General features: G+C 46.3%; 4 protein-coding genes across 4 annotated transcripts; 1 reads left to right on the top strand and 3 right to left on the bottom strand.

Moving 5' to 3' along the window:
* Nucleotides 1-6,462: 6,462 nt before the first annotated feature.
* LOC126528262 (uncharacterized) lies at nucleotides 6,463-25,601 on the bottom strand. The gene is made up of 5 exons (XM_050176152.3): nucleotides 25,437-25,601; nucleotides 20,098-20,236; nucleotides 16,510-16,643; nucleotides 11,893-11,998; nucleotides 6,463-6,705 (listed from the first exon to the last, which is right to left on the bottom strand). Exons 1-5 carry the CDS (start codon nucleotides 25,507-25,509, stop codon nucleotides 6,483-6,485), a joined length of 675 nt encoding a protein of 224 aa, XP_050032109.1. The 5' UTR covers nucleotides 25,510-25,601; the 3' UTR covers nucleotides 6,463-6,482.
* Nucleotides 25,602-34,626: 9,025 nt separating this feature from the next.
* LOC126528263 (ninjurin-2-like) lies at nucleotides 34,627-41,012 on the bottom strand. Its single transcript, XM_050176153.3, has 3 exons — nucleotides 40,456-41,012; nucleotides 38,955-39,176; nucleotides 34,627-34,945 (listed from the first exon to the last, which is right to left on the bottom strand). The coding sequence occupies exons 1-3, from the start codon at nucleotides 40,480-40,482 to the stop codon at nucleotides 34,712-34,714; spliced, it is 483 nt and encodes a 160-aa protein (XP_050032110.2). The 5' UTR covers nucleotides 40,483-41,012; the 3' UTR covers nucleotides 34,627-34,711.
* Nucleotides 41,013-47,012: 6,000 nt separating this feature from the next.
* LOC126528617 (uncharacterized) lies at nucleotides 47,013-56,336 on the top strand. The gene is made up of 3 exons (XM_050176463.2): nucleotides 47,013-47,447; nucleotides 52,808-52,900; nucleotides 55,988-56,336. Exons 2-3 carry the CDS (start codon nucleotides 52,859-52,861, stop codon nucleotides 56,276-56,278), a joined length of 333 nt encoding a protein of 110 aa, XP_050032420.1. The 5' UTR covers nucleotides 47,013-47,447; nucleotides 52,808-52,858; the 3' UTR covers nucleotides 56,279-56,336.
* Nucleotides 56,337-59,419: 3,083 nt separating this feature from the next.
* On the bottom strand, nucleotides 59,420-60,246 carry LOC140213322 (uncharacterized). The gene is made up of 2 exons (XM_072284551.1): nucleotides 60,084-60,246; nucleotides 59,420-59,706 (listed from the first exon to the last, which is right to left on the bottom strand). Exons 1-2 carry the CDS (start codon nucleotides 60,244-60,246, stop codon nucleotides 59,420-59,422), a joined length of 450 nt encoding a protein of 149 aa, XP_072140652.1.
* Between the last annotated feature and the right edge of the window lie 6,699 nt (nucleotides 60,247-66,945).

The raw sequence follows: 66,945 nt of genomic DNA on the forward strand, positions 1-66,945 counted from the left end.
AAGGAAGCAAATGCCAAGTCACTGAGAGACGACGTGCCTAATTGTCACACTCGTCAACATGAAGAGACTTGTCCGTCGGGTTTGTGCGACTCGATTAGGCGCCTTACCAGATACTACTCTCTTTTGTCCTACGTTCAGCCATCTTCGCCAATGTGTGGTTTTAACGCGAAGCTTTCTTTGCCTCTCCCTCCAACTTTCCTACGGCGTGCTCTTGCTGTCTTGCACACCGTGGGGGGAATGGGGAGGGGGGGTGTTTAGAGCGTGCATATATATTTAAAGAACGTGGAAGAGAGGAAAGGAGACGTGGGAAACTCGTTTGGACATTTCCATCGCGTCCCACGTGCACAATGCTCTTCGGAGATCTGTGGGCATCGTCACATTAGCCTTTTGACAGCTTTAATTATCCGCGACCCCCCGTGAAGGCACTGCAGAAATTGCTGCGCTTACCGTTCTAACAACGTGCAAGTCCCAAGGAAGGGCAATGAGGGGGCAAGGAGATGAGGCAGAAAATTGGTAGAAGCGGCGTAATCGCGAAAGCGGTGAAAACAGCATCGGCACCCTTCGCTCGCAGTTACCGTATATTGAGGCAGGTTAGGACAGGGAAAACGCTACCTTAGGGAAATGAAGGTAAGGAAACGCTACTACAATAGACATGGCGACAGTTGCCCAAGAACTGAAGGACCGGTATTACACGTTTCTGCAATTTCTAACGAAAAACCATGCGAATTCCTCGCGTGGACAAATGTCACAGGGCGTTAAGATGCAAAACCACATTAAATCACGTAAAAGTAATAGGATACAGCTGGAGGTAGGGAACAACGGAGCGTGTTCATCTTCACAATAAACAACGTACCGCTGAGGACGCCTCCCAGAGCCGCCCCCAGTTTCCTGCCTAAATGAACGCGAGAACGCGTTGCCTACGTTTATTCGGGGATGACGTTTCGAGAGGGCAAGCAGCGGACACGTGACGACACACGCCGCTGCTCTCACTCACGTTTGGCTGAGGTCCTGGAGCCTGGAGGGGAGCAATGCAAGCTGACTTTCGAAGGAAATACGATATGCATGTTAGCGACGTATGTTTACTTAAAGTGGACAAGTGAAAAAAAAAGTAAGCAGTTGTCAATGGGTAAACACCAGCCTTGTGCACCGTGAATTCTTGATTTTCTATTGACTATTGGCGGTCGCATTTTCTCACATAACCGTGCAAGTCGAACGCGATCCAACACGCCGTTTCGCCATTTATACGGCAGGTTACACGAGGTGCTCCTTCCTTTTTTTTTTTTTTTTTTTTCTGTAGCGAGGTCTTCGCCTCTATCCAGTGGTGCTCGTGCTGCATGCTCCCATAAATAACGAGTGCGCACGTTTCCTCATGAAACTGCTTCAGACTTATTATGTCTAGATTAGTATTGCGCTCGACAGCTATTTCGCTGTAATAATAAACACAGCATATAACATAGAAACAAATGCGAACACCATTACACTTTCAATTATCTCTTTCATGCGTCAGTGTTTCACCGGCTTTCTCTTAGTCTTACACGAATCCATTTTTGGTTTATTCCTTATTTACCTTCTCAGCTATTGCGTGGGAAGAATGGCTTAGAGCACAGTCTACTTAGTATTAGTAATACGCCTAATACTTCTTATTGACCATTTGGGGCTCTTTCTGTTTCCTTGTTCCTGTGGTATTTCTGCTCCACATCGGATTATTCATGCACTAGCTCACCGAACTTAGTAATCTGCCAACACCGCGTCTGACCGCGTGGTTAGAAAGCCCTTGAAAACGCTTGCTTGCTGCAGCTACATGATTTCTCTCGTCGATGGCTGAAAAACGTTTCTTCTCCATCGCATTTCCCTTTTCACTGTGCCACATGTCCAGGAATATCTGTGCTAAAACTAACAAGTCGTTTACCACGCAAGGCTGTTTTTCACGGAAAAGGACGCGTCCACAGAATATGTCTCTGCTTCGTACGCGGTCTCCCTTGACAAGAACGGCAGAAGGGGAGCGTAATGGCTTTCGGAGAATTACTAAGAAAAATTCCATTCGTCGCAGCGCATCGTCCCACCCCACATCTGAACATAAAGAAGTAGTGTATTGTTGCTATTCAGCAGCCCTTACCACCACCCAAGTATCGGAGAGTAGAGGGGTGGGTAGTGTGGGTCTGGATATGGTCAAGGGTCAGCTACGTTGAATGAGCACAATGCTTCATTCTGCTAGTCTGTGGTCGAAAATATTTTCATCCCAATATACCCTATCCGCACGTGTGCAAAGACTATACCAGTAGCAAAATTAGTCAGCAATAACTTTACTCTCCGCTCTTCCATACGTGTTAAACAGCTTGAATGGCGGAACTTGCACAATTCACACCGTTGAACACTTTTGTAAAAGCGGATGAAAATGTAATTGCCAGATAAGCAAATGAATGACGCAGACAAGCTTTGAACAGCGTGTGCCCGTCATCGTAGCAATCGAGCGAGTTTATGCAGTAGTGGAAGATGCGTTCGGACCACAGTTACGCTTTTGGATCCTCCGTCCCAGTGCAGAGTAGCAAACCGGAAACTCGCCTGCGGTTAACCTGCCTGCTTTTATGCTCTCACTCTCTCCCTCTTGGAGCGACGTATATATATATATATATATATATATATATATATATATTGTACAAAACATGGCCCCTATTACAAACGCTTTGCCGGGCTCTGCAATTGCTTCCGGCGCATGCAGTCAACGAAAAACATGGCCTTCGAGATAAGCTTCTATTGTCCAGAGAGAGCCCTCGGTGGGGCGAGGATTTGCACACCACTTTTTCTTAAGGGGTTTGGTAAAAAAAAAACGTTCCCGGAAAAGATTCCCGGCAAATAATGCCCCCGGAAAGTATTTCCATGGAAAAAATATTTTGGAAGAAATGTTCCCACGAAATATTGTCCCCATTTCCGATATAGGAAAAAACGCCCACAGAGGGGTGCCCTGAAATGTTCGCTGTAACCTTCAATCCCCCATTTTTTATTTCTCATTGCAAAAAAAAAAAAATCTATCGAAAATTCCCGCAAATATTGCAGTTTGCAGAGAGCAAATGAGCAAGAAGTGTATCATATATTATTTCCGCAGCGCAAAAGACGAGGACAAGACGAGAACACAGGCGTGGCGCAATAATGACACACCAACTTGCCCAACCTTCCACCATATCTATATATGTTTCATGTCGGATACAATGTCAGATACATAGCGTATGTCAGACAGAATGTCATCTAGCTGTCACGCAACAGACAGATGCGGGCTACGCATAAACAAAAATAAGGCGGCGGTAAAAAGTGACACAAGGCAAGTGCGTCTGTGGGTATAGCTCGGCCCTTCATCCAAGACACCGAAAGTAGCGCTTTATGGTGTGATGTTACTTGGCGTGACTTGCAATATAGTGACTGTGATGTCCCCTAGTACTGCAATATATTTCATGCTTTCCTTCATTCTCGAAACCACCAAAGTGTCCATTGATAGGCCCATGATGATGACGTTCCAAGTTTCAGTGCTGGTATATATTCGCGTAACATGTTAATCATTGCTTGTTTCTCTATAGTTGGCTGCGAATACTATAGGCATCCGTTTTTAGAGCTAGTTTTCTTGATCGATGAAAGTTTTGATCCATCTTGCCAAGGATTATGTAATAAGTGTTTTATTTATTTTGGCTTGATTTATTTATTTTGGCTTGATAAGAGCAAAACTACCCATAGTTTAAAACTGCTGTTGCGCCCCGCGCCGAGCAAGGCGCAACATTTTACGAACGCGAATTCGCTCATTGTCAGCGAAAAATGTTCGGCTCCTTAGTTTAGCCCATAATCGGCCGGGAGCGTCGCGCCCCACAGACGAGCAAGCGATAACGAGAAACTGACAAGCGCGCGGTTTCTTGGCGCACGCGGAGCAAATTTCGCTGCGTAACGCCACAGGGCACCCAGCGCCCTAGCAGACGACGAGGAAAAGACAGCGCTCTCCGTGCTCGTGGCCCTTGCGCCGTCCCCTGTCAAGTTGTTTCTGTACGAAAATAATTAACCACAGAAGTACAGATACGCAGGCAATAGTAACTTCTTTTTCTTACGTTCATCGATCAGGGACCGTTCTTCCAGTACAACAGTCGGCGTAGTCCCCTCCCCTCAAGTGGTCCGAGCAGAGGTCGTAGCCGTTGTACATCTGCTGCCATGTGAGCCCCGGTAGGACTCCCCACTTCGCGTCATTTCGCCATGCGTCACATCTGACAAATTGTCCAAAATACCCCGTGGTCCTGCTTAAAGAACACTTATAGAAGCGAAACCACAGTTGAGAGTAGGAAGAAGCCGTCTAAAAAATTCTACCCTTCCTAGCACAGGTTGAAAATTGAAGGAATCCTACGTGTACACATAGGTAACTCGAACTTATTTCAACACGCAAATGGTGACTGCTACGTAAATTATGTTTATTTTTTTACTTCTGCCGTGTTCATGAGCATTTCATGGTGGTAATGTAATAAGAAATAAATTGCTCACCGGAATGTTCTCCAGCGTAACCAGTTTGTGTAGTAAGCATTCAAATAAATACCTTCGGCTGATATAAATTGCGAGATTTAAACTCGTGGAAAAATGGAGAGCAACCACTAACACATACCGAAGAGAAATTTCCGTCTGCTCGTCAGCTAGCATCGATCCGCCAAGTAGCCTCATTTTCTTACGACAGCGCAGAGAAATGCGCCGTGCCAAACTAAAAACGATATTCACTTGAAAACAAGCGCGTAAGATCTTTTGTTTCGTGCTATAGCTCTTTTGATAAGCACAGTGCTTGCTTCTCCATAAGGACTGCAGAAGAAGTGTTCTTACCTCTGGTCCGCTGGGAAACGAAAAGAATTTCGCCTTTGCGTTGCTCCCCGAGCTAGCTGTCACATTACACAGCCACGCACCAAGCCTTGTATCATTTCCTCAGTTTTTCCGACATTGCCGGAACATTCGCAGGCAGAAACAATGTTTTAAACTGCAAAGCATACGAAAAAACGGGCACGTGCACAGAAAGCGCCGGGAGCAGACGACGAGAATGGCAGCCGGAGCGATAAGAGCGAAAGCGCCTCCTGTTGGCGCAACAACTGAAGCGACCAAATAAAAATATAAGATGACGAAAAAGAAAATGGCCAAAAACGCATTTTATTTCTACACACATTCGCAACACTTCGCGTTATTGTTATGTAGCTTGAAGAGACAGAGTCACATATTCAAAAGTTATGAATTTTCCTTTGGTTACCAGTGTCATGGCGACGCTTTATTGTCAATACCGAAACTAGCCCAACAGTCCACCCACTGCTGCTACTCTATTCTTCGGCGTTCTGCGCATGCATCGTTCCTCCTCCGCTGACGCTCCTTCCGACGTCGAACCAGCAACGGGCGTGGATTCTTGTGGCGATTGTTTGTTTCGCCTAGTGTAACATCTTCTCTTTAAAAAAAAATCACGAAGCTAACTTTCGGAACGTCCCTCGCTGAAGCTGAATTGTGCCGTGCTATAGACATTTTACATTCGATTCATGAGCGCCGCCGTCTTGGGTTGTCAAACAAACAATTTCTAAGTTTTATCAGAAATGAGGTCACGTGACATGGTCAAGGAACGCCGTACGCATTTATACAGTTATTATAATGCTTGAGAATTAAATTCTTGAGGATCTAAATTCGCGCCTTTTGCCAGTCACGTCGGGTGTGCCCCAAGGCAGTGTGCTAGGGCCCTTGCTATTTTTGTGCTATATAAATGATATCATAGATATAAATGATCCAACTGTTCCAATTCGATTGTTCGCAGATGACTGTATATTATTCCGTGAAGTTTGCAGCATACATGACCAACAAGAACTAAACAAAAATCTAGATTACATACACCAATGGTGCAACTAGTGGAGTATGGTCGTAAATGCACAAAAAACAGTTTCCATTTCTGTAACTAAATAATATCCCCTTTTCAGTATGCTTACTCCCTAGGTTCATCTACAATTAATGATGTCGATAGCTATAAATATTTAGGTGTAACGTTCACTGCTAACCTCTCCTGGAATTCACACGTTGACAACATTTGTTCTTCTGCTTTCAGAAAGTTGTGTTTCTTAAGACACAAGCTTCGTAATTCACCACCAAATGTAAAACTTCTATGCTATCAATCACACATCAGACCAAAGCTAGAATATGCTAGCATATTATGGGACCCTTACACAAAACGTAACATTGATAAACTCGAAAGAATTCAAAGAAAGGCTGTTCGATTTATCTTTTCTAAATTTCGTTGTGTGGACTGTCCGTCGGAGCTAATGACAGCCCATAACATACCCCCACTTCAGTACAGAAGAAGGCAATTTCGCTTGGGCTTCCTGAATTTTTTCCTTAACAAGAAATTCACTATTGACCCTTCATTGTATTTGAAAGAATACGTCCAGCCATAGTATATCTTATTTTTAGAAAAAAAAAACTCTCAAATTGTGAGGTAATAGGCTTTATTATGACTTCGCTGTCACCCATCCGGTGAGCATGAGCCCTAGCGCGCCGAAGACCAATGCGTGGGGAGCTGCGACAGCTGCACTTCCGCCGGCGATGGCGTCGCAGAGAAACATGTTGGACACCGCCGCGAAGTATTTCTTGAAGAGCGGTTTCTCCTGTTCGTACGAGTGCTTGCACTCCTTGACGCCCTCGTCGACGCAGTTGAGAGAACCCTGGGAGAACCTGCAGAAAAGCGAAGAAGGGTCACCTCGTAGGACATGTGGCACAAAGTATCGCCATAAGTGTTCATGCGAGAATATGTCCGCAATTGAAAATCATTGCATCAAATGTACCGACACCAGCTTTGATGGGGATGTACGTGTTCATTACATGCAATTCCAGAAGTTGAACTCTGAACCTCTTATTTGCTCCGTAACTTATGCTGGTATATGTGTGACAATGCTTCAATGTCATCATACATTACATTCATCATGCTCTTGCATGTACTACAAACAACTCATCACAAATCTCACTGTCGTTAATGAGCTTTGTGTGCACTACAACTCAAGTGCACATCCCACCCACCCCCCGTCCCTCTCCCATGTGTAGGGTAGCAAACCGGTTGAGCTAAACTGGTTAACCTCCCTGCCTTTCCTTCTCCACTTTTTAATTCCTTCCTTCGTTTGTATGCAGTTCATAGTCATCCTCAAAGATCATGTTGCTCATATGACTACAGTGTCTACACATCACATGCCACCTCACACACCTCATACATAAACTCGTCAGGTCTCAGAAGGCTTTGGGTGCGAGCTGGTTGGTACGGATCATTCATATTTAAAACAGCGCCAAAAACACGGACAAGGGAGGACACAGGATGAGCGCTGACACAGCGCTCATCCTGTGTCCTCCTTTGTCCGTGTTTTTTGGCGCTGTTTTAAATATGAATGGTCCTCAGGTCTACACAGAGCATCGCACAAATCTCATACACGCTCTACGCATTCTTATAGCACACCACGTAAATCTCGTGCACTTCGTAAAAGTCTGCGTAGCACGTTATACAGGTCTCGCACATTTTCTACGAGAGCTCCTTCAATATGCATATCATATCGTTCATTTCTCGTCAAATCTGCGCGACATGCCTACATCTCGTTCCTTTCTCATAGAATTCTCATACAAAATTTTCAATAGGGAGGTTTTCAGGTTTCAAAAGCCTCTCACCCATGCTGGTCCGATATTTCTCGCCGAATCGAAAATTGCGTACTACGTGTATCCGTATGACAAAAAAGCATTGATGGCGAAATAAATAAAAGAAATCAACGATGGAGTAGGTGGCCCTCCGATGTTTTCTACTGCTAACTAAAGTGTTGCAAGAAGCACGTGGTTCTTCTAAATTCTCAATCATATTCATGTGAAATACGGTCACAAATTGCTTGGAGAGCACTTGTACCTCTGCCAACCTGGCCACGTATGGTGTGCCTTAGGCAGAATTCTCCATCGATACGGCGTTGTGACCTATCTGAGCGTGATGAGACGCATGGGTATTTATGAAATACCAGGGAGAGGCATGTTTACGTGGCAGCAGAGAGTCGACAAATTGTCTATAGTTAACATTTCTAACACGCGCCTTTTTAAAATAGATTTGCTGTTTGCTTTTCTAGATGTCAAATATTCCCTGTTAAACATTATGGTTCCTACAGGGATCACCTGACCAGACAAGCAAGTATGATAGAGGACGAAATAAAGCGAGCAGATCAGAACAGTGCTGTGACATGACGAAATGCGAGAGCACTCTTAGCTACGTGCTTAAAGGGTCCCTGAAACGCATTCCATCATGCGCTCAGGCACAGAGGGTGTCTATCATGGATGCTTTCTCGCAATAGTTTCGTGTCAGCGCGCTTCACCGTTACAGGTTACAAGTGCGAATGGCTACACGATAACCTCGCCTCAAGCCACGGCGTTGCCCCTCAACTGTTACACCGGGCGGCCATCGCTACATGTCCCGCCTCCTTTAAGCAGTGGCGCAAACGTTGTCTACTTCCCGTTATAAATTGAACCGAGTGTGCTGTCGCATCTCTTTCCTGCGCAGTTCTACTCGTTAAATTTGGGCTCACGGGGCGAAACTTGAAGACGAACAGCGCGGGGCAGATGGAGACGTGGCGGCACTAAGCACATTTTGTTCGCTGGCTCTTAAATCGAAGCCCTTTTCTTTGCCTCTTCCTTCGACTTTCCGACTGCTGCATGCTAATGCCGCGCACACCGCGTCGGGGGGTGGTTCAGAGCGTGTACATAGATGACAGGCACGAGTAAGAGAGGAAAGGCGACGGGAGAAACTCGTCTTCACCCCACCGCGTCAAATGTGTACAATGCCCTCTGGAGATCCCTGGCCGTCGCCACATTAGCCGCTTGACAGCTGTAATTATCCGTGACTCCCTCGGAAGCATTGCAGAAACTACAGCGCTCCCCTTTCTGCTAACGTGTGAGGCCAGAGAGAAACTTCACGTCTCCTCATCGAATTCTTAAGAGAGACTGGTTTGATGGACATATGGTCAAACCCTTCAGCGGTATTGTGCGAGACGCTCGGGCGGAGCAATTGCCGGCCTTGATCGCCAGGCTAAACCCGCCTGTTGCTACAATTCACCACCACCACTACAGGACGCAGATATAAATGTAAAGAGGAGAGAAGGAGAGGGGACACAGGATAAGCTTTCCACTATGTTCATGCTATTTCTGAAAAATAAACGCCATGCAGATATGTCAAGCGGGCAACTTATGCTGGGTGGGCTGAAGCAGATCCGCATTAATTAAAGTGCATCGCAGGGTCTAGGAGACACTACGTCTGCGGTTAAAATGAACACTTCTGTGCCCGGCGCTTTAGATTTACGGCTATGGCACTGCAAGAGGTCGTGGATTTGATCCCAATCGCGGCAGCCACATTTCGACGAGGGCGAAATAGAAGACGCGCGTGCACTTAGATTTTTGGGACATGTTGAAGGTCACCACGGTGTCAAAATTAATCCGGAGTCCGCCACTACGGCGTGCCTCATAAACCGAGTGTGGTTTTGGCACGTACAGCCCCATACTCCAATTCAAGTTCAATACTTCTGCCACAATGCAATGTGCCATGTGAGGCAATGACAACGCTCAATCCTCTCAGAGGTTATAAACTATATGGCGCACAACAACGCCTCAAGCAAACACCTCTCCCTGTGTGTTCTGTGTACTACGCAGACGAACAGCAGTGGTGCACGGAAAGTAACGTTTAACACAAACTCACCACTCTCGTGTTAGCCTAAACAATGAAGAAATTAAGCTTTAGCCGTCAACATCGCCGCTAACTATCGTCAATCAAAGCATCCAGCACGGAAAGCTTCGCTTACATCGATTCTCACAGTGCGTGGGATCTGCATAGGTTTTTGTTTTGGCATTTTTTTAATGCTACATGAAGCGAGAAAAGGCGGATGCCGCCACGGGCGTTCACCACATTGCTATACGAGCGTATATGCTATTTACAAGCTAACACGTAGCTGTTCGCGGTATTACTTCGGTTTGATAATCGCCATATGACATGGAAGCATCTAATAATACTTACGTTTACGATTGGATCCATATTGCGCTTTGACGATTTATTTGTCGCCATCGACAGAAAAAGAAAACGCTGACGCAAACTTGCGAATGTGGTGAGATGGGCTTTTTTTTTATTATACTTTCACTACCCTAAAATAATGAACACAAAATTATGAGAAATTACGGCTAGAAACGAAAGAAATTTACATATCAAATCGACATCGAAAACACACTATCTGCGTGAAAAGCGGAGACGGCACCACTTCACCAAAGCTATCTTCTTTTTTTTTTTTTTTCGGCATAGCTTCATGCCTAAGTAGGTGTTTGTGATCCCACATCCTACTCATATTTGTTCTATAACACAGAGCATTGAGGACATTTTTTGTTATATTTTCGCTACTCTAAAATAACGAACACAAAATAATGAGAAATTACGGCTAGAAAAGAACAAAACATATTAAATCGACATCGAACACGCACTTTCTGCGTGAAAAGCGGAGACGGCACGACTACACCAAAGCTCTTTTCTTTTTCTTTCAGCATCGCTTCATGCCTAAGTAGGTGTTTGTGATCACAAATCCTACTCATTACATTTGTTTTAAAGCACAGAGCATTGACATACATCTTCACAGCCAATCATCTTATACACATCACGTACTTCCAAACTATTTCCACAAAGCATTGTATATGCCAACCGATTACTATAGAGTGAATGCAGCACAACTAAAAAAAAAAATGTCCATCTGTTCGAAATCACGTTCAGGCGGCAAACAATGAATACCATGTAGAAGGAGGGGTAGTTCAATATATAAAATTATATGTAATATATCCCTAAAGATAATGAAATATCGAAATAAACGATAACATGTTCAATTGTTCGGGCTTTGTTGCAAAAAAAGCGCCTTCGACGCGAGCGCTGTCGCTTGTGACGCTGCGCCTTAAGGCGCCGAGTCGTGCTCCCTGAAGGGTTGGAGAAAATGGCGTCTCTTGCTCTTCACAATCTCTCTCTGTCGCTACGCCTGTGGCCGAAGACCCGGACACAGTCGTCTGAAACGCTGCGAGGGGTTCCGAACTGGTCCTTCAGGATGTGGCGCTCGCATTATTGGTTGGCTGCCACATACGTGTAAGGCACGGCGGTAAAGAGAGTGTCACCTATAACACTCAGTGCAACATGGCGCCACAAATAACGACCGCCAAAACGAAGCATCCTAAACGCATCACTGGACAGCAACTGGGGTTGGTTCTTACTATAAACTCTGTCGCTCTTGCTACATTTTCGGAAGCCCGCTGCAAGGCGCTTTCTACTGGCTAAACGGAGATGCGCACATTCACTGGCACACGCATGGTCTAATCGCACCATGATGGTTTCTTTATTAATTTGTTTCACTATCACCTGCGCCTAACGCAGCCCGTGAGGGCGTTCAAGGAGCGTAGCTAAAAAACATATGCTGCGAATGAAAATAATTACTATTGGAGTTCAGTGTAAGAGTTATGAGCAATTTTTAAATCAACATTCTGAGAAAAGTTCCTCGCAGGACCATGAAGTGTATGAAGTCTGTGTACAGTGAAACGCAGGCAGCGCTATGTAGACACGTTTGACTCTATTAGTGTGCGAATTTGATGACCGCACTATCTACGCTGTATGGGGCATGCGCCGTTGATGATCTTACCATCCTTCCTACTTGCCAATATGCGGTCTTTAATATGAGAATTTTCAAAAGAAAGCTTCCTTTATCTGTTAGCCTTGACATTTCGTGGTACTGTCAGGCGATGCATTCTTTATACTGGCGCGTACTGTATTGACACAGTCAAATGTGACGCTAACTTTTAGCTAACACAGTTACAAGAAGAGTACACTGCACTTACTTGCACCAGTATTCCCGAGGGTTCGTTCCAGGTTCCGGCTGTTTCGCGTTGCCCACGCATTTGTGCATGCGGTCGTTGTTCAAGCAGACCGAGATCCTCACCAGAGCTGGAATATTTTGTAAAAGAACAGAAAAATGTTTCCTTACATTGATACCATACGATATAAGCGTCTACTTCTCCTGAATCACAGGGTACGTTACTGTCCACTGATTGCTATCGCAATCGATCCTTCGCCCTTCGGGTGAAACTGCGATTTTTTTTTTTTTTTGATACACTGCGGTTTAAAAGACCATGCAAGTAAGGTTATCCGGATATGCAAAGAACACGTTATTGGTGAGCGTATAGAATCCTTACAATTGCCGGTGATGGCTTTTCGCCGGTCGACCATTGTTACAATGCTATCGCTTCACGCATGAGTTCATGTATCGCAATTCTCTAGAATATTGTCGTCGGATGTAAAGCGACGGATCCTTGATTAATCTATTCACATGTGCGACGCGAGTAGTGTTGCACATTCCGGAAGGTGTGCGAGCACCAGCGATCGCGCTGGAAATAAACCACGATTCGTGTATAAATAGCCGGCACGCCTGACGGCCCGTAGATCAGATTGCGACGGTGGTTGTCGCTATCGTCGGGCTTTACGTGTCACTTGTTTTCCTGGTCAAAAGTTTGCCCAATAAAGCGTTTCGTAACACACAGACTTGCTTCTGTCCGGTTCTTCACCGTCACGACAACGGTGCATTATGGTTGCGCTGTATACAGCAACAGAAATTGTCACGAAACAACGTGCACAATAACGCGCAAATCGATCAAAACACATAACACACAATATGATAATTTGGATCAACCACAACATGAACAGAAGCAAAGGCAGACAAATAATAGATGTGCCAAGTAATTAACCGAATTAATTATTTTGTACATTTGAGCGCACTTCATCTACCTGACAGAACACACCCAAAATTCTATTTCAGCTTCATCCAGTGAATGTAAGACCCGCCGTGGTTGCTCAGTGGCTATGGTGTTAGGCTGCTGCGGACATTCCAATCTCCTAATGGAACAAAAGGCTCCGGCTACTGGTGTGTTAGGTTGTCCATGTGTGTAGTAGTAAAATGAGCATGGAGTGGAATGTACAGAGAACAAATGGTGATGGTTTAAGTGATAGAACAGCCTCAAAAGAGGTATTCAATTGAATACTGCGGGTAGGAGTGCTGCCCTACACGACTATGCATGGCGACTCCTCCCGACAAACGGCTAGAGCGTTTACGGTTTTTTCGGACAACAGCAAAAACTTTAATCGAACTCTTCTTGGACCCTAAATTTGTTTGTTGAAGACACAATGCCACCGGCGAGAACTTATTTATGATGCCTTTTATGTCACCTTGATTATAGGACCAGGCTTCTAGAATTCCAATGGATGATGAAAGCCGTTGTAAAGCAAAAAACGGTCTTCTTGTGTTTGTGTGAGCTAAAAAGTTATAGGCGACATGTGATGAAATGGTCGCTATTCTAATCAGGGGCAGTAATTGATCAATTTACCTATCCCTTTTTTGGCGCAGTTACAAAAAGTTTGTCCTTCTTAGTGCCCTACAGGGAGCGCTGCTCTTTTGGCGTCGAAAACGCCGTGGTTTTTGGATCGGCCGCTATGGCCTTCTCCTAGGCACTGGAGGATCGAGGACTATAGGCGTTGAGGCGCGTGTCTCAGGCATTGGAGTTCAATTAAATCTTGGGCCCTGCTACACAGCTGTCTGTGGGCCCGCCTTGGATGACGATGGAGCAGCACTGACCGCTGCCACCAAGGACGCGGATGGAGTTACTACGGGGCCACTGAGTGTGACCCCTGTAGACCCCTAAAACTTATGTGGTGCTGCCCCCTGTGGCGTCACACTGGCATAGCTGGTTTGAGGTAAGTGAGAGAGCTTATTCCTTGCTTCATAGAAAGAGATCTTCTCCTACACCATGAGTGTGATTACTTCTTTCTCTTTTCTCCAGAACGGACAAGATCGCTGACTAGCTGCATGGTCTCTTTTGCAATTTGCGCAATGTGAAGCAGCATTGCAGTTTTCGGAGGGGGTCATCATTGTCACTGCACTGTGGGCTTGTTGCCTTACCTCTATATGTTTGGGACGGATGCCCGAACCTCTAGAAGTCGAAGCACCGTCTCAGGTTCGGCATGTATAACTTAGCGTAGATGTTTACATACTTTTCATCGAGCGAACTAGGGAGAATCGTCGAGACAAAAGTAAGCATAAGATGTTTGGTTAGAATTTGTTCATCGGTTCTCCAAGTTGTTATTCTCTGAAGTTTGGTTAAATTTATTCTTGGAAACCCTCGAGGAGCTCTTCGTCACTCAAGTTTAGGTAGCCTTCTTCAGAGATCACGCCTCTGCTCTGTTTAGTGATCGGCGTGGTGCGATGGTGACTCTGATGTCGCCATTGCTGGTGAGACCTGATAGCTTTCGCGATTGTTCTTTCTTTCTGAGTTCAAAGAGAATGTCTACGTTTGTCATCTTGGAGGCTTTGTATTCTTCTCCTATTTTTTTCTTTGAGGCATTTCGCTACCAAGAAAGGGGAGAGCTTTCGCACTGGGGTGGTTCCTTCGCTATCTAAAGCATGATAACTTAAGGTACCTGGGTTTACTCAGAATGTGAATTCAAAAGGTACTTCGGTGCGGCCTTTTTCCGAAGGCCAATGTGGGATGGGGGGGGGGGGGGGATTCTTTTCCCATAATATGCTTCCCATATTCGGTGGGGGCGGTAGCCACCTACCACCGAGCACTACACTGGGACGTTACAAGGTTTGGAGGATACCTGCCGACGCCAGCTTTGCACCGCCGCTATAACGTAATATATATATACCGAAGACTGGATATACAGCACAAGGTCAATTCTTGCCCCCTGGAAATACAGGAATGATGAGAAACGAATAGGAAACTGGAAAGGGGGAAATGAAATACAGAAAGAAAAGAGAAAAAAGTAGCCATGCATGGCTTTGTAAAAGTCACGCAAGGTTAAGCGCGAGAGGGTCCAACTCTCGTGTGCTCGGATCCGCGGTGTTGTAACTCACCGAACGTCTGCTGACGCAGGTGCCCCTGCGGGGCCGGGGCTTTGTCACCGGCGGTGTTCGTGTTTTCTTTGATCGTCCCTGGCCTCTTGCGGCTTGGTCCTCAAGTTGAACGCGCAGTTAATTGCACCTACGTTTTATTTAGCTTCGTAGTCTGTTGACTCAATGTGGTTCTTACTAATAGAGAGCCCAGCCTCTCTGTTCGCCTTAGTCTCGTTCGTTTCCTATCCCACGTAGTACAACATGAGAGACGCCACGCGGTGTGTGTGCTCATAATGACGCACCCGGCTGAACGCATGTCGACAAGACGTGTCAAGTGGGCTGTTGAAGCACCTCATCAAAGAACAAGAAACGAAGAAATGGAAAAGGACGAATGGCTGGGAAAAAATGCTTTTTTTAGGTGCACCGGGGAAAATGCAGCAGATGATAGAGAAGCAGCCTCTCGTATAAACGCTTTCGTGAATTCCTCCTTGCTGATTCAGTAGAAAAATTTGAGTGCCAGTCGTTGAGAAATGGAACCGTGAAACGCACCTGCTGTACCTCACGACGCACCGTACAAAATATTGGACTGTGACGTAAACTATATTGTACTGTGAACCACCTTTGCAATTTGGTACGTACTAACCAATGCTTTTATTCCATCAACTATAACTTGTTTCGAGCTCCACGAGCTTATGCTGGAATTTGATAACAAGGAGGCATTCGCTTTTGTACGCATCAATCAATAATAATACGCTTTGCAACTTTGCCTGCCTGGTTTTTCTCTAAACAATTAGAAAAAGCAGCTGTCATGTGCGCACCTCGTCATTAGAGGAAAGAGTTCACGCAGACACATTTCAGGTCGCGCTGCCTCTCTGAAACTTAAACACCGGAAGAACCATGTAGACAACAATTATAAATGTTTGATCAACGCACTCAGACTAAATTTCCCAATATTGTTCCGATGTATCAGGGAGAAGAAAGCATGTAGTAAGCGCTAAATCTCTTTCACTAAAGTCGTATGACCATTAGTGACGTGTTGTGCACCTGGATTGTACCTGTAGTGTATAACACTTTTAATGTCATTTCATAATGCCCCCGTCTGTCGTGACGTTTTATATATCTTTACTGCACCTGCAGTGCTTCTCTTCTTTTTTTAATTTATAATGTGTCAAATTAGATTGCGTCTTCTTACAACGCGCCTTTTTTGCCCCCGAGATATCTGATACATTTTCATGCTACTCATGTTAAAAGAAGTAGCCGGTAACATCTGCTGGTGTTGACATGTCCCTGTTTTTTCATGTTAACGAAAAAAAAAAAAGAACGCTGTACACTACAAAGTCTTGTACAGTATCGTGATTAAGATGTTTCTCTCAGTTCCAATAAATGGTGTCCGAAACATGGCAGTCATGACGTCACCACCATTCTTCAACCACTCGCTGTACGGCAAGCTCATGGCCTTCTATATTAGTTTCTATTGCCCATGACGGGGGGGGGGGGGGGGGTGCCCTTTGCATATTTATTTTTTGTCCTATGGCCCGGTGAAGGCGGCCATTCGTAATGCAGGTTTCCTTACCTTGGAGAGATTCTGCTTTGCAAACGATGTCTCTGGTGGCCTTGTAACCCTCTTCAGACCGCGCGAACTGGTCCCTGAAGCTTTTGGGGCAATGGGCGATGCTGAGCTGACAAGTTGACTCTGGCGTGAAGAAGCTGTTAAGAATAACCAGGAAAGAGAGTAAGAAAACACCTGAGTTGAGAAGCAATGAACTTGACAGTTCCTTACATATAGGACAATTAGGTGAGGAAGCCTAGTGAGCTGAAAAGTTTTCTGAGGAAGGCAGATCTGTCATATAAAGTCCGTGTTTGGCGGCCTGTAATTCCTGTCGTAAAATAGCTGGTTTACTGATTTCTTATGCCCTGTCAACAGTTTGAACAAGGCAAAACGCTTGAAGCATGCAAAATATATTTCTAATCCACAGATCTTGTTCGCTTTCTTAAGTTTGCCCCCACGTTGCAAAAAAAAAAATAATGGCTCTGGCAGAACCCATCTCGCGGTGACTGTCGAAATTAATGCGATTAGAATTGAGGCAACGTAGCGAGACACCGCACTGCTGAATTATTTAGAAATTTCAATGGTCATTCTGAGATTTCTACTGCTTCTGGTACATGCGGCGTACACCGTCTCCAGGATCGGGCCACTAGGATATGACAATCGTTCGCTAAGACCAGCCATGATCATGGCACGACAACGACTGTATGATGACGATGCATTGACTACGATGGAATGACGTTGATGGAATGGCGAAGGTGGTATGACAACGATGGCATGACGGCAGTTGAATGACGATTCTGAAATGACGGCGATACATGACTACCACAGCGTGACGGCGACCGCATGAGTACACTGGTGTGAAGACGAGTTTATGACGAGGATGGCGTGACGATTGTACGACGGTACGATGAGAATCTGATGAGGAATCTGGAATGATGACGATGGAATTCATGACTGCGACGGCATCACAAAGACGGTATGGCAACAAATGCATGGCGATGACTGTGTGGCGAAGACGCAATTAAAACAGTGGCATGACAATGCGGAGTATCTTGATCGAATGGTGACAGCATGATTATGATGGAATGACGTCGATGAAACAACGAAGGCGGTATAACGATGAAGCCATGACGAAAATGGGATGCCATTTCTCGAATGATCACGATGATGCGATAACAGCGTGATGACGACGGCAGGAAGACAGACAATGGGATGACGACACCTGTGTGACAACAATGACGTGACGAGAGTAAGATGAGGAAGCTCGAAGACAACGACGGAATGACCACAACTGTGTCACGACCACGAGTGTACATGCCTAGTGGCCCAAGCTAGTAGACAATTTGAATCAGTGGCTCGGCGTAGGAGGCTAGGTAGGTACACTGTCTGAAGTAGGCAAAGAACGTTAATCGCATTAAAAAAAGAATTTCCTGAGGAACCGCGCCGAACGTTTCTGGCTTGTATGTTTCTAATTACTTCTGTTTCCAGTCGTTTATTGAACATTTATAACAATTTATTATGAATTTTTTCGACCGCGTTCCTTAACCAGTAGTTCTAACGTAATGACTATAGAGGCTGAATTATAGGGAAATGCCTATTTCTTCCCGCCCATCAGGGCCACCTCCTTTTGTTGTAAGAGCACGAAATACGAGTTGAGTGCTTTAGCACTGACTTTATTTTGGCTTCAATGCCTATTTCTCCCCTTCGTGCCTATCTATGCCTATCTTTGCTTTTAGCTGCTGAAAACACTTCTCGGGCGCGTTTTCTGTTTTGAAAGCACATGGGGTTATTTTTTCCACAAGAGCTGGCAACATAGGCAGATGTTGTTGCAAATGGCAACACGTCTGGCACTGTGACCCAGCAAATGATTGCTTGCGTAGTCAACATCAGTTGAGCTTTTTACGGCCTCCCACCATCAGCCTGACTCCGATTAGTAATGCCAAAAACCACGACATGTCTCCTACTTCCGCAGTCGGCACGCAACTCCGTGGTATACACTGCAGGATTTGAGAAAGAGGGGGGGCAGCATTTCGAGAAAAGTGTGCTGGTGACTGCAGCTTATATAGATTTTTGATTGTACAGTGCGCTGTGTGTGCGTTAGGCGCAAGCATGCAGAGTCCGCTGACAGTACTGCCGACTGCAGTTATGCGGTCCCTTTTTTTCAGCGCCTGTGCTCATTTGTGCTAGCACAGACACAACCGGCCAAAGGCGGTTTACATATAGCAATAAACATGTGCACTCACCTCTCCCCCCGCCCCCGCTTATTTCATTTAAATAAGTATTGATAAAGAGATACGTGCTTCTTTGCTTTACTGTCTTGAAAAAAAGAAGAGAGAGAGAAACACTGCGCGATGAACAGTCCCGGCGATGTGCAAAATGCGGTTAAGCAAAAGTGCTTGCGAGCAGTTCACCAGTAGTGACAGAACTCTACCACACCACGCGACAAGTTCAATGTATCCCACTCGTGTTGCAACAGCTGTCCAAAAAGTTTGAGCAAAATGGAAATCTGTCCTCAGAAAAATTTAAGGAATTACATCAAATTATCTGGTCTTGCGTGACAAAAGACCACGGTACGATCATGAAGCACGCCGTAGTGTCAGATTCCGGATTAGTTTCGACCACCTGGGGTTCATTAACGTGCACCCAATGCACGACAAACGGGCAGTTTTTGTATTTCGCCTCCGCCGAAATGCGGCCGCCGCGGCCGGGATTTGGTGGCGCGCCTTCGGGCTTAGCAGCGCAACGACAAAGCCACTAAAGCCCCAAGAGCTTTTTTTTTTACTTCAGTATGCTTGACCACTTCGCACCCTGGGATTCTTTAGTGTTCAGCTGTCATCATCATCATCTGCCTGGCTACGCCCACAGCAGGGCAAAGGCCTCTGCCATACTTCTCCAACTACCCCGTCATAATTGTGGCCATGTTGTCCCTGAAAACTTCTTAATCTCATCCGCCCACCTAACTTTCTGCCGCCTCCTGCTACGCTTCCCTTCCCTTGGAATCCAATCCGTAACCCTTAAAGACCATCGGTTCTCTTCCCTCCTCATTACATGCCTTGCCCATGCAGATTTCTTTTTTTGATTTCAACTAAGATGTCATTAACTCGCGTCTGTTCCCTCACCCAATCTGCCCCTTTCTTATCCCTTAAATTAACGTGAGCTCCTTTAGTGTCTCGTAAACTAACGCCATGTTTTTGTAATTGCTGATCTCACCATGAAGTGACCACAGTGCTGCCTGCGAATCACAAAGGATGACCCATTGTTTCCCTTTCTCCATTGAATTTACGTATCGCAACAACGACAATATTGCAAAACGCTCTGCGGTAGCCTATGATGCCGTGCGAGTCAGTTTAAACGTCTACATTCGGTTCCATTCTGGAATGACAAAAATAGCGGTAGAAGGATTTGTTTGACAAGAAACATCAGTATGCGTTCGAATACAACCAGGGTATCGAAAGTACACCTGATATAACACTAGTTGTTGTGCTGCTAGCATAAACACGTCTAGTTTGCGAATAATCCATAGATTGTGGTACCACAAAAAACACACATAATATTGAGCGCATATAATTTGCTTCACCAGTGTCGTGCAAAAAAATGTTATCTGTCGCATACCTGCAGGCAGAAATGTAAGAAGTCTCGTTGTAGCTCCCATCCGCGTTTGGGAGCAGCTCTTGTCGAAACAGTACCGAGCTGTACTCCCGGTAGCAAATGAACACGTGATCAGCATTGCACACTCCAGGCTCTGGTGGACCTACGAGAACGGCAAAAGGAAAATACTGAGGAAAAGGAAGAGAGAAAAACTAAACACATCCCGGCGTGCTGTGGGTATCTGTTTAAGCGAACCTATCTTCGATGTCTGAGAGGAACGCTGTTTTTGTTTAGCGACCATTTGCAATACAGACCGCACGACGAAATTGTACACTTTTTACTGAGAAACGCCTCACTCAACACAAATGTGTAGTGCCCCAACATCGCAGACACTGTCTGACTGAAAGCGCGAGTCTCTCGCACACGCTCTAACCCCAGAACTGAACTCGACCTGCGCGATGTATTTCTCAAAGTACGTGTTTTCAATGCCGGTAACAAACAAAACTCAGCGATAAAATGAAGGACAAAGATAGTAGTGCACGATTTTTTTTTTAAATGTATTAGTACAACGTTCTGTGTGCATTGAAAGCAAATAAGCAAGGCCGTCAGTCAGAACGTCTGCATCAAAATTTTCTTGCGTTGATCCTATAGGAAACTGGTTTCGAAACAAGAAACAATTTAGGCCTCCATTTTCACCAGATGTGAAGTTGTTGCAACACTCAGTTCTACCAGGAGGCTGGAAAACATTGCGCAGAAAGGCTTTATGCAAACGACGTCCACCTATGCGTCCACCCATATGGACGTTCGTCAACATATTTTTTTAGAAATCAAACGGTGCTTTCAAGCACACTGAAAGTTCATCCATTGCTGTTTACAAGTCTGCGCTACCTTACGTCTGAGCTTGGGCCCAATAGGGCAAAACTAAACGGCCTGACGTCACCGCAAAATGGCGACTTGGAGCGTGAACACGTTTTACGTCAAACGCCCACGAGATTATCCCCGTTACACTCTTCACACGAGTCCTTTATCAAATAAATACATCACAATGTGTTCTTGAAAGGACAGAAGCAAACACTAAGGGTTTGTTGGGTAGACAGAGCAATTGTGCTATTTTTCGACTACCGAGTGAATGTCTGTGTCCACGACGGCGTACATGAGTGCTCTAGAGCAGCGCCTCTGAATTTGATTTTGGTGTGCATAGCTGACAGGCTGCTCACCTTGCTGCTAAATGGGGACAGAGACTGCGATGAATGCGATAATCCAGAGGCACTCACCACCCCGAAAAATAATGCTGATCCCAAATATAATTGACCAGCACGTCTAAGGCACTACAATTACCTATGAGAAATCACATAAAGACCGCCGCACGAAGCCATAACCCTGATTGCTCCAAAACCACTCCACAACTTCGCATTACACATTCTATGTTGTGCATCGCTGCATTTCGTTTGATCGCATTTGTGTTGTACAATTTCACGCGAAGTGATGGTTATGATAATATTGATGATGATAATAATAAAGAGTAAGCCCTATTGTGTTTCTCTTTGAGAGCTCTTTTATCGCAGGTAGCAAGAGAGAAAGCATTTGAATGACACTGCGGGAAATGAAGAAATTTGTGGGCAAAAACATGAATTTTTTCTCATCTACTACTTTAGAAACGCCGTGTTCACGTGGGTGGACACTAATTTCCGTTTGAGCTAAAAGCACGTATAGAGTGATGGTACATGCGGCATGAATGATCGAAAGGGTACGCGGATGCGCACCATCACGATACGGGGGCGGATAACAAACACTGGCGCGCAAAAGTAGGATGACAGCGTGTAGCCGTTGGAGCGCGAAGAGTTTACGGATCTGCGCTCGAGCGGTTCAGCAGCGGAATTCGAGGCTGGCGGCTCATTCAATAAGCTAACCGTGCGCAGTTCCGGCTGATCTGCGAACTCTGTCTTTAGATACATGGCGAAGTGCCATAATCCCATCTTCAGAATACAAACCACATGATTTTTTTGGTCACTGCATGGTGGCAACGGCTCTCAATATTATCTTGTAAGTTACCGCATAATATTATTATACATGCGAAATTCGTGAGAAACAACCTAAATAGTGGAGTGTTTTCAATAACTCCAAGCCACAAGTTGCTTCCTTACCGCGTTACGCCGTGGACCCTACGAACAAATAGTTAAAGAAATCCGGGAGCTCCTACATTGCCTCGTCAAGCAAGGACAGGAACGTTTAAGTGGCTCCTTAGATGATATCACACTGTGGCGCAATGGGCAACGGACATGCTGGTGAAGCTGCTCGACCTGCTTATGAAGAGGGCGTGCAGGAATCAATCCCGCTGTCAAGAATAGATGCAGCAGCGAAACTTCGAGTGCTTGCGAACGATGCCACACAATCATTTTGGAACACATCTAGTTTCAGCACTCTGCATCGACTGGACCCCTGTCGGGTTTCTAATAGTGTTTTTAACTGTGACTGTGTTTTCAAGCATACTGCTATTGTAATCCCCATTTATATACCTTCCTGACAGGAGGTCCCAGAGCACAAGGCTGCATGGGGACCTCTGGGACCTCCTTCTGTAAACTTACCCATGATTTTTTTTATTCGTGCAATAAGCACTGATTGATTGATTGATTGATTGATTGATTGATTGATTGATTGATTGATTGATTGATTGATTGATTGATTGATTGATTGATTGATTGATCTTTATATCTATTTACCTATCTATCTATCATCTGTCTGTCTGTGGCTGGCCTTGCTCACACATTAGTATGCAGACAGCCAGTCGTTGACGTCATGCTCAAACGTACCGCTGAACAGTGCAAAATCTCTGTGTCGAAGAGCGCCGCGGATGGTGTCGGTGACGTCTGCTGGATAGATTCAGGCACCGCTTGGTGGCAGAGTCCAAGACCGGAGTTTCATGGTGGATATTTTCTTGAAGACCCGACACGTCAACCCATTGTAAAGGTATGCATTCGGCAGTTCAGCAGGTAGCGTCAAGTGTATGCGGGCAGTCAAGCATCGCAGAGCAGGAACAGCTAGAAGCCCGAGCGTCTCACACTCGCGCCAAGCATTGGCAATCTGGCTCACTCAGTGGCTGCACTGCAGGCATCGAGTAGACGATTTGGCTGGCCTTGTTCATGCACTCTTCTCATTCATTACAGTTTCTTTGATTGCACCTAACCGTTCTTGCCTCCTACCTCGGCCATTGGGAAGTCAGTGGTCGAATGTTTAGCGCATCCTAATTAGATCCCCGAAATTTATCCGATAAACGGAATCGACTCCACATCATAAGGTTTCCACAAGGACAACAACGGGACGTATTAGTTTCCACAAGGACAACAGCGGGACGCATTAGTAGGCTGCGCCACAATTGCACTGAGTATGTATCGCTTTTCAGTGGACGCCTTTCACGCCAGCGCCTTAGCGAGATGCGCCACGAATGCACTGGGTATGTGCCGCTATACGCTTCAATCAACCTCTCGCGAACTTGGGTCACTGAGTTTGTGCCACTAAGTGTGCAGCAAGCCAGGGAATAATTCTCAGCGTTCGAAAGACAAGAAGCGGCGCGCCACGCTTCTCGTCTCGGAGGCCAAGCGTGGACTTCTCGGCAGTGCCACCAGATGGCGCAGCGCCTACGGAAAGAAGCCCCATAGAGGAGCCTGGTTGCAGCATGACACGTTTCTCAGCATTCGCATGCACCGGCGCGCCACACACGTCGTAAACCACGCGCAAGCTTTGTGGCGGCAGCGCTAGATGGCACAGAGTGTTCTTAGAGGAGTCCCGCTGCAGTACAGACCTCATACATAGCTCGTTCAGACGGTGGCAATGCGGTGTGCCGCTATAATGACTCCATGCTAACGTATTACCGTCGACAGTCATCGCATGATAAGTTCTGCGGCAATTTCTTTTCGTGTCTTTGCTTTATCTCTCCGCTATTCCTTCCGTCTTTCATTTCCCTTTCCCCCAGTACAAGGTAGCAAACCAGAAGCTCTTCGTGTTAACTTCCTTGCTTTTCCCACACATTTAGCTCTCTCTCTCTCTCTCTCTCTCTCTCTCTATATATATATATATATATATATATATATATATATATATATATATATATATATAGCCTTACGTTGCTCAACATTACTAGCCCCTGAGACTCCTCGCACATTGTAAAATATACTGGCTTCGGCTTTTCTCAACCTAACTCGGAAGCGATTATGTGAAATATTCGTTCCGGATACAATTGTATGAAAGCGGTTTATCGTGCTTTCACCGTCACCTTTCGGGGATATTGTCAGTAATTTGATCCAAGCCATCGCGTCGCTATAGACGCCGAAAAGATCCCGTGAAGTTGATTTTGAGCAGCGCAAGATGACGTAAGAATGCATAATGCACCATCAACGTCCCAATCCACGATACGATGTTGCTCACTGTGACAGGCCGCAACGAAAAGCGGCTTCTACAAGAAACGCGTGGGGAAGTTTATTTTCTCTACGTACGTGAAAATCCCGCCTTCAGCACCTAATCTCGGCCCTAAGCATGTTTTTTTAATGCGATCAGAATTTCAAAGCAAGAAAAAAACAGTTAAGCTTCTCATATATGCCTTCCTTGGCTTCATTGTTTGTTGATTTTATACGGTTGATACGAAAATCGAACCCTTCCTGTCCCCCTGATTGCTATCCATCATTGTATTATAACATTACAGTAGGACAGGTTCAGTTAAACCCGCCACGCTGGCTCGGTGGCTACGGCGTTGTGCAGCTGAGAACGAGGTCTCGGGTTCGATTCTCGGTCTCGGCGGCCGCGTCCAGGATTACAGGATTGTCGTTCGCAGCTTTTAACGTTGGAAAGCCGACCTCTTTTACACTGTGTACAGTATGGGAGCCAACTGGCTAGCGCAGGATTTTGTACCTTAAGGCCGCGTATTGTTGAGGAATTGGACTAGCGTTGAGGTGAAGCAAAACGCGCATTTTACTCAAGACCTAACTGCAATAAGCCTTCCTCTCTGCGAATAAGCAGCTGCGCAGTGATTTTCAGCGCACGGGCGATACCACGTACCTCAGCGGTTTTCTTTTGCTTTCCTTCAAGTCCGCACAAATCGACTGACTGACCGGAACCAACATCCCGAAGAAGCCCTTGCAGCTGAGAGACGCCGTAATTTATAACTACGGTAAGTCTACGCGTATTCCGGCACATGGGTCTACGCGTATTACGGTGGCCATTAGATGCGACTGCGGATGAGACCCACGGCTACGAATTAATATTACCGCGCGCAAGCAACCGGCTGCTCTGTTAACAAAAAAAAATGAAACCTTTAGTATCTGCTGTCTTCGCGTGATACGGCATTCTACGAGTACGCTCCCACAACTCACCTTGAGCGACAGCCAGCAGGGCATGCAGCGCAAGGGCGCACGCGAAGAACGTCGTCGATGCGTACGATTCCATGGTTCAGGTGAGACGACGGCTGCGCACGCACTGTCGATACGTTCAGTTACACTATCATCCGGACGCGTCCCGGAGCGTCAATATATGTGCGACACTGCCGGCGCCGGTGGCGTCGACATAGAGGCGCCGTTTCCTTTGTCGTCCGTGGTGACGTCACAGGCCGTCGACGGTCGCACGCAGACGTATGCGATCGTGGCAACGTCGTTTCTATAGGAGCATCACATCTTGTCTTATAGCGCGTATTTATCTTTCCGTTGCTGCAGCCCATCATCTTTGAGTACGTGCGTGTGCGTACACCTTCACGCGCCGGCAAAATTCTCTGTTTTTCCAATAAAGAGCCCTCTCTCTCTCTCTCTCTCTCTCTCTCTTCGTCATTTGGCAATGTGAACTCGTGAGGTGTGTGCTGAGTCAGCTTTCACCTCATAATTTCGCCTCGCGGCCCCCATAATTGCTCCGACCCCGACTGTGGCTTTCGCATGTCACGTGGTCTGGACATGTACCATCGCACGTTCGTCCCGCTCGTTTAAGTATCACTTACACGAGACATTATGTATATTAAATTCGGCTGTCATGCACGCCCTTGTGTCACAGTTGCAGTGGTGACGAGGATGCTGACCGTATGTTTTGCACTTGCACACGCTTTACATTCTCCCAAAGTTTGTCTTGGGCAACACTTGAAACATGCGTCGCGACATGCGCCTTGAAGTTGCAAACTACCCTGGGTTCGCGGGCGTTCGTATTTTACTTCTCCCTCTTGTTTTATTTCACCCACCATCGTGTATTTCATCTGCAGTAGCATTCCAAGCGTCTCGCGAGGATAACGTCTTAAGGTAAAAACTTCCGCTCTTTTTTTATTCATTTTCGTTTTGAGCAGAATACGTCGTGTCTACAATGACGCCGAACTCTGCAGCTTCTGCTGAAACCATCACATCCTGCTCTCTGTCCCTTTCTGTCTGGGTTGTCCATGAGTGGTAGGCTGAAATTTACGGTGCTCGCCTTGATCTGAAAGCTAGCACGTTGACGAGGAGCGAAAGTATACGGCAGGATATGTACACAGGAAATCAGTGGAATTAGTCGGAGTCGTCGCGGACGCGAGTGCGTGTGTAGCGGCAGGAAGAGGTGGAGGGAATCTGAGGGTACGTTCTTACTCTGCCAAAAATCCCTTTTGCAACGTGCTTCATTCCGAAAGAAATGAAATAAGAATGAAACGTCTCCACCTACGTATTTGTCTGGAACATAACCGACACACATTCTAAGACAACGTTTCCGAGGAAAGGGAAATGATAACAACAAACGGAACTTGCACCATGCAGTTGGATGACATAAGGAGGGCAGAGCTCAAATTGCAAGGAACGCCGAAAAAAAGAAAGGTACATACTCTAGAGGAAATTCGAAAATTGCTCATTTTACAGCAGCTTTATTACACTGCAGTGATATATCAATCTCTTCCCTGCTTTTTTTTTTTTCACCAATACCTTAAACGTCTCTTTGTCTCTTGCTTATCTCGACTGCATACCAATTGACGCTTCTGTCCACTTTAAACCCAAGCGAGTCTGGAAGATGTACGTTACCTAAGGTTCTCGCTGGGTGAATCCCTTCGCATTCCACTAGGATGTGCTGAGTGGTCTCCGGATTTTTTAGCTGCAGCACACACATGCCTCATCTAGTTCCGAATATTAGCTCCGATATGGGAGGGATTTTCACCGTCTATAACGGGGCAATCTTTAGCTTTGTCCAAAAAATTTCTTCGCTCGTCCCCGCAATGCCAACAACATACATACATACATACATACATACATACATACATACATACATACATACATACATACATACATACATACATACATACATACATACATACATACATACATACATACATACATACATACATACATACATACATACATACATACATACATACATACATACATACATACATACATACATACATACATACATATGGGCTGGTATACGGTGTGGCACATGTGTCGTCATTACGAACTGCTAGAAGCACGCGCATCTCATTGCGGCAAGCGCCGTCGAATTCATGATCGAGTGGCCACGTAGGCGTGTGCCAGGGCGCACTCGGAACTCTGCGAAATGGCGATTACGGGGAAGGCGTGTTTATTCACAAACTGCGAAATATTCTTGGCGTTCACTGGTTGCGCAGATACTGGTGCACAGGCGGCCGCTTTGGAACGCCTGCCACGTCGCGTGCGAGTACATTAGCGCAAGGCTGCCTTCGCAGGTTCATAATCTGTATTGTTTTCGCAATCTTACTCGTAGGTTGTCTTCTCTTTACGAAGCACGAGGAAGCGGTTGAAGGGTGGCTCGAGCTTCTTTCTTCAATTGAGGCACTATGTACTCCTGCTTTAACGCGCCAAACCGTTATGGATGCCACCGTCACATCGAGCCCATTGCAACTGAAGCCTAGAGGCGGCAACTGCTTCTGCAAAATGTCGACATTTTGAGCATTGCTCTAGTTACTGCATGGATTTACTCACACATTATCGTACATAACTCTATTACAATACATTCTCGCGTTGTTTTCTCCTAAAAGAACGACGCCGCGATCTGGAGTGAGTTTCCCAAGCGGCGAACACACTTAACGGGGCTCCTTTGGAGCAATGCCCGGAGCAGTTGACCAATACGATACAATTACCACTTCATCCTACTGCACAAACTACAATCTTATGGAATTTCTCGTCCACCTTTGCAATTAGTTCGTCACTACCTAACAGACCGACCACAAATAGTCCAAGTGAATAGTTTCTTATATTCACCTAAAATTAATTAATAGAAGCGTCTATTAATTATTTATAAAGGCATCCCTCAAGGATCAATATATTGACCATTGTTATTTTTATTATTCATTAATGATTTGCCACAAATATTAACGCATGCTCACTGCAGTGCCTTCTTTATGGTGATGCCTCAACCATTTTCGTATCCGACAGAAATTTTGTCACACTACAAAACAACCTGAACAATGATATGGCTAATGTTCAGTCATGGTGCATAAAAAACACCTTACACATCAATCCATCGAAGACAAAAATGATGATATGTCATTCCCCGCAAATGTTATTCATAGATTCCTTAGTTCTAACACATAGTTAGAATGTCTGGATCAACAACATTTCTAAGCATTACCTGAAATGAGTACTTAATATTCAACCTCCATGCCCAATTTCTATAAAAAAAATATTTTGGCATTCGCGTCATTATCAAGTCACGCTCCTTTCTTCAACCAAATATTATCTTGTGTTTGTATTACCCATATATTCACAGTGATACCCGCTGTGGTTGCATGCTTAGTGGCTATGGTGTTGGGCTGCTATGCACGAGGTCGCGGGATCGAATCTCGGCCATGGCGGCCGCAATTCGATGAAGGTGAAATGCGAAAACACTCCTGTACTTAGATTTAGGTGCGCGTTAAGGAGCCACAGGTGATCCAACTTACTTCACTACGGAGTACCTCATAATCAGATCGTGGTTTTGGCAGGAAAAGACCCCATAGTAGTTAATTCATAGTCATCTTTCATATTGTCTTTCATCATGGGGTAATACATACTTCACGCATCTCCACCAACTACAAGCAGTACAAAAGCAAGCGGTACAATTGATAACATTTCAACCGTTTACATCTCCCTCTGCTCCCATTTTTCGTTCCCTAAACCTTATCTCTTTGCGCATGTTATTCAGTCATAAACTGCTGTTAATAATGTACCGCCTCATAAATTCAGAGTTAGGTATTTAAAAGTTTACCCGTACTAAGCTCACTAATATTAATAACAGAAGCTTTACCGCACGTCGCAATTTCCTTTTTCCTAAAGCTCAAACTAAGTATGGGAAATTTACTGGCATGTTTTCTCGCATATCATTGCGCAATTCGATCCCGTCGGACATGAAATCATGCGTATTTGAATCCATCAGGCGCAAAGCTAAGGGGTATTATATTAACACATTACCGAACTGGTAGTATTCTTATTGTGCATTATAAGCTTGATTAAAATATATTTGTATTGTACTGTTCCTCACTTTTTGTTCTTTTCTTATTTTTTCTCCCTGCGAATATTTTCCAGCATTGCTTGTTTTACATACTAACACCACATAGTTTTGTACTAAAACGCTGTTTGTTTGTTTTTTTCCCCGATGAAGACTTTTCCGTGTTGCTCGTTCCAAACACTACCACGACCTAGTTTTGTATTCAAAGCTCTGTTTTTCTTTTCCTTTCTTTGCCCCCCCCCCCCCCCTGTTCTTTTTTTCCGAATAGCACAGCCTTTGTATGATATAGACTGCTACTGTTGCCGCCATTGTAGCAACCTCCCCTCCACTCCCCCCCCCCCCCTCATTTGTTCTCTGTTAGGAGGTGCCCCCGACAGTTTCTACTTCGGGACCTCCGATCGAGCATTTATACTTCAAAAGAAACAGGAAACAAAATATGTCGTCTTCGGAAAGTTCCACAATCGCCCCCTTCGGTGACACCTACTGCTCAAACTATGGGCCGTGGTTCACGAACTCGAATTCGTCGATCCGTTGTGGCGCGCAGTGCTCAAATACAGGCCGACACACCGGAGACAACGTATGTGACGCCGTCGAAGGCTACAATGAAGCGCGGAGGGCCGGTCACTTCCGCCGAGGTCTCTTCGTCGCCGCATCCGGCTTCCCGCCAGAAGATGATCTCGTAATCAGCCATGGCGTCCCGACATTCTGTTTCCTCTCCCCGGAAAAGAAGTGTTTGCGACCGCGTCCTTGGTGACGTCCTGGAGCTTCGCGGCTTTTTTTTTTTCACGTCCTTAACGCAGCGACAGTACCCGTCGCCAAGATTTCTTAAGTTTCTCACGTAAAATGCAGTAAGCACTGATCGCAGTGCACGGGTGGATAGCGGGTTTTCTTTAAAGCGCGCTGCATTAGAGTGCCAAATGTATACACCGCGCTATGCAATCTTTCGGTTCAACTTTCTACAATAACTGGAGGCACGGTGGGATTCCAGACCAAACGGAGAAAAGGGACATTTTTTTTTTTTTTTTTTTGCGGGAAGCAGAGTTAGCTAAAGCGTTGTTCGAGACAATATAAAAGCAAAAGAAAAGAAAAAGCTTTCGCAGCGTCACACCACCAACCTGCTTTGAAGAAGGAGGCTGCTCTGCTCCTTTGGAGTAGGCTTTTGCTCCGTATTTATTTCTATCCTGTCTTTCTCTTCTAGCCTTCGGTTTTGTTCTGTGTACATGCTGACGTATCATCGCTTCGTGCATCTTGTTAGCGAATGCACCGCAGCACTGCTCTTATTGCCCTCAATTCGTCACCGCGGTAAATGCCGGGAAAAAAGATGATATGCAGATCCAATGCACATCGTGTAACCTATGGGAAACGAAACTATCGTAAGGCGATTCATCAAAAGCTATGAACTTTCACATTTCGTTCGTGTGTCTCTGGCGTAAAGGTAACTTGGGGCACACGCAGCAATAATCGCAAAGAGCTACTTGGCGTTGGCACGAAGAAAAATACACGTGCAATTGCAGCGTAAAATGTAAACAAAAAAAAAATCACAAGTTGTCGCCTTCAGCCTATGGCACCTACACACGAGGAGATAGTGACCGACGTTCGGAATGGAATCATATATAAGTCCTTGCTTCGCGTTAACTTAGTGGCCGGTACTATACCTATACAGGGTGTTTCAGCTACCTTGGGCCAGGTATTTAAAAAAAGAACATAGGCGCTACGCGTGTCGAATTGGCGCAGTATTGTTCTGAGCCATATGAAGCACGTCCCGATCATTTTTTCAAGCCGCCTAGCTGAGTAATTAACGAAGATTGCTTAATTAAATTTTTAAGTAGTAACGCTAGAGAAAAATCTTCGACACAGAACTTGTGGTTCTTGTTCACAAACATCGGATTATTTCACCAATACTAACTTCCCTGTTTATTTATTTTTTCAGCCTTTCTTTGAAATGCGCAAAATTTTTAAAGATACCTCGTGAATGCCGGCTAACACGCTGCGCTATGGTGCTGTGCTGCTAAGCACGAGGTCGCGGGATCAAATCCCGGTTGCGACGGCGGCATTTCGATGGGGGCGAAATGCAAAAACGCCAGTGTTCCTTGCATAGGGGGCACGTTAATGATCCCCTGGTGGTCAAAATTAATCCGAAATCTCTCACTACGGCGAGCCTCATAACCAAATCGTGGTTTTGGCACGTAGTACCAGAGAATTCAATTCAATTCAAATACAGAAACAACGTACCTCCCACCGTTCACCGAGGAGACCGGAACATCGGGAGAAAACGCGTATTCAGTAATTATTTTCAGAGCACATAATTAACCTGCATACTTGCCGCTTGTGAGACTAGTCACCAATACCATGGCCTCCATTTCCTATAGATATGACATTGCTGGAGTGCCTTGGTTTTGCCGGGATAGCGGGAAAGCTTTGTGAGCATTTGACGCCTCCAAACAGACTGAAAACAAGTGTTTAGCAGTTTTCGTTTATCCAGTTCCATTTAGCTAATTTTGCACGTTCACATACGCTCTAAATAACCCCCATGCCTCAGTTTTTTCTTTTTTTTTTTGCCTGCATGTCACTCCTAACGTCTTCGGCATTTTGTTTTTCTAAATATACACTTCGTGAGTGAACTAGCTTTTTTTTCCAGAAAACAGTGAAAGCAGGCGAACAAATTTTTAGAGCACTTGCAGTCGCACTAACAGCTTCTTGTAATAAATTATAGGCCCGAGTGGGAGCTATTAAATGTATGGCGTCGTGACGAGTTGCCATGGATTACCACCCGACCCGTCCTTCGTTTTTGGGTCTTCCCTGACTGATTACCATGGTTCCTCCCACAGTGAAAGTTGTCGTTGTATTGTGGTACTGCGGAAGGGTAGTTTACCAATACGGGTCAACTTCATTATTTTAAATGCGTAAGCATTTCTTTGCCTACTCAACGAGCAAACCCGTCCATCCGTGATGTAAGACGAATGGCTTTATAGAAATAAAACAAAATAAATTAGAAAGATCGTTGGAAAAGCCGAGAGTCCTACCCACTGGGCTAAACACCCGCGCTTACAGAAGGTGAATATATCTGAACCATACGAATGTGTTGTACCGGCGGCACAAGACAAACGTCAAAGGAGAACAGTTTCTATGGAGGCTTTGTTGAAAGACTTGGTGATGGTTGAATAAACGACCACTTGTAGAGCTGAGTTGGAGCGTTACAGACATCAGAAAAACTCCTACGTTGCGAAAGCCTAATGCGAAACACGCCAGGTCCCCGATGCGTTTCGGTGATCGCGGAATGCGCCTTCCGTTGGGGCGTTCCATCGCCGACCGAAATGCCACCGTTCTCTTAAGGCTCAAGCGCTTCGCGTTGCGCGAAACTGACGTACAAGCAGTCAGTGAGTTTATAAGGATGATAAGGAGTGATGAGGGGTTATATCGGTCTCATCACGGTTGATAATGGTTCGACGCAGATATATAAGGTGCTAAAGAGCGATAGTGGTCGGAGCAATTCTGATAAGGTTGATAGGGACTGATAAGGGTCGAATAAAGTACTATAAGGTTGACAAGGGCAGATAAGGTTTGATAACTTAAGGAACGGATCGATCTCAATAAGTATGATATCGACCGATAAGGGCTGATAAGGGCCGGCTTGAGTCAGATAAGGTTGACAACGACCGATAAGAGTTGATAAGAGTTGGATCTTGTCCGATAAGATTGATAACTACCAATAATGGTTGATAAGTAATTATACTGGTCGGATCAAGTTTGATAAGATTGATAACGACACCAGGCTGCGTGTTTCTATTTACGCCTACATTTATGTCGAACCCCAGTGCTCACCGCTGCGCCGCCATGCGCCTCCCGCACGTACCACGTTTCTAGGTACTTTTTCGCGGAAGCGCCACTGCACACGCCCTAGATCCTTCTAGGTGTTTGGCTTTACGTCCCTGGCTGTTGCCTGGGCGCGCACTATGCTCGGCCCAGCCCGCATTCGCAGGGTTTGAGCAGTAATTAAGTTAGGTAAGTGTTCATTTTAAATGCGTAAACATTTGTAGGCTTATCCAACGAGAAAACCGCCCCTCCGTCCGTCCCTTGATAAGACGACCCCTTTCGAGATGCGAGCGAATTTGCCTTCGCGCTGCCTCTCGCTTCAACGCCAACGAAGCGGCGAGTATACAGCGCGGACGGTGCTCTCAGCACACGCCTCACTCTGTCACTTTCGCAGGTTGCTTTCAAGTTACGGGCGCGCACGTCTCTTCAGCGCTAAGTGAGCGGCGAGAACACAGAGCGCGAAGCTGTGAGCAGTCGGCACTCTTTGTGAGCATCGCAGATGACTTTCAAGGTGCGGCCCGCGTGCCGGTTCCATGCTAAGCCGCCGCCTGAGTACGTTCATGATTCATAATTGCTCGACGCGGATGGATAAGGCGCTAAAGAACGATAACGCCTTATAATGATCGGAACGTCATCACCTGGCTCCTCTACCTGCAGCACTTTGCTTGCGTCATCAACGCTCCATACGCCGCCGTCGGCACCAGTTCGTGTCGCCACTGCGCTGTCGTTAGTAATGGCCTAATCAAGTTACATAACATTGGTGATGACACCGGGCTGCGCGGAGAAGAGCAAGTGGCACAATGCTTACGCATACTTAGGCAACCCTCAGAGAAACTTCTGCGTGATCTTTTTTCTTCTTTTTTTTTTACTCCTGGACGTCGCGCGATAGTTTATAATATGCGTCGTGTGTGGCGCCGGCGCCTTGCCATTCTTTCGGTTGGAAAAGCAGAAACATAGTGATAGTGACGTAAAGAAGAAAAAGACGCTTGATATGTAGCGATGATATGGCTCATGGTGCGAGAAACCCTCCATGCCCAACGATTATCCCAGCGTGGTACCCCAGAAACGTGGTACGCGCTAGCGGCGCATGGCGGCGCAGCAGTCGAGCGCCATGCACTGGGCTTGGGCGTAAATAGAAGCCCGCCACCGGGTTGCGTCGAGATCAGCAGGTGGCGCAAGCTTACGCATACTTAGACAACGCCAGTGGATTTTCTGTATGATTTTTCTCTCTTTTGTGTCCCTCTGATGACGTACTGTATGCTCGCTCCAGCCTTGAAAGGCACATCACTCAATGGATAAAGAAAATGGAAGCGTAGCTTTATTGATACACCTTCGATAGGCTGTCTACAGCCGAATTATCCAGGAGCAATAGACGGAGGCGTCAAAGGCCCTGCGTTGTGAGCTCGTTGTTCAACTCGGTTCCGGCAAAAGCCGTCGGTGTCCGAGATTCGTAGTCGCTGTGGCTCAGGTCGAACGATGCGGCGAGGACGTTCACGATCGTCACCGACATGACGAACGCCGTCGCCACGTTGTTGAGCACTATGGCAGGGCCCCGTTGGCGCGGTTTGCCTAGGTCCAGGCATCCGAGCACGATCAGCAGGATACCAACGACAACCTTAGGAACATGTGATGAAAGAGCGTGTGACGGGCAGGCATTTGTATACGGCAGCTTTAACCCTTTAATTATACCAAGCCCGAGTATACTCGCCCTAGCTTCGATTCTAAGTAGAGCCAAGAAGACAAGAATGGACGTGCCTGTAAGAAGCACAAACACACACACAGCGCAAGGGCGCATATAAGGTACTGTAAATTGGGCTAGTTGCAATTGATTCCTTGTTACAAACTGAACTAAGCGCTAACACAAGGGACGAAGAAAAAAGTGCACAACATGAGCGCTGCATGTCGGGCAATTCTTTCTATGTCCCTTGTGTTAGCGCTGATTTATGTTTGTAATAAGAAGGGTAACAACGATCTTCCTTCGTTGCAATATGTTTGTCCTTGGCTTTGAAAGCGAATAGACTTCTTTGCCAATTTCACCGTTTTCGTGGTTGGTCGGAGGTCTGTCATGTTCCATGGTCGGTGAGTGGACTCGGGAAGGAAAGCGCTGGTTCGTTCGTTCGCTCTCTCGCTTTTGCTCTTTGTTTCGTTCGATCACCCATTTGTTCGTTCGTTTACTCAGGCTCTTCGCTTACGCTAAGGATCGCGGACGATAGTTTCTGCACATTATTTAGCACTACTTAGATAGAATGCCAATGGATAGACCAACCAGCTCGAATTAATGTCTTCGTCCTAATCGTTTGTTGTAATGTCACCAAAGGCAAACTGTATTAATGCGTTCGCATTCTTAGAGCGCGTCACGCACTTTCCGGGGGCTATCTATATATCTATGATTGCATATGTTTGGTTCTAACCGTTTTCCCTCCTACCTGGCTCAATGGATAGTCTGTGGTCGAGTGGGTAGCGCATCGGACTGCTGTGCTGAGGTAACAGGGCTCGATACCAACCCCTGCACCAATCTACGTCACTGGGTATGTGACAATGTGTGCATACGTACCGCTCTTCTACAAACCTCTATCACACCGACATTGGTCACTGTAGACGCGGAACTAGGTAGGTACTGCTGTGCGAAGCAACTCTATGACGCCGACTTGGAGTGCTAAGTATGTGCCACTTGTTCTATGCTGGTCTCCAATGAACGTCTCTGATGTCAACTTGGACCACTGGGCATGTGCCAGCAGCTGTGTGCTGCTGTTCACTGAACGTCTTTGATGCCAACTTTGGTAACTAGATACGTGCCACTGGGAATGTGCGGCTCTACAAGTACGAAAAAGATCCCTTAAATTTCACCGATGCTGAACGTGCTCGGAACCCACGTCCAAAGGGTTCTTCAAGGACAACAACCCGACGCATTAGCGGGCTACACCACAAATGCACTGAGTATGTGCTGCCTTTGAACGAACGCCTTTCACACCAACGCTTAAACGAGCTGCGTCATTAATGCACTGGGTACACGCTGCTCTTTAGTGAACCTCTCGCCAACGTGGACTGAGCATGCGCCATGAAGTTTGCGGCACTCAGTGAACAATTCTCAGCGTTCGAACCCACCGACGCGCCACGCTTCTCGTCTCGGAGGCCACTCGCGGAGTTCCCCGCAATGTCGCCAGATGACGCAGCGTGTCCAAAAAGAAGCTCGAGAGAGAGGAGCCCGGCTGCCGCATGACGCGTCCCTCAGCGCTCACACGCACCGGCACGCCATGCATTCCGGAGACAACGCCCAGGCTTCGTGGCGGCGGCGCTAGATGGCGCAGTCTTCTTAAAGAATCGCGAAAGAGGAGTCCCGCTGCTGTGCGGGCCTCATACGTAACTCGTTTCGACGGTGACAATACGTTGTGTTGCTATATTGATTCAATGCTAACGCATTACCGTCAACAGTCGTCATGAGGTGGATCCTGAAGCATTTTTTTTTTGTCTTGCCTACAACTCCATTGCTTGCCGAAGCCGAACCGCGCTCATCAACTCCGTTCACGGTGTTCGTTTGAGTTTTGGCGCTTGAATACCGTCTTCTATGCTTTCGATTCCGTTCGTCATCACCTGTTCAGATAACTATGTTCGAAACTGGCACACGTACGTGTTGAGGAAAAGTCTCTTTTTCGATCCAGACGTGAGAGAGTGAGAAGCCGCACACATTATATGTTGTTACGGTCAAACTGGGAACAGCACCAGTAAGGTGGTAATCTGTGAGGGAGGGAAGAGGTTGAAGAAGTGCGAGGCGGTAGAAAATGGCGTCTATATAGCGGGAGAACTAAAGAAATGGCCATGGCGCCTGGCGTTCCCCGTTACGATATATTTAAAAATCAGATATAATGCGCAATAATTTGCGGGAATAAAAACATAATGGTAATTGTTCTACACTTCTTTTCCAAATAAGTTGGGATATCAAATGTTAATAGACGCTGATGCAATCTGAATATTTAGTTACTCGCGCTCACCGCCGCAGAAAAAAATAAAACTCAGTTGTCCAAGAAAACCCGCTCGCAAAGCACTATAATTACCTTTCTTCTGCGAGCACCTTATTCGCCGCTTTCCTCAGTACTATTCGCTAACTTGCTTACATGTATCGTATTCAATCACCGTATACGCGTTCTTCTTTGTACCCTAATCGACCCGCGGTTATCTGATCTGCCCCATCAGACAGTAAACGAAACATCCAATGCCAAGTTATTCTTTCCATGACACAATGACCTCCAGAGGGCAGCGCCTGAGGTACCATGATCGCAATTTCGAAAGTTGCTTGTTCTAACTGGCTCTACCTAATTCTGCACTAGTATAAGTGAATACAGGCCGCATCTATTTCCGCTTCCCACAAACGTAGAGTAGTGAACGTACACAAATGAAAGTGCACGAAAAGACAACCACCGCGTAATGCGGGAAATGCAGATTCGGCTACCAGCTGCTTCAAGCTGTCCTTTCGGGCCACTTTCATTTCTTACTATTTCTATATGCCAGCAAAAAATAATAATAATAATTTCCCCTGTGCTTCGCTGGCTTCATTTTCAATGCGTATTAGCGTCGAGTCGTTGTTCATAATAAACGTCAAATTGCGCAGAAACCATCGACGATGACTGCCTTTGTAAGCGAATAGACCGAACGAGCGAACGACAGCGCCCCCCCTCCCCTGCTTCCGCTCCCGTTACCTTCCTTCCCGGCCTTCCCCACAGCTCTATCGCGCGAGAGCACACGTCCTTGCCCTCTACACCTCTGTATCCCAAGTCCGACCACCGACCATTACCGGCCGCCGACCGTAGACCACAGACCGCCGACCATCGTTAACAATGAAAATGAGCGAAAGAGGCAAAGCGGCAAACATTTAAAAATCGAGCCCACCGGTTCCGCTTATTCTGCTTGGCAATTTTGAAAGATAAAGCATAATAAGTAATGTGACAGGAACGTCTGAAGACGCAACCACGAACCCGTGCACGAATCCGTATACGAATCCGTGTACTGCCCATTATTGTCATATGGTAAGTGGTAGGGTCCCCAGACAAAAAGTTTCAAGTTAGTGCGATTCTGTAATGTAGCCGCGGCCACCCTCATCCTCACGCTATCTCGCCTTTGTGCGTGGCCATTGGCGTAGTGCGGTCACGTGGTATTACGACCTGTTAGCGGTGGTGTCTATTACATTTTTTTTTTTTAGGAAAGGTTCCAATGCATGATTTACGCCTACATGCGTATATGAGTAAGGATGTGTTGCACCAAATACAGTTTCAAAGCGAGTACACGTAGTAAATGCAGCACGGAAGAAACTGAAAGCTATTTGTTGTCCGACGTGTGTTGACAGGGTCGGAACGAGGGCGCTAGCGGTGCTCCACGTTGGAGGGGAGGGCGTTAGAGGAGCTGGGAAGAGGGAAAGGGGAAATGGGAGCCACCTCAAAATTTATTTAGGAACCTCATAACTGGTCAATCACAGCGCCAGAGCCTTCGGTATGTAGTAAACTTGCAGGAAACCACGTTTCGAACGAACCAACGGGAACATCCAGTCCATCTGTGAAAGGTTGTTTATGACATCAGTAAGCGAAATTCGCCGCACTCTTCTTCGACTCGCTTCCTCGTGACCACACTCTCACCTGCAGTGCAATGGAGACGCTGGCCAGCACAACGACGAGCGCGTAGAACGGGTGGTGGTGCCCCTGCTCCAGTGCGCGCTTCAGCTGCGCCGCGTTCATGGTGAGCAGGGCGACGTCGTAGCAACCCTGGGCCACCGTCTTCTTGGTGGCGTACCTGTTGGCGGCGTCGGGCGACATCTCCTCGCTGCCCTGCTCGATCGCGATCCCGTCGTGCGAGTGCGACTGCGTCAGCCAGTGCCGCCACGCGAGCGGGGTTAAACATCGTCGCCTGGAAGCTAACGCGCAGAGATGGCCACTGAGAAATTTTCTACTAGCCTCTACTAAGTGCGATTGGGTTTGCCATGCTATATGCCATGTTATGCGGATTTCAGATAGTTTTCTTTTTTGTAAAATTCGTTTAAGAAAACAGAATCCATCTCGGTTAATTTCTATCTATGAATGCGTTTAGCGTGCTCTGGGAGGTGGTCATTCGTGGCAGTGCGTTCCACCATGTGTTATGCGTGGCACTTAGGAGCACCATTTCCCAAGGACCACGCAGTTTCGAACCCCATGCGGCGTCACAACGAGAGCGTCTCGAAACGCCGTAGCTGTCGCGAGGGAAGAACGGGAGAAGGTTCCCTTTACCACCGGTACCATCGGTACCGCAGCAGGGTGTTACCGCACTACCATGAGTTTTTTTTTTTTCTTTTTTTTTATCACTCTGTTAGACTGCTCTGTCTTGGGGATCGAACCACGAAAACGGTTAGAAAGTCACAAGAAGTCGCGATTGCTACCAAAAAAAATGCTAAGCACATTAATAAGTTGTTAACAGTTGCACGTTCTCGACCCCGAACTGCATACAATTTGGCCGAAAGGGGTTAACTTGGTGGCGTTCGCCCGCCACGGGACACTGTGATGAACACTGGCGATATCGTGACCACACGGCCACTGTAGCGATCGAGCTTGGCGAACGCTTGTAAAGGCAATAGAACTGAAAACTTGGCTAGTTTGTATGGATTCATTATACGTACGGTGGCGCTTAACAAGACGAGGACAAGCACTTACTGTTTACCTGCTTGTCCTCGTGTCGTTTTGCGCTACTGGACTCGTAATGAACACTTGTAAAGGGAATGCGCCGCGGCGCCTTGCACTCGAAGCATCTCGCAACTTCGGGGATGGCTACACTTACAAACCTGGGCCCATATTCACAAAAGGCTCTTACGCTAGAATTGTTCGTAAGAGAAAATTCCGACCAATCCCGACACTGAACGTAATCGCAACGAAGGCGGCCGGACAATGGGAAAGAAAGGACACTTATGAGCGAAGCGCTTTGTGAATTCGGGCCCGGTTTCTCAGCACATTACTGCTTTCGCATAAAAAAAGCAAAAAAAGCAAAGTGCAACGTGGATCGCAGGATGCAATAACGCGAGGCAGTGCGTCGTGGATGCGAGGAATCGCTTATACGGCACATTGTACGGCACTGCAAACTAAACGTGCGTATTCACAAACGACGCGTACTTACGGTGAGCCCAGCCTCAGTTTTCTCCATGCAGCTCACAGACGCGACGATCGAAAGAGCGTAAACTGTGCAAGCAAAGCTACGTGTATAGCAAACCGGTCGACGCTCCTCCTCCTCTTTGTGTGTGCTTCGTAAATGGTGTGTACGGGAACTTATCGAACAGGCGCCAACCCGTAGAAAGGGGTGGTAAATGTCTAAGCTCTTGTGGAAACGTGAGACGTACAATACCCTGCCAGAAAATGCCTTATATCTTCCTACTGCCGCCTCGGCAAAAGCTGAACGCCCTTACTCCTGTATATCGTTGAAGCACTTGACCAAGGTTATCAGTCGCTGCTCACACAAACAATTGCCGATCTCTATTGTTCACATTTTTCTTCAAAGCCATAACACTGTCTCGCAGGCTGAGCTGTTAATCCTGTAGATTCTGTACCATCCGAGATGAAGACGAAGCTTTGCCTGACGTTACAAGGCGCGTCCCTTCAAGACGTTTAGTTTACCGTACGAGAACGCAATTGTAACCAAAACGTTATAAAACAGGGCGCTGTCTGGTGCCTTATCCCAAACATATCCAAATCAAGACAATTCATTAGCAACCATCGCATCGTGTCTATGACGACGCGTCCCCCTGGGCCTCAGAACGATCTCGGAATTTGGACGCGCTAAGCGCTCATAACTGGCGTTTCATGTGAGTTTAAATAAAGCGAAAGCTCATATCAAAAGTTACTGGCGATCAACGATAGCGAGAGCGTAGCCATCTCGAGAATTCGCGCTGAAGTGTAAGCCAAGGGTGCCGTCTTGGTTGACAAGGCTATTTCTTAGGGTACGTAAACATCATAACGCATGCTAAACTCACCAAATGACGTACTTTCATACAGCCCCCCCCCCCCCCCCCCCGCATCGTACGTAGACCGCGCAAACCAAACAACTCACGCAGCATGCGATATTTCTTTACGTGCGTAATACGCTTACATTTGGTTGCAAACGGTATTCTCAAACTCTCTAATGCTGCCACGAACATGCGAGACAAGTATACTATTCTGACTCATGTAGCAGAGAATCCACAACCACGCTAAAAGGATCCCTCGCTCTCTCCTGCAGCGTTCAAGGCGCCATCTGTTGTGCCCCACATATGACGTCATAGACTCGTGCGAACCCCCGTAGACGCCAGTCATCGGGCGATCGTTCAAGATCGTCAGTTACTCCCGAGTGAACGCTCACCGCACGCATACGCATCCCGATCCAACACTCTATAAATAAACATTGATTGTTAACGCGTCCCGCCGGTCCTATCACCGCTCCTTTGTCGCTATCGGGCACGCTCGTCGGACATCAACCTTCCAAAGGTTACCGTAGGCGCACCGCAATAGCGAGAAAAAGCAAGAAAGGAGAAATCCAGGACACAGCTATCGGCTTTGCCCCAGCTAAGAGAAGACGTTTCGGGGAGGAGAAATGAGGAAAGTGAACAGCGCGCTCTTTATGATCTGATTAAACTTATTTGATTTGACACTTTTCTGACTCATTTATAGTCGTATTTTTTGATATCTTTATAATGTCCACTTGGTATGCGCTCGATTTAAAAGAGCAATATCGCACATATATACCTACCTCCTGCCCTCCAAATGTGTACGTGATGACAGCACCATCAACAAGCCCGCGTCGCACAGAAGCCATGAACGGGATTCTATTCCGTGGTCTAGTTTCCAACAGCAGAGGGAAAGAAGCGCCGCAACTGGACATTTCGAATTTCAGCTCTTCTGTTGAGATAAAACTCTATTTTGGAGATTCCGCCATTTTCATTGAGTTTTGACGTGTGCGTGACTAGCGTAAGCTCACCTAAGCCGCGGACAAACGTAAGCTTGCGATTCGCTTTTGAAACGTGACGAAATGTCCGACGTTTTGCCTAATAAGCTGTTCTGGAAGCAGCGGACTTTAGGCTTTTGATGAGATATAAGTTTCCTTTTCCAGAAAGAAGTAGCATTTCCGCCCGAATGGCGAATTACTGATAGTGATAGCAAAGTATTAGATATGCAGTCTAAGTAAGGCTCGTAGTTTTATAGGCCATATACGTAAGTTGCAGTAAAGAAGCATGGGGTCACGCGTGCACAAGAAAACATGCACCTCACTCGATGACCGCCATTGTGTGTCAGTGTGTAAGTTTCTGATCATGTCATACATGACCCTGTCAGGTCCCGGCGCAGAGCTTTTGCATGTGTTCAAGGCAGCTCTCAACTCGGTAATACTAGTCGCCATAAGAGTCGCCATAAGGTAGTACTTTTGGAATACGTAATTCGCTTTACCGTTATTATATTTTTCTTTGCCTGTGTTTCCTTGCCTATGCTGAGTGCTATTATTACTTGCTTGTGCATGCCATTTCGTTTGCTAATTTACTGTTCCCTACTTTTTCTCATCCTGCTATAGCCTTATAATAAATCTGCAGTAAATGTACACAGCATGTCTTTTTTTTTTTTTTTGTAACTGCTCCAATTTTTTTTTTTTTCATTGCCTGTGGCACATACAACAATTCTAGCCCTTGATCAACATTGGTCGACGAGGTGGCCATTACTTCTACCAGAAATCAAAATGTCTAATTGAATAATTACCACCATTAAGCGAAATAATTTTCAATTAATTTTACGGCACGCATTTTAATCTACAAATTTCAGTTGGCGAGTTCGCAAGGCATATCCACTTGGACTGCGCCAGTTTCGAGACACTAACTTTTCAAAGTGTCCAACGGTTGTGTCCAAATGCGTTGATGTTCTAGTTGCTTTTGTGCTTTCATGCTTAAAGCATCGTTTATCTTCAACGAATGTAACTGGAACGCCATTCCATTTCGTCTGACACTTTGAAAATTAGTATCTCGGCACTGGTGCTGTCCAGAGAATTCGTTCTAAGTGGATACGCTTTGCGAACTGACCGGCTATAATTGTGCCGTAAGGTAATAAATAAGGAACTTGATTAGCGTAATCAAGTTAATTATACATTTAGGCATTTTGATTTCTCGTAGAAGTAATGGCCGCCTCATCGAGCAATTTAGATCAAGGGTTACAATTGTGCTATCTGCAACAGCCAAGTTTTAAACATTTGGTATATGTATGCGTCTGTGTATATGTATGTATGTATGTATGTATGCATGTATGCATGTATGTATGTATGTATGTATGTATGTATGTATGTATGTATGTATGTAGTATGTATGTATGTATGTATGTATGTATGTATGTATGTATGTATGTATGTATGTATGTATGTATGTATGTATGTATGTATGTATGTATGTATGTATGTATGTATGTATGTGGATGCCTGTGTGTGTAGGTGCGTGTGTGCGTGTGCGTGCGCATGTGTGTGTGTTATCTGAGCCACCATGAAGCCTAAGAGTTGACCCTTGGCACAAAAGCGTGCGACGCTGGGCTATAGTCGGCTCAGCATGACTTGTGACGGTAGAACAACGCAGTAAACGAAGGCGGACATAAATAATGAGCATACAGCACAAACCCTTCGCGGCGTGCGTTCATTCCTTCTGCGCGCCTTCGTTTCCTCTGCTGTTTTACAGTCAAAAGGCAATGGCGCGACAGTTAATCCCACGCGTATATGAGAGTCACCCTGGAGGAGTCAACACCGTCCGCACACGCATACTACACTTCATACTCCACGATGCATGCAGATCACTAAAAACTTAACGCGATAAAACACATGCATACACAGAAAAAAAATATATAAATATTACTTCAGACGCGGACGAGGCCGACACAATGGGTTGTGTATCCATGGCACGGCGACCGAAGGTAATCTCGCCACCGTGGCCAAAGCGAAGGCTGACGACAAGAAACAGCCATCTTGATCCGATGGGATTAGAAACTTCCCGGCACAAGATAGAGCAGCTCGGCTCGAGTCCTTACGACCACGGAGGGCAACGACAACCACGCGATTTCCTCTTGGCTCTTGCTGGGGCACCAGGTGGTGAGGGGGACTAGTGCAACGACATGGTTTAGCCTGCGGGGCTTGGCCCGTAATCGTTCTACCAGCACACGGTCGTCAAATAACTGTCTCGGTGTAAGGAGAGCAAATAAGCATAGAACTGTATTTTTTTTTCTTTCCTGACGCACTATCGGCCATTGAAGAAAGACACTCCTTCGGCTGTCGACAAGATTTTGTCTTTTCTCGACGTACTGTAGAAACACAAGGGCACCCAGCTCTCCTGAGAACCGACCCCGCTTTGTGAAATGCGAGTTCATTGCACGCGAGACTTGCGCTAATGTCTCAGCCACGAATCAAAGGGACACATTTGTTATAGAGGATTGACCGACAGGTGGAAAATTGCAAACTAACGGCTGGGTACTTCTTGGTTTAATAAATGAATTCATCCGACCTCCACGCTTTCAGACAAGAGCAGAAGCTAAGGTTTCATACCTGACGGAGGCTTCTGCTGGTGTAACGGTAGGGCACGGCTGCCGCAGGTAACACACGAGCTCGAGCAGGAAGCCCGCAACGCAAGATGATTCAGAAGTCATACGCACGCGCGTACACGTTAAGAGGACACCTGCGGAACCGTCCGACACGCTCGTTTGCAGCGCATTACACATAAAAAACTCAAGTAACTGACAGACGAAGAACTTGGGCGCACCACGTCTTGCTAAGGATTATCTACAATCAAGTAACATTCGCACAATTTTTTTTTACGGGTACACAATGACATCAGCAAAAGAGTATAAGCTGTCGAATAAAGGTATACTTATTATCCTATAGCTATTAACCGTTTCCAGTGCTTTCTCCTGGTTTTGAACATTTCCAAACCGTTATCACGGAAACCTCCATGTGTGCCAAAATGGCCGCCTGTACTAACTACGTCGGCACTCTGCGCGTGCTGACAACTGGAGGGGTCCATAGCTGGTGGCAATTAACGGTCGACCGCGGGAGGTTTCGGCTAAGGCCACGTGTCGCTACATTCTTATCGCGGAACGTCCACTGATTGGCAGTTCTTTGCGATGATAAGTGGCGGTCCGCGCAAACGTCCGCAAAGTAGGTGAGTCATCCTTGCTCTTGCAACGTTTTCACACTGCTGCCTTCAGCACCGTTGTCAAACAGAAAGCGATTGTGCACAGCTGCGCGGAATGAATTTGTCCCGAGGATCTTTCCCGTACTGCTGAAATGTTATTGGCCGTGCTGCTGTTGCATGGTCGTATACCCTGGCGAAAATGACGTAGGGAATGTGAAACAAGTGAAGTAGCACCGGCCACACTTGCCTGCCTAATTCTTTCCTTACTTGATTTGCTCATTCGACTTACTCACTTTGCTCACTCAACTTGCATGCCCACGCATGCACTTACTTATTTTTATGGGGTTTAAAGTCAAGAACTGCGCATTGGGTTATGAGGGAACACCGTATAATTGGTGGCTCCGGCTTATTTTGAACACCTGGGACTCTTCAACACGGGGCGCCCAAGGCGCGGTACACGAGCGTTCCCGAATTTGTCCCCCGTCGGAAATTGGTCGCCGCGGCGGGAAATCAGACCCGCGACCTGGTGATCTGGAGCGGTAAGAAACACATTCAGGATGGTGTCGAATTCCGACGTGTCGGCGTTTTGAGCCAATCAGAGAGGCCGTAGCCGCCACGCGAGCCAATCAGAAGTAGCTGAGAAGATGGCGAATGGGACAAGATGGCGAAACTAAACGGTACAGGAAAATCGACAGACTCCTCGTTTCTTTTTTCGTTCTCCTTTTTTTTTTGTAGCAACCATGCGGAGCCAACAGAAAACGACGCCAAGAAAAGCATGCGAACAGTTAAATCTTACTGAGCTGTACCATGAACTGCGGATGAGGGTATAAATTTGCGATATGCTTTCATGAAGAGCACGCAGCTTCTTTATCTGCGTGTTTCTTTCTCTAAAGTCTTTCAAGGTCTAGCGGCTCACGCGTATTACGGCCAAAGCATTCGATCCCTCGGTTCATCTGCAATGTGTTCCTGCTTAGATTTAGACGCCTGGCAACAATTACGAGTTTTAGAAAAAATCACTAACACAAGCGCCAGAAAGGAGAGCTTTTCTGCCAATTTATTTGTTATTATGCAAGGTCTCGTAATGCAGCGGTCTTTCTTTTCTTTAGTTTTGATGCATTTTATATTCCCATATTCCTTTCAATTTTGTCGTTGTTCTTTATCTGTAACATCGTAACACGCAACTTATCCTTTCAAGTGGCGCTTACATATCTTCATCAATGCTAAGATATACGGGGTGTCCCAGCTAACTTTACCCACTGTTTAAAAGTATTCGAATGTCACGCAGCTGGACAGAACCAAGGCAATGCTGTTTATCGTCGCTTGCAGATAGATTATTGTTTGCATTCTGCCTAATTAGCTAATTAGTCTTAATGAATTAATCAACATCTCGAACATTATAGTTAGGTGAAAAGTATCAATGAGAAAATTGTAGAGCGACATGAAAAACTCCCGATACAGCTTTCTGTTGCTCACTAGGCGCTGCTTAAGAGTGTTTTTCCGTGTGTAAAAGAAGCCCGCGAACACACGCAAAGTGCCTCGAGCGGCCATTCGCGCGGCAATTTTGCGTGCATTTGCGGGCTTCTTTCACGCTGGGAAAAAAACTTTTATGTAGCACGTATTGAGCAACAGAAAGCTATATCGGGAGTTTTTCTTTTCTTTTTCGTTGCTCTACAATTTTCTCATTGAAACTTTTCATCTAACTATAATATTTGAGAAGTTGATTAGTTAAGACTAATTATCTAATTAGGCGGAATGCCAACAATTATCTATCTGCAAGCGACGACAAACCACATTGCCTTGGTTCTGTCCAGGTACGTGGCATTGGCATATTCTTAAACTCTGGCTAAAGTTAGCTGCAGGACACCCTCTATATATGTTATCTGATTTCTATTGTATCAATAATTATAGACGCCAATCGCTCATAGTGGGTATGGGCCATTATTTGAAAGGATAACAGCAACCGCAGGCCCAAGGTCGGCACCCACGGAGTATCAAGGTAGGTTCCATAATGTGTTGCTTTGCATGTTACTGAATGATCTATTTATTTCTTTTTTTTAGCCGCCGTGGTTGCCGAGTGGCTTTGGCGTTGCGATGCGAAGCAGGAGGTCGCGGGAGCGAATCCCACGGCCGCATTTCGTGGGGCGAAAGGCAAGAATGCCCGTGTACGGTGCGTTAGGTGCGCGCTAAAGAACCTCAGGTGGTCTGAATTAATCCGGAGTCCCCCACTACGTAGTGCCTCATAATAAGATTGCAGTTTTGGCAGGTGAAAGCCCAGAATTCATTTTAATTTTTTTTTTTTGCGTGACTATGGCGATTAAAATCGAGTTTGTGTTCAATGTCGAAAACCCTACACGTTTTGGAAAAATGTCCGCTGCGCGGAATGACGTGGACAGGAGCAAAGGCAACTGAAACACAACGAGCTCGAAACCTCTGTTTTACGAGCTTCCTGATTGGCGGGTTTGCGTTACCTTAACCGTGAGCGTGCGGATACTTTTGGGCGTCCTCCCTCCTCATTGGTAACCACTGCGCGATATTTAAGTTGGTATAAGCCAGTGCTTTCTGTTGTCCTTCTCGTTATCCTTGTATCCGCGCATTTTTTGCACGTGCCTTTCTGTGCCACGAATAGCTCTACCAACATGCGCATGTTATAGTCGTATGCATGGCATTAAGACGAAAACAAATAAAATGACAGCCCCAAAAAGAAAAATGCTGTTTCGAATGCGCGGTAAAGATGAATGTCGTGAGCTTGCGAAATAGAAGAGGCTTGGAAGCCATGAAAACATCTACACGTTCTAGTTAGTCGGAGCGCTCCTACGGCAAGAAAAAAGAAACGGAGGATTTTGTTGCTTAGGCCATAGCATGGCTTAGCGCTATCCCGACACGGCCACTGAAATGCGATGGCACTCATTGTTGCAACTGCGCCACGGCTTTTGTGTTGAAGCCTCTGGCAGGTTTAGAGACATCCAGAGGGCTTAGCACATACACTACAGCTCCAGGAGCATTCCGCGCATGCATGGTCCCCATTTGTGTTGCTCTAGCATTCAATAAATTTTTCTCCGCCCTTTCAGGTTGATTGATGCAACGCTTAGCCGATGGACATAGAATCACGAGCCTAAGTCCGGAGACCCAGACCGTCAGTAAAAGGAAATAATAATAATAATAATAATAATAATAATAATAATAATAATAATAATAATAATAATAATAATAATAATAATAATAATCATAATAATTTTATTGCAGCGGGACCGCACAGCCTAGAATAAGGGTTTGTTCAACATTGGTCAAACACTCGCACACGTACGGACTCGATTTCACATCGCGCGTCTAGGTTTTAACTTTTCTTTATTTCGCGGCAGACCGGAGTCTACAGACTTGCACTTGCCATTGTACGTTGATTGATGTAACCTAAGGAGTAGTCGAAATAGCCAGAACGTTAATATGCCACGGAGCTATAACTGGTATGCGGAAGTCAACACACAAGAAAGGCACAGATACAACTTGCCGTGCGTGATGAGATTGCGTAAGTTTAAGAAAGAACCACTATACAGAGTACGGAGACGGGGTCAGCGGTACTAAATTTATAGCATGCAATATTTTACCTGCGGGGACGGCTCCTTTTACGAAATTTATATATACCAATAAATAAATAAATAAATAAATAAACTCTCCATTTGTGGATTTACAGGGTACAAATATGGGCCTGCCCAAGCCAACAGATGGCTTGTGGGACAGTGCCCGACAGCAAGGGACAAGTCAGAGCATACACCACTTTCGGTTTACATCCCGAAAATAACTGGACTAAGCAGGAAGAGAAGGGAGGAAAATCAAGCATACAAATCAAAGATAACAGACTTTACGTCTTTTCGACTGCCTAAAGAGAACACACTAACTGGGAGGTCACTTAGGACACTTGGAACACAGAAAGCACGAACACGCCCCTCATTCTAGCCCGCACTCTGGGCAAAATGAAATGATCTCTTGGACGCAATGTTCGAGCAGGGATATATGGGAGGCGAAATTCAGTATTCCACAGGTACGCGAGAATAACACTTTCTTTAAATAACGACTTGAACGAAGGCGTACGGGAGCAGAGAAACAGACTAGATTTGTTGGGAATTGGAACACCATATATCACGGCACGAATTGGATTTTAGTAAGTAATCGATCTTATTGCTCCAAGACACTGAAGAAAGGTAAAAAGAACAAATTCCACAGCGCAGCACACCGTATCCTAATGCATATGCGCTATCATTTTCCTTATATAAATTGGGCATAATGATTTGACAGAGTATAGCAAACACGCTATTTTGCGCAGCCGTTCACAAACGTTCGCCAAATGATTGTCCCAAGACATGCTGTAATCAAAATGAACACCCAGATATTTGACACTACAATTGTATCGAATAGGAGAGCAGGCGCAAGTATTTCAATGTAGATAATGAAGAAACAAAGGAATGATGACAGGAATACGCTTCAGGAGATTGTGGAAACATACGAGTTTAGTTTTATTTTGACTGATAGAAATTAAGTTATTACAGTACCAGCTCATGACATTTACAATGTCAATTTGTAATTCGGCTACGGCTTGATCATAATTAGCGTAACAGGATACTAGAAGCGCGTCGTCAGCGTACTGAAAAACTCGGCAATGAAGAATGGATTGAGTGAGATCGTTAACATATAAGCTAAATAAAAGGGCTGCTAAGATCAATCCCTGAGGAACTCCACAGGACAACTGTGTCGGTCTATTTTTTAATATTTCCGATTACTACAACTTGAGATCGACCATGCAAATAATTTTCAAGGAAAGATAAGAAAGGCCCTAGGAAGCCATAGCTATAAGTTTACAAAGTAGAACATCATGCTTCACGGTATCAAAAGCTTGTGATACGTCTAAATATAATGCGCAAGCAAATTCGCTGTTTTCAAGAGCATTATTAAGGAAATCAGTTAGTTCATCTAACGCTAACCTAGTGCCACGCCCGGGGGTAAATCCATATTGGTTGGGCGATAGGAGATTATGCGTATCAATGAAGCTTTGCATTACATGAAAAATATGCTGTTCAAGTATCAGTGCAATGCACGAAAGTATCAAAATTGGCCTGTATACAGACCTATTTCGATACTTTCGTGCATTGCACAGGTTAATTCTCTCACGAACTATCGTTCTGTCACAAAAAAGCGCACAGGTTGCTTCTGTCAATGGGAGGCTGACGGCGTTCTGTTTAATGGGAGGGTGACGGTGTGCGTAAAACCCCTTAAACTTCGTAAAATAGCGACACTGTCCTCCTCCGCCTTCACTTCTCCTCGTTTCTCCTCTCCCTTCACGTTTCCTCCTCGACCGTGGCGCCACCTACACTGCTCGAGCGTAGCAACGGCGCCAACATGCGCTCCTCGCCACTCCGTAGACGCTTCTCGAGCAAAAATGGCGCTGAAGCAAGGCGAGAGGGCCCACGTGATGCTATTAGGCCAATAGCGACGTGGCTGCGGCCTCGGCCAGAGCGCGCGAGGAGGAGGCGGCATTCTTCTGGCACTACTTTACGAAGTTTGAGGGGCTATAGGTGTGCGTAGATCAAAGTACCACCTTACGCTGCGAACCAGAGTCACGAAGAACCGGAAAAATTATCCGTATTTCCAGGAGAGCTGCCACACCCACGAACCGTCTCGTGCCGAATAATATTCGTGATCCGTAAAAATTAAAATTAAATTACGGGGTTTTACGCGCCAACACCACTTTCTGATTATGAGACACGCTGTAGTGGAGGACTCCGAAAATGTTGACCCCCTAGGGTTCTTTAACGTGCACCTAAATCTAAGTGCGAGGGTGTTTTCGCATTTAATATTCGTGGTCCGTGGCACCACTTGAAGATATCGTGACATATTGACGCACCTGGCAGTAACAAAATGAATCGTTTAGTGCCGTCTCTGGACGTGCCGCCAACTGCAGAAAATGATTCAGTGTTTAGGTTTGAACATTAAACTCATAAATATATGCTCGACTAAGTCCCTAAAGCTTCTTCGTTTTTATTATTATTACTCTCAGTATTTTCGATAAGCTGTTCGCACTAGTGCTGTAAGCTCGCTATTTTCTGCTGAGGTGTTCTTTGCCTTATCAGGAATGACAGCGTCCTCCCGGTAATAACTTTATCACACCTTGACAATTTCTACTCGATGGTAATTTCTTTACGCCTGCAATTTGTTCAAAATGACTAGTTTTTAACTCTTCATCCTAAGGTATCCTTCCTTACAGTTTCTGTAGCATGTTTCGGTGTGTACATGTGGATTGCGTTACGTAAATAGTCGTAGAAGTTTGAATGCTACGCTGTTAAAAACCATTGTGGTTTTTGACAGTATCCTGTGTGATCTATTAGAATGTATTCTACATGCGTGTATGTAGACTGTCTTGGTGTTTACATGAATTGAGTGTTGTAAGTAGTTCCTCGCTACTGCCATGCAGAGTCTTTTGGGCCACAGCCAAGTTACTTGTAGCTTTTGGCGCAAAATGACCCTTCAGTGTTTTATTGGAAACTAAATGTTGATTTGATCTGATTGCTACAGAGCCACATGAGGGATGACAATACCACAGAAGACAGCGTTATATGTCTGCAAAAAAATAATTTCTCGACTGTCTTCTTACTTTGTCACCACTTTTCAAATCTCAACAAAACATCTATCTGCTCTACTCTAGTTGATGGACCATCATTCTCAAATAAATTACTCCTGAACTCAAGCAAAGGAACAAGCGTATTGAAAACCACTGGTCTCGTGCTTCGTTTCTTCGAAATTTTTCTTGCTTGCTTACCCTCCTGGAGACATTATTTTTCTGAGCATTCGGTTCCCTTCCCCTTCTTTTCGTCCTGTTTCCTTGGCTCGAACGTAGCACTGACGACGCCTTGCTGCCGATATCGTTGGAATTGACCCCTCAGCGCAGCAGGTGGTGAGAAGAAAAGAACAGGCAATTAAATGGAACGTTACAAAATATAGGCCACGCTTCGTCTCTGCTTCTCATCGTCTTTCAAAGTTCTTAAATAACCCATACCTTCAAAAAATATTTTCAGGTTGAGAGTCGCGTCGACATTGTTTCTTTTCTCTCCTATACGTCTCATACCCGAGAACATGGCAAATATAATATATCACAATCGAGCCCGATGCAGATCAACTTCCACCAACGTGATTGGCTCTCTTGCGCAGCTTGCGGTAAGGAGCCATTCGCGATCGAGAAATTTTATCCGGACCGGGCTTTACTGCGGTCGAAAGCGGCCCGTGTAACATCGGTATTATATGTTTGTCTCACCCGATGATTTCACGAAATTGCCACAATTATAGTTACAGCTTCTGCACGAACAACTGCAGGTACCTGACGTTCCCAAGTTATCCCTCCCAACGCCAGACCGTGGAAGGAAGATGCATACGTTGGCGACGGGCGAAGGGTTCTTGAGCCCCGAGGTAAGACACGAGGCAGCCGACTCTCCGAACTACTGATTAGAGCACGTTAGGTTAGTTTAGGCTAGGTTTGGTTGTGTTACGTTAACCAAGGTCGGGTTAGGCGAGGTTAGTTTGAGTTAGTGCTCGAGGTTTAGTCCACATAGCTTTTTATCGCGGCAGTAAAACACGGCAAACCACACAGTCTTATGTCGAAAAGTAACAGGAGCACTTGCCTCACTTATTGTCTTGGCCTATAACTGCTTGAGCTCCGTCTTCTTAAGCATGCACTAAAATAGGGTTGCGGTGTAAGTGCACACGGAATACATTTCTTGGAATAACTTGACAGGTATCGGTTGACTACGTAGAGTTGATGTCGGTGTGCATATTTCAAACAAGCTTTGACTTAACTGGCCGATGGCCGATGAACCTCTAATCGCTCTACACAAATGTTCTCATTTGCCTCATTACGGCTTTCTGATTCACTGCAGTCAGCATCAAAGGCAGATTCGCTCAGGAAACGGAAGGTATATATTCCAGATATAGCGCGTAATACAATATAAACAAACTCTAAACACTGCACAGGAATGGAACAGTGAGGACAAAGAATAAAGAATTAAAAAAATGACACTCCGTTATTACATTTCTATGCATTCCAGCGCAGTTATACTACCTACAAATTCCCGAGTAATAACTCACTCAAGAATGAAATTGTATCTTTCTTCGCGGCCTTATTTCAGAATGACAACCTGATGTGGAAGAACGCAGTTAGGCAACACGGACAGAATTTGAAACCTTTGGCACATATTTTTTACGAGACATTTAAAAGTTCAAAAGAAGAACAATTTAACAATGGTAACGTAACTTAGAGCTAACATTTTTTAAGAATTTACGTCAATTTGTACACACACTTCAGGCAGTCGGACATGCTCTGAGTGATTGAAGGCACTATTCACCAAATGTAACCGATTATTACTTTCACTGAGCAGCACTGGGGTGCCACTAACGTTTGTGTCATCATTCCGGCGAGGAAAGCACACGCCTCTGTATTATAGTAGCCAGCGTGCGACAACTTTTTTTTTTTACTGTTTCTGAGAATCCGGATGAACAGCGCCTTGTACATGCACTCCTCGCAGTGCGAATCGTCTGAGCAAGCATGCTATGGATCCCTATTATTATATTATTATTTACATTGTCTATTCACAAGAAAAGAAGAGGCATCTGCTGATCACTTCATGTTCTGATATTACTGAGACCGGCTGGTTTTGTTTAGATGTCTATCTGAAAGTGTGTTAATAAAATTGTCGCTAATAAAGCAGCTACTTAGTTGTAGTAAATGTTTGGAACAACAATTACCTGTGCACTGCTCAGTGAGCACTAACACGTGCGAACGTAGTAGTCAGTGGCGTAGACGAGGGGGGGGGGGCAGCAAACCGGGCACGTGCCCCCCACTCCCCGTGATTTCTGCTTTGGTATGCGGCCCCAGCCCCTCCCCTCCCTCACCCTACTCTATTTAGCGAGTGCCTCCCCCCCCCAAAAAAAAAATTTGTGGCTACACCACAGACAGTAGTAGCGGTAGTGGTGGTAGCAGCCGCAGCAGGAGTGTCACTACCAGTAGTAGTGCTGCTAATACTGCACTACTACTAAACTACTACTAATACTACTACCACCACCACCACCACTACTACCGCTACTACTACTACTACTACTAATAATAATAATAATAATAATAATAATACGGGGGTTGTGGGTTCGGTTCCCACCAATGACATGTTATCTTTTCGTCCACTTTCATTTCCCTTTTCTTCATTATTTTCGGCATCCCAATTTCAACAACAGCTAATTTCCCCGATGTTATTCTAGTCTTTATGTGGTCATGATTCGCGAAATCAAGCCCCTAAGTTCCCCTTCTTCGCTCGTTTACTACTACTATAGTGATACGCAGGCACATGGGTAAAAAATATAATATATATAGGCGAAAGTACAATATTTCAAAAAAAAAAAAACTGGCGCTCTTTGGCCACACCTAGCCCTTGCGCCATTAAACATCATATATTCATTAATTTCTTTCAAAAACACATACACAAAAATGCCTTGGACAAGGAAAAAATGGACCAAGGGAAATATACAAGTATGAATAAAAACAAGTCAAAAAGGCACAATGAAAAAGCCGCAAATTAAACTAACGCAAAGAGAATGTCAGTTTAGTTTCCGTCGTGAGAGAAGGCACAATTCATTGAGAAAATAGGTTACTTTCTTATTACTTGGTATAGCTGTAGAAAAGCTGGTGAGCTGTAAGAAAAGTCTCTTCTCCGAATAAGCTTATTCAATAGTCTAGGCAGCCTGTTATTTACATCTTTTTTTTTTTTAACATTCAGGCTCGTTTCATTTTTTACAGCTATCAACTAATAGAAAGTTCTAGCAGCGGGACTTTCGACACATAATCCTAGCCACTATACACTGCTCGGGCGCAGGAACCACGCCAAATATTTTTTCATTCATTTAATCATCCTTATTCGCCCGCGTCCCATACCCCTGTATGCCCTGAGGCATTACCCCTCGCATTAAAGAAAAGAATTTAAAAAAAAAGAATATCGTGTTGCTGGAGCCGCGTGGACCACAGCACAAGTGCAAGTCGTCACGCAGTCGTCGTCGTCACGGCATCATCGCCATCCCACTGTCCTCATGCCGTCTTCGGCATGCCACCTTCAGCTGCGCCAGTGTATGTTCAGAAATCCAGCGATCATTCAGACGTTGGAAATCAGTACTTCAATCGAAAACGTTATAAAAGATAATTTACCCTGAAATGTCACGGATGAAGCAGGGCCATGCGACCTCCAAGCGATTCGCCGAGCTCGAGAGCGAGAAGGCTAACCTGCATTATGGTCCCTACCTGCATCACAGCTAACGCGTAAAGATCCGTATTACACGATCGTAAGCGTCTTGCGAGTGTCATCCTTCTTTAAGCCGTCACGCGGCACTCAAAAGAATTCCAGAGAATTTCATAGAAGCTCCCTCTATACGTTTGGCAATCACTATCGATGCTTCCCGCCGGATCGCCTTTCTTCTTTCTTTCTTTTTTGTCATTACCGTTGCTTCCGCACGTCGCAGATGTACGGGGCGCGGGTCATAGTGTCTCCCAGCAGCCAGTCGGCGGGCGGCGGCCGCAAGCTCGTCTACTTCATCGAGGAAGCCCCGAGGCCACCGCCGGGGGCCCTGGTTCCCCGCGTGGCGCTCTTCCTCATACTCGTCCTCTGGTTCGGCACCATCTTCGGGTCGGTGGCCACGTTCTGGCTCTACCTGTACCCCAAGGACAAGAAGCGCCACGTCGCGAGCGCCGTGACGTCCACGGCCAAGGCCCTGTCGACGTTGGCGAGCACTGCCGCTAGCGGGCGCCTCTGACCTCCCGCAATAAGCGCTGCTTCGCAGCTCCCCTTGGCGGTCTGAATAAAACTTTCGCTTGTTATGTCGATCTTATTGGAAGCACCTTGGAACTGTTGGATGCACGGAGTTCAACGCTGGGGCTATGAGCGACGACCTGGTTCGGATCTGCGGATTAATTTATATCTCTCCGGGGGTTCTTCAACGCAGTTTTAACCCTTTGGGTGCCACTGGCGTAAAGTTTCGTTTTCCCGTTTCTGTCCCGCCATGTCACAGAGGTCAGATAGGAATGTGAGGACCATACCAAAAGAACGTTGAAATCGCTTCTGTTGAAACTGCTTCCGAGTTGCTCGAAATTATTTTCTTCCTTTCTTTTTTGCATTACCAAAAAACAAACCGTTGTGTTCGTTTTACAATATCCCAGAATTTAATAATGTCATGTTAATAAAGCAAAATAAGGAAAGACTTCAATCAAGTGTCTTCATCCGCCGCGGTGGCTTAGCGGCTATGGTGTAGCGCTGCTAAGCACGAGGTCGCGGGATCGAAGCCCGGTCGCGGCGGGCGTGTTTCAACGGGGGCGAAATGCAAAAGACGCCCGTGTACCGTGCATTGGGGGCCTGTTAAAGATCCCCTGCTGGTCAAAATTATTTCGTTGTCTCCCACTACGGCGTGCCTCATGATCAAACCGCAGTTTTCGCAAGTAAAATAAAACAACAGAATTCAGGGTTCCATAAATTGCATTTCGCTCCCCCTTGAAATGCGGTCGCTGTGGCCGGCCAGGAACCGAACGCACCTCTGCTTACGATAAATCCGAAAACTATTACCACATTGGAAATATGTGACCTTAACATGTGCTACAAAATACATTCGCGTTCCAGTTAACAGTTTCCCAAAAAGCGTGCCTATGTCATTTCGGGACAATCTTGACTAGTACGCCCAGACATTTCCTAGCAGATTTTTCAGACTATCTCTAATGTGGTGCCAGTCTTGGAATTTATGCTAAGCAGACATCAGGTAGCTATTCACCTACGTAACTATACGCTTCAATTTTAGTCCATTAGCGAAATGTTCACAGAACGTTTTGTTGCTGCTAATATTTGCCTCCACGTAGCGTATCTGCCAAAAATAGGTAGCTGGCGGCCTATCGATATGACAGATTTTTAAGTGTTCCGCATAAAAAGAAGCATCTGGTAGAGCTCATATATTCTCTGTCGTGTAAAGAAATAATGAGCTGTTGAAGTGAAGAACCAAGCCTGTAGCCAGCGCCATGCTTTTATTCTCTTCCACTACTTTCTACGCCTGGGAAATTAGAGCACGGAAAAGACCCTTAACTGCTCCCCCCACCCCCCACTCCGAACCCAATGACACAAAACTGCTACTCACATAGATAGATAGATAGATAAACTTTATTAAAAGAATAACCAGAAGAATCGCTAATGGCCGGGGGTCCTAGTCAGCAGGGCTCCGCAGGCTCTTGCTATCTCAACTCTCTGTATCAGCTTGAGCTGGTCGTTGAGGGCCGAGCTGGACAGCAGTGCCTCCCATTGCTCCCTCGTGGTCTTCGTGTCGGGGTGCTCTATGTTGTGTAGTGTGCATTCCCACGTAATGTGGTATAGGGTTGGTGGGGCATCACGCCACGGGCATTCGTCCCTGTAGGCTGTGGGGTGTATGCGATGTAATATGTGTAGGTTCGTGTAAGTGCCTGTCTGGAGCCTAGGCCAGGTGGCGGCATCCTCTGTCTTTAGATTTCGATGGGGTGGTGGATATCGCAAGAGACGCCCTCTGTGGTAGTTCACAATGGCTGAATACTCGAGGTCGACAGGATCCGGGTCTTCTGCAGCCGGTGTGATGAGTGCTCGGTTATGCACGAATCCTCGAGCTGCTCTGTCGGCCTGCATGTTGCCCGTGATGCCAGTGTGGCCCGGTATCCGGTGATGGTTTGGGTGGTGATGCCCTCAGGCGGTGATGCCCTTGAGTATTTGTTCTAGGACTTGTGCAGCAGGTCTTCCAATTCTTCCTTGTAGGAAGTTGCGGCAGGCCTGCCGGAAATCCGTGAGGATCGTCAGCGGTTTATTTGCGTGTTGGCTTTCGCGGCTGGCTAACGCGATGGCCAGCTCTTCGGCTTCCGTAATCGTGCAGGGGCGGGTCGATGCAGCGGAGGTAACGTGGCCACGGTGGTCGTATACCACTGCCACTGCGTCCTTGTTGTTCGTCCCATACATGGCGGCGTCCGTAAAACGGGCCGTGGTATTGAACCTGAATGCTTCTCCATGTACTGGGTCCTTGCTCTCCTCCTGCCGGAGTGTAGGTTGGGGTCCATGTTGCGTGGTATGGGGAACACGTGATACCTGCCCTGGACGTGACGAAGTATCGAGCAGGTTTCTTGGGTTCGTGTTATTATAGCTTGGAACCCCAAGGCTGTAGGACCTGCTGGTCCGTGCGAGTACGCGCAAGTCTCTGTTGTTGCGAGACGTAAAGGGCTTCTGTCAGTTCGCTGAGGATGTTGCGCAACCCTAGCGCCAATAATTTTTCAGTCTATGTACTCATCGGCAGGCGGAGAGCGGTCTTGAAAGCCATCCTCAGAAGTGTGTAGGCCTGCTTCGTCTCGGACTGTGTGAGGTGGTAGTAATGCAGGCTGTATGTGATTCTGCTCACCACCAGGCTTATGACCAGGCTTCTGACCACCAGGCTTCTGACCAGTCGGAGGGTGTCCCTTTCCTTCATGCCTCTGTTCTTGGATGTTACGCGGGAGATCATGCGTGATATCGCCTTGACACTGGTTTTGAGGAGTGTAAGGGTGTGCGTGGCCCACTGGTTGGACTGCAGCCACATGCCCAGCACCCTGAGCAATGGCTTCTCTGGTATGAGGCCCCCGTTGAGGCGTACCTCGAGTTTTCTTGTTGGGTCTGTGAGGAATGTGTGGTTACCCCGGCTTCGCCAGACTAGTAGGAGCTCAGATTTCTGGGGGGAGCATTGTAGTCCCCGTTGGGTGACGTATTCTTGGATGAGATTCGCTGCAGTTTGCAGCCGTTCGTCTTTTTCAACGAGGGACCCTGTTGTGGTCCAGAGTATTATGTCGTCTGCGTAGAATGCGTGCCGAAGACCTGCTACGTCCTGCAGTTTGCTTGCGAGGCCGATCATGGCGATGTTGAACAGCGTGGGTTAGATGGCAGCACCTTGAGGTGTGCCCTTGTTGGGAGGTTGGTAAACTGGCGTCTGGATCTCTCCCATCTTGAGCTCCGCCGTGCGGTGGTTCAGGAAGCTCTGAACATACTTGTACGTTCGCTCAGCGCAGTTCGTGTTGGCGAGCCCTTCTAGGATTCCTTGGTGGCTGACGTTGTCGAAAGCTCCTTTGATGTCGATTGCTAGGAGGACGTATTCGCCGCTGCGGGAAACGTTGCTGAGAACTTTTTCCTTGTTTTGGAGTAACACATCTTGTGTGGACAGGCCTGCGCGGAAACCGAACATGGTGTCCCCCAGGTATTTGTTATCTTCTAAGTGTCTCTGAAGCATCGTGTTTATAATTTTCTGACGTAGTAGTTCTGCGGAAACCCGCAAGGTGGAGAGAAGTAATGAATAATGAGAACATCAGACATCCACCCGTTCGTAGCAATTGCTACAACGGTTTTCTACAATGGGTTTCCTTTGTAGCAATTGCTACGAACGGGTGGATGTCTGATGTTCTCTTTATTCATTATAATTTTCTCGTACACCTTGCCGAGGCAGGACGTGAGCGAGATGGGTCTGAGGTTTTTAATTGCCAATTTCTTGCCCGGTTTGGGGATCATGATTATTCGTGCGTGTTTCCACATCGCCGGCACCGTACCTTGTTCCCAGTGTTGGTTAAGAAAGGTCGTGAGCGCGGAGATGGACTTGTCGCTCAGGTTTCTGATCATGGGGTTCGTGATGCGGTCCGTGCCCGCCGCTGTGTAACCGGTGGTGGCTGCGATGACCGCTTTCATTTCGTTTTCTGTGATAGGTTCGTCCATTAGTGGGTTGAGTTGTCCTGTATAGGGTGTTGCACATGGTTGTGCTGGAGGGGGATTTCCATAGCACTTGTTCTTGATGGTGTCGATGAGGTCTTGTTGGCTACCTGTGTAGGTGTGTAGTAATCGCTCCAGAGCCTTGTATCCTTCTTTCGTTTTAGTGGGGCCCAGGATGACATTGAGGATGTGCTACTTCATGGCCGTATCCAAGGTGCCATTGAAGGAGTCGCAGAATCTATACCAGTTCGCCGAGGCGAGTTGCTTGGCATATTCTTCTGCTTCCTCTGTTATTTGTGCTATGCGCGTCTTCAATTTCCTGTTGTTTTTCTGCTTCTTCCAGCAGCGGGTGAGGCCCCGTTTGGCATACCGCAGGTGTAGTAAGTGGGGATCCAGCTCTGGGGTCTCTTCCGTTCTGGCAATTTCCTTTGTGTGGTGTTTATGTCGACGGAGGTTGTCGCACCAGTCTTCCAGGTTCGTGATTGTGTCGGCGTCCTGTTCTTCTGCTTCCGTGATTTTTCGCCTGTCAGTGAGTTTAGCTGTGCCGATCTGCCTGCGTAGGCGTCCAGTCTGTAGTGTTATTTTTAATATGTAGTGATCGCTGCCTACATTTTCGAGTGTGTTGAGCCATTCGGCTCGCGTGGTTTGAGTGATAAGGCGAGGTCTGGAGTGGTGTCGCGTGTTACGCTGTTCCCTTCCCTCGCCGGTATGTTCGGGTCTGTGATGAGTGTGAGGTGATGCTGTTCAATTAGTGTTTCTAGCTGGAGATCCTTCCAGTCCTGCCTCTGGTACCCCCACAGTGTGTTCAGAGCGTTGAAATCGCCTATGATTATCAGGGGGCTGTCTTTAGCGAGGCGGAGGGTGTCCGTAAAGAGTTTACCTATGCTTGCCCGCCTATGGCTGGGGGGGAGGGGGGCCAGTAAATGTTGAGGACGAAGGCGCTCTGTTTCTGGTTGCCTTTGTATACTATTTCGAGAAGTACATGTAGTACGTCCACGTCGTGTATGGATTTGTGCTGTATGGTACTCACAGCGGCAGCTATCAAGTACACCGCACCAAGGTGCATGGGCCAGCTGAAGTCAATACATGTGGTACCGCATAGACGTGCGGCGATTTCCTTGCTTGAATACGACGATTAGCAATGGTTTATAGTGTTGTTGACGTGCATAAACTGTGTTGTGATGGTTTATAGCGCGGTCTGACTGTTCACAGTCTTTGTGCGTGTAATTGGTGAAAGAGCCTCTCCTTAGCTCGGCTTTTTGTGGATACGTGTTGTGCGTGTGTGCATGTACGTGTGTTTGTATGTACGTGCGTGCGAATTGCATATATAAAGTTACACACCACAGTCCTCCCATGAGCGCCACCTTATTGTTGCGATATCAATTATATATACACTCAAGGCAAATTTCTGCCATCGCCGTCGGCGTCGCCGTGAGGTTCCGCACAAAGCCCAAGGGCGATAATATCGTCGCCGCGCGCCGTACGCTGTATGTGCGAGTGAATGCGTGCGAGGGAAGCGCGCCGCCTTCCGTCGCCTGCGAGGCTCCGGGAAGACGGTAGGGTAGGCAAGTGGGGAGGGGGGGGGGGGGGCGTTTTACTCCGGACGGCACGGGGCGGCCGCACGCACGCCCGCCCAGGCCGCCATCTTGAAAGTCATCTGTGACGGGGACACAGTCCGCCGCGCGCTGTGTTTCCGCGGCTTAGTTCGAGACGCAGCGCGAAGGTAAATTCGCTCGCCGCTGCTGCCGCGCTTGCTCACTCCAGCGTTTTGACAGCAAGCTTCCGCGGTCGTCGAGTGAGGTGTGTTCATGTTTGCTTGTGCGCACGTGACACCATGTTTGTTATTTTAGTTAGTATGCCTATATTTGCAAGCTCATACGGCCGATACAGCTACTATCCTAACTTCGTATAGCTGTCCACTAATTTGCTATCGCAATCATATGTTTTGCCTTCCGGGCGAAACTGCGACTTTTCTTGGCTCCGCCGACAAAATAGCCCAAACGCGCCAAAATATATTGAAATCCATGACTTCATCACAATATACCACGAGTGTAGCTCGTGCGTGAAATTCGAAAGAAGAAATATTTGCATTCCCTGTTAAGAACCCGTCATTTGCCCGACCTGCTAATCACCACATTTTGTTCCCCTCGACAAAGGAACGCAAATCGAGACTTGAAGAAGTGCGTCACCAAACTGAAAGAACTTACCGTTGTTCTTTGGTATTCCTTTAAGAAGGCAAGTGCCGTTACCAGGCTACTGTTATTTAAAAAAACTACTCCGTGGTTGAGTTGTTGTCAGTCCTTTTATTTACGCTCTCACGGTATACCAGCCGAAAGTACTGAAAGCCAACGTCACTTTAGGTTCCCCGCCTGCACGGGTTTAATCTTCCCGGGCACTTTCGGGTGCTGGTTCCAAAGTTGTGGGTTCGTGGCTACACCAAGGTATTGGACAGCAGGCAGGAAACGGAGCTTCCCTTCCGGGCTCTATTTTGCATTGTGCCCCTCGTGTTTTGACTGGAACACACCTGCGTTTGAGATTTGAGTTAGTGTGCGACCGACACCATCTCCGACGACGTCTCCTAGCGCAGGCAGAACAACACACACACGTAAAGGCACGTTGCACAACACACTCTTTGAATCAGCACGGAAAACGACGGCAACACTAAAAGAAGTCGCAGTTTCGCCAGAAAGGCGAAGCATTTGATTGCGATAACAAATTAATAAACAGCTATACGAAGTAAGGTTAGTAGTTTTGTTGACCGTATGAAAATGCTTACTTTCGTTTACTAACATTCGCTGACTAACTAAATCAACGAGCTCGGTGTCACGCGCCCACAGGCAAACATGAACACATCTCACTCGATGACCGCGGACACTCGCTGTCAAAATGCTGGCGTGATAAAGAGCGGCAGCAGCGGAGAGAGAATTCCCAATTACGAGACTTAGATGGGCTAGTTTGTGGCTGGCTTGATGAAATATGGTTAAATCGGCGCGTTTAAGTACGGCTGGGACAAAGAAAGAATGCACAGAGGACCAATCGCCGAGCTTCAACTAAGCGTTAGTGCACAAAAGGATTACCCGGGCAGAAGTTTTCTGCGCGGAAACATTGAAATAAAACAGAGCCATGGCACACATTGTCAACGCAATCACAACAGATGATAATCCATGTCATACATCACTACAGAGCAGCCTGATCTGCCTCAAGATTAAAGTCGTCATTCACCTCCCGCTGCCGCTCCGCGTTCGCTCTGTGCTCCTTCGCTCGGTTACGCCGAGGGACGCCGACGCTCAACGCAGGAACGGGAGCCTAGAGAGCGCCACCCTACAACGCACGAAAGAAAGACACCATCTGGGTGCGTATGCCATTAACTCACATGGAGCAGATCACCAAGCATCTGCGTCTTATAATCTAACAAAGAGATAGACGGTTCCGAAAGGCAGTCATCGCGTATCTTCTGTATATGAAAGGTTTCTGCAATTTTCGCAGACCCTATTAGAGTGTCCAGTTCTGGTTAAGTTGTTGATTTCTTGCTTACTGATAGCACAGGTTCTTGTAATGCTATAGGTCTAGACGTATCATATTTATTCTGTCCTCTCTTACATGACTAGTTGACGATGTCTGCGAAGGTGGGCATCAGTGAACACAGCGATGAGGTTGCCCTCGTAGACAGTCGCTTAGTAACCGTCGATACCTTTTTTAGACGTTTATTTGGTTATGTTTAGGAGGTACTGTGACTCTTTTCACCATGTCTAACTAATGAAGAGATCCAAAAAGAGTTTTCGGTTTAAATTTCACACGTGAGTCGTCCAAAAAAATCAGTTTCTGGACTTGGGTATTTTGTTTTTCAACCAGAACATCTGTGCTGGTCTTTTGCTCCTAGGTAAAAAAAATCTATTTCAAGTCATTCTTTGGGCCATTCTAAGATGATAAAGAATTCCATTGCTTTAAATTCTCTGTATTGAGCCATCACGAAGTCGCGTGCCCACACAGTTTACGACAGCTTTCAGGAGCAGTCGGCCGTCTCAAAGACGTACGTTTTCCTGCTCTTGTGCTGGCGTTGGCGTCTGAGAGACTTTTCAAAAGGGTAAAATCCCGTCCTTCAAGTGAAACTGACTTAATTGGTGAAAAGAGAAAAAAAACTGCAGAAATGTTTCAGTTATGCCATATGTTCATGAAATATCTCATCGCTTCAAGAAAATTGCCCAAGTCTTCAATGTTGGACGTTGTTTCTTTTTTTTTTCTACCAACGAAAAAGGTGAAAAGTCGTGCACCGCGACTGAGAGGAAGGCAGTTAGGATAACTACTGCTAGTTGCTCTGTAAAGCATCGAAACCGTTCTATTTCTTGCGCCGTTGGTGTCGTTTACAATATCACACTCGATCTCTCGCGGAAAAGCCTACTTTGGGTAGACTGGCAACTGCAATAATTACTTTATAGGGAACCCCGACTTCCTTTCTATCAGCGCATTGTTAGGCACGTGGTTGTAACCTTAATTTACTGGCAAACTATATAGACGATATTCGATCGTGGCCCGACCCCGCTTCCCCCCTGCTGTTTTATTGCGAAAGCAACCGTATGGACACACCGGGTGCATTTATACCGTCGCCGTGAGCTTCTGTATAAAATCCAAGGGCGATAATATCATCTCCGCGCGCCGTATGATGTACGTGCGAGTGAAAGCGTGCGAAGGTCGCCAGCTCAATGTTGCGCACGCGAGCGAGGAAAGCGGGGAGGAAGTGCGACGGAACAAGCTCCGGGGGCAGGGCAGGGAGTGGGGCGCGTTGTACTCCCATCTGCGACGGGGCCGGAGTCCGCCGCGCGCTGTTTTCACGGCTTAGTTTGCGTTGACGCGAGACGCAGCACGAAGGTCAATTCACTCGCTGCTGCTGCAGCGCTTGCTCACTCCAGCGTCTTGACAGCGAGTTCCCGCGGTCATCGAGGGGAATGTGTTCATGTTTACTTGTGCGCGCGTGACACAAGGCTTGTTAATTTAGTTAGTAATTTTGAGGAACTTGCACAGATCGTGCATATAAATGAGAAAAGAAAGGCAAAAATAAAGAAAAAAGATTCCCAGTCCAGTTTTTATTTATTTAACTTATCACATACCCACAGAGCCAATCAGAAATTTAAAAAATGGGGGACGGGGGGTGACACAGACATAGGAAAATAAAGCAGGTCACATGACAAGCACGGGGGTTTTACATACATAACCGTTTAGAGCACACTCGTACAAAGGTGCATGCAGTCAACGAATGAGAACCGAAAAATAAACAAGATGTGCACGTTTAGCATCTCTTGCGTAAAAGCGAAGCCTCACGGTGTAAACGCGGCGTAAAAAATACATAAGGTTTCATGGGTACAACTATAGTGGAGTAAAATGAAACTCCTTTTGTTATCACGAGACGAGAAAAAAAAGAAATAGATCGATAGACGGGGAAGCATCACATGTCGGATGTTTCTTTCGTGAACTGCTGACAACTGGAAGCCTACGCAGTTCTTCGGGCTTCTTAATTCACAATCATAGCGGTCGGTGTACAGCTTATTTGAACATTTTTGTGCCACTCAAGGCACATCATACGCCCTATGGGCAGCAGGCTCAGACGATACGTGGCCCACAGGGCTAATCCGGCCGCACACGGACATTTGCGAAGTAGCACGGCAAACAGTTTACCTACTGTACCAAGTGCACAAAAAGTTAAGGACAGTATAACACGTACGACTGTATATCGTTCTCGGTAACGTGCGCTGTCTCTGTAATCATCTGCTCAGTCGGGTTCTGCGAACAGGTTTCCGCAATTACTACTCAAGTGCCCTTAAAAAGGTTGCTCAACCTTCGGCGACGACCACCTTTTTCTCGGCCAAGCACACGTACGACATGCAAGGGTCGATGCCATCAAAGATGTCCTTGTCCTTAATCCTCACGACTTCGTGATTGCTCGCTGTCGTGTGCAGTACGCAGTATCCTTCCAAAAGAGTGAAGTGCGCCGTATACGTAAACTGTCATGCCTTTGCAGTACTTTGCAGACAACAAAATTTTGTTTAAAATTCAGTGATCAATGATTATTTAAAAAACGAACACTTGCCTTTATCTCATTCAAATCGAGAACAATTCTTTACAAGTGCGGTTTTTGAACCAGTTCAATCAGCAATTATTTATTTATTTATTTATTTATTTATTTATTTATTTAGGATACTTTCAAGGCCCGAAGGCATTACAGAAAGGAGTGGGTAAACATAACACAAAAATTGTGCAAGATACAAAGACATAGTCAGCGTGGCGTTTCATGAATGCTGGTTTTGAAGGTGTCGGCATCCAGGATGGCTGCAACGGTGGTGGGAAGGTGGTTCCAATCTTTGCTTGTGCTAGTGATGAATGGAATTACTACAAAGTTTAGTACGTGAAGACGGCACACCAACTTTGAAACTGTGGTCAGAGCGAGATGATATGTATGACGGCTGGGTGATAAGCTGTTCTTTCAACAAAGGGTTGTGGTGATAGATTTTATGGAATAGCGAAAGGCGGAAGCATCTACGACGGAAAGAAAGTTCTGGCAAGTTAAGTGTTGATTTCATTGAGGTAACGCTAGCATGTCTGGAGTAGTTTGATAAGATGAAACGCGCTGCACGATTTTGAATGGCTTCTATGCTGTTTATGAGTGTTATATGTGCATATTTACCGGGCGGGAAGGAGACACTTGCTTCCTTC

Source organism: Dermacentor andersoni, chromosome 9, assembly GCF_023375885.2.
Source record: "Dermacentor andersoni chromosome 9, qqDerAnde1_hic_scaffold, whole genome shotgun sequence".
NCBI lineage: Eukaryota > Metazoa > Arthropoda > Arachnida > Ixodida > Ixodidae > Dermacentor > Dermacentor andersoni.

Bases quoted from the DNA above. Each gene is read 5' to 3' on its own strand.
- LOC126528262 (XM_050176152.3), bottom strand. From the start codon at position 25,509: ATGGAATCGTACGCATCGACGACGTTCTTCGCGTGCGCCCTTGCGCTG. The intron at 16,644-20,097 runs GTATGCGACAGA...TATTCTTAACAG, and splicing joins TCTTACATTTCTGCCTGCAG to CTTCTTCACGCCAGAGTCAA. The intron at 6,706-11,892 runs GTAAGTGCAGTG...GCTTTTCTGCAG, and splicing joins CCTCGGGAATACTGGTGCAA to GTTCTCCCAGGGTTCTCTCA.
- LOC126528263 (XM_050176153.3), bottom strand. From the start codon at position 40,482: ATGGAGAAAACTGAGGCTGGGCTCACC. The intron at 39,177-40,455 runs GTAAGTACGCGT...TGGCTGACGCAG, and splicing joins AAACTGAGGCTGGGCTCACC to TCGCACTCGCACGACGGGAT. The intron at 34,946-38,954 runs GTGAGAGTGTGG...CATGTTCCTAAG, and splicing joins GCGTCTCCATTGCACTGCAG to GTTGTCGTTGGTATCCTGCT.
- LOC126528617 (XM_050176463.2), top strand. From the start codon at position 52,859: ATGCATACGTTGGCGACGGGCGAAGGGTTCTTGAGCCCCGAG. The intron at 52,901-55,987 runs GTAAGACACGAG...CGCACGTCGCAG, and splicing joins AAGGGTTCTTGAGCCCCGAG to ATGTACGGGGCGCGGGTCAT.
- LOC140213322 (XM_072284551.1), bottom strand. From the start codon at position 60,246: ATGGACGAACCTATCACAGAAAACGAAATGAAAGCGGTCATCGCAGCC. The intron at 59,707-60,083 runs GTACGGTGCCGG...GTTTCCGCGCAG, and splicing joins TAACCAACACTGGGAACAAG to GCCTGTCCACACAAGATGTG.